The sequence below is a fragment of the Dendrobates tinctorius genome, unplaced genomic scaffold (assembly GCF_039654945.1).
Source record: "Dendrobates tinctorius isolate UK_male_01 unplaced genomic scaffold, ASM3965494v1 ptg000175l, whole genome shotgun sequence".
Taxonomy (NCBI): domain Eukaryota; kingdom Metazoa; phylum Chordata; class Amphibia; order Anura; family Dendrobatidae; genus Dendrobates; species Dendrobates tinctorius.
This window is the reverse complement of record NW_027361842.1, coordinates 4,939,402-5,011,490: the sequence shown is the minus strand read 5'-3', so window position 1 is coordinate 5,011,490 and position 72,089 is coordinate 4,939,402. Positions and strand designations below refer to the sequence as shown.

Below are 72,089 nucleotides of genomic sequence, written 5' to 3'. Positions count from 1 at the left end.
AAAAATACCGTTAACCGGTGAGTAACTAAGACTTTTTAGTGCGATGGCTGTCATCGTCTTATGACGTCATAGTTAGGACTTTTGTGATGATCATTTTTTGGAAAACTTTTAATATGTTGTTCCCCACATATAATAGTAATAAAAAAAATATCATAAAACGCTTTCTTGGAATTTGTTCCGGGTCAAACCGTATTTTGACTTGACTATGAGTTTCATCAGGGTCAGATTCTGGCTCAGTAGACTGCGAGGGCAATGTAGTGCTCTGGGTCAATGTACCAGCAGAATCATCTAGCAGTGGCTGTGCATCAGTACACTCCATGTCAGCTTCATCTTGGACTGGGGAATTCAGGATTTGACTGGATAACCAAGGCATGGTATGTGAAAAGAGCTCCACAGAGTAATCTGAAGCGTGGGCTGCCGCATCCTTAACTTTTGGTGGGGGTCAAGGACACAAGGAAAGGTGTTTTTCCTGACCAGAACCGTGCACTGACGACTCCACGCTTGCATGTTTGGAACGTTCAGAAGAGGAGGCAATAGAGCTGGTGGCTGTTTCGGCAAAGTACGCCAAAACCTGTTCCTGATGCTCTGGCTTTAAAAGCGTTTTTCCTACTCCAAGAAAAGGGAACCTTACAGGCCTTCTTGTGCCAGACGATGACGCAGGCTCCACACCTCCTGCCTTAGCTGCTATTGTGCTTTTGCCAGAACCAGCAGATGCACCACCACCGTCAGTACCGGCTGCAGCAATGCAGCTATCAGGGAGCCTTATAAGACAGCCTAATCACCACCAAAGCTGCTGCACACAAAAGTGTGCAAAAATGAATGCTCACTAACTGTGCAGAAAAAAAGGAATACAAGTATTTTTGCTTTTAAAAAAGCACTCTGCACAGCAGTTTGCACACAGCAATGCAGCTATCAGGGAGCCTTATAAGACAGCCTAATCACCACCAGAGCTGCTGCACAAAAAAGTGTGAAAAAATGAACGCTTGCTAACTGTGCAGAGAAAAGAAAAAAAATATTTTTGCTTTTAAAAAAGCACTCTGCACAGCAGTTTGCACACAGCAATGCAGCTATCAGGGAGCCTTATAAGACAGCCTAATCACCACCAGAGCTGCTGCACAAAAAAGTGTGAAAAAATGAACGCTTGCTAACTGTGCAGAGAAAAGAAAAAAAATATTTTTGCTTTTAAAAAAGCACTCTGCACAGCAGTGTGCGCACACAGCGATGCAGCTATCAGGAAGCCTTATACTGTTGTGTTGTACAGTGACATTCGCTATTAGCAGAAGCTATTTTTTTGTTTTTTGGCCTGCCTAAACACTCTCCCTATTGAGAACGATCAGCAGCAACCTCTCCCTATGCTAAGATAGGTAGAAGTAAGATGGCGGTCTGCGGTCACGGCCTTTTATAGGCACTGTGACGCCGCACAAAGCCAGCCAATCACTTGAATACCCTTCTCTAACATGGTGGGGGCCGCTGCCTATGTAATCGCGTTGCCTACAGTCTGCGTCCTTGATGATTGGCTGAGAATAGGCGCTGGAAGGATTGTGGGAAACGCGACTTTGGCGCTCAAATTGGCGACCTCATGGCCGATCTCACGCTATGGTCGGGTTTCGTTTCATGAAACCCGACTTTGGCGAAAGTCGGCGGATTCTGAATTTGACCGACCCGTTTCGCTCAACTCTAGTGCAATATGTGAGCATTTGGGGACCCACTTTAAAGTTTTGCCCTACTTTATCTAAAACTGTCCCTGAATGATGCCCATCCCTCTGCTCCAACTTCAGTGATAGGGTGCAGTCAGACTGCCGTATTACTTGAGCGAGGATCTTATCGCAATCCTTGGACTGGCCATCGCCTCTCCTGACCTGAGAGTGACAGCTGCATAGAAATACATGCTGTTGCCAGGGCTGGTTTTAGGCAAAGTGGGGGCTTAGGCAAAGTTTAAAATGGGGCCCCAAATGCTAACATATTGCACATCACACAGAAGCATTTCAGTTACAGTTACATGCGCTGAGTCCAGGCCGCTAAACGAGTGTGATTGACAATATTGAAGTAATTCAACACTTGTTTCCTGGCCTCATTCCACCATCTGAGAAAGAATAATCGGAACAGAACAATCACTAATGGATCAATCTGTCCCCATACAGTATTATGTTACCAGCAGCACATCTACAGTTTACACCCCATAGTCCTCCATATAGTATAATACACTCCCCATAGCCCTCCATATAGTATAATACACTCCTTATAGCCCTCCATATATTAAAATACACTGCTCAGTCCTCCATATAGTATAATACACTCCTCATAGTGCTCCATATAGTATAGTATACTCTTCATAGTCCTCCATAAAGTATAATGTACCCCCATAGTCATCCATGTAGTACAATTCACTTCCCATAGTATAATTCACCCCAAAGTTCTTCATATAATGTATTCATCAAAGTCCACCCCACAGAGTATAATACAGCCCCACCATACAAAATAAAGTAACCCCCATAGAATATAATGCAACCCCACCGTTATAGTTTAATGCAGCTACCCCACAGAGTATAATGCAGCCACTCTACAGAATATAATGTAACCCCTCCATAGAATATAATGCAGCCCCTCCATAGAATATATGGCAACCCCCTCATAGAGTATAATGCAGCCTCTTATATAGTATAATGTAGCCCCTCTGTAGAATACAATGTAGCCCTCCTCATCTAATATATAATCTTAAGTGTGTGTATGTATGTGTGTATGTCCGGGATTGGCATCCGCACCGTCGCAGCTACAGCCGCAAAATTTGGCACAGTCACACGTCTGGACCCTGAGAGCGTCCTAGGCTATGTTGTGAGGCAAAATTTTAACCCCGCGCGTTCCAATTCACCAAACAATTTTGCCCCTATCTACATAATGGGGAAAAAGTGTGTGTATCAAGCCCCGCCCCTCATTATGATGTCATAATGGTTGCCATGGCGACGCTGATGTCATCATAGGTTGCTATCCCCGCCGCTCATTATGATGTCTAGGGATGAGTGATATTGCCCGATATCGTATCGGAATTCCGATTTCCGATATTGAAAAAATAACGGATATCGGAATTTCTGATTTCCGATATCAATGCAAGTCAATGGGAGAAAAAAATCGGAATTACAAAATGATCACTACAGTGCTATATAATGGATACAATGGAGGGGAAACACCTCAGGATAATGGGGAAGGAGTTTGCAGAGGCAGAGGAGCAAAAAAATCGCTAGAAAAATGCAGCTGTAGCAGGAAAACTGGTCACCATCTTCTTAACAGCTGTGTTTTTTCTTTGGGTTAGGATTAGTTGGGGTAGGGTTAGGGTTTATGGTTAGTAGGGTAAGGGTTAGGGTTAGTAGGATTAGGATAAGGGTTAGTTAGGGTTAGGGTTATGCTTATGGTTAGTAGAGTCAGGGTTAGTAGGGTTAGGGGTTAGGATTAGCTAGGGTTATAAATAATATAATAATAATAAATTTTATTTTTATAGCGCCGACATATTCCGCAGCACTTTACATTTCAGAGGGGATTTGTACAGACAATAGACATTACAGCATAACAATAATCACATACAGTAGATTATAACACATACCAAGAGGAAAGAGGGCCCTGCTCGCAAGCTTACAGTCTATGAGGAAAGAGGGAGACACGAAAGGTGGGTGGTAACAGTTACCCTGAATTGTATGGACCAGTCATAATGTTAAGTGTGTAACAGTACAGACACAGAGGGCTAATAGAGGCATAAAGCATGTGGGAACATGATGCGGGGAACCTGGTTATGGTAAAACTTTTGGCTCTGCCACACAGGGATAGATTAGGTTAATGTGTTGGGGTGGTAGGCCAGTCTGAATAAATGCGTTTTCAGGCCACGCTTAAAATTGTGGGGATTGGGGACTAATCGTATTGACCTGGGAAGTGCATTCCAAAGAATTGGTGCGGCACGTGTAAAGTCTTGGAGACGGGAGTGGGAGGTTCTGACTATTGAGGATGCTAATCTCAGGTCATCAGCAGAACGGAGGGCGCGGGTAGGGTGGTATACTGAAACAAGGGAGTAGATGTAGGGTGGTGCTGAGCCATGGAGGGCTTTGTGAGTGAGGGTAATAAGTTTATACTGAATTCTGGAGTGGATGGGTAGCCAGTGTAATGACTGGCACAAGGTAGAGGCATCAGTGTAACGATTGGTGAGGAATATGATCCTGGCTGCAGCATTCAAGACAGATTGGAGGGGGGAGAGTTTGGTAAGAGGGAGACCGATTAGAAGAGAGTTACAATAGTCAAGACGAGAATGAATAAGAGAAACAGTAAGAGTTTTTGCAGAGTCAAAGGTAAGAAAAGGTCGAATTCTAGAAATGTTTTTGAGGTGCAGATGACAAGAGCGAGCCAGTGATCGAATGTGGGGGGCAAAGGAAAGCTCGGAATCAAGTATGACCCCAAGACAGCGGGCCTGTTGCTGGGGAGTAATAGTGGAACCACACACAGAAATGGCAATGTCGGGTATAGGTACATTAGTAGAGGGAGGAAACACCAGGAGTTCAGTCTTTGACAGGTTCAGTTTCAGATATAGTGAGGACATGATATTAGACACAGCGTTTAGACAATCGCCGGTGTTTTCTAGAAAGGCTGGCGTGATGTCAGGAGAAGAAGCGTATAATTGGGTGTCATCAGCATAGAGATGGTACTGGAAACCAAATCTACTGATTGTTTGACCAATAGGGGCAGTGTACAAGGAGAAGAGAAGGGGACCTAGAACCGATCCTTGGGGGACCCCAACAGTAAGGGGAAAATGAGAGGAGGAGGAACCGGCAAAAGATACAGTAAAGGAGCGGTCGGAGAGATAGGAGGAGAACCAGGAGAGAACGGTATCCTTGAGGCCAATGGAACGGAGCATAGTGAGGAGGAGCTGATGATCCACAGTGTTGAATGCTGCAGAGAGATCCAAGAGAATTAGCATGGAGTAATGACCATTTGATTTAGCTGTTAGCAGATCATTAGAGACTTTAGTGAGGGCAGTTTCAGTGGAGTGTAAAGAGCGGAAACCGGATTGGAGAGGGTCGAGAAGAGAGTTTTCTGAGAGATAGCGGATAAGACGGGAGTGGACCAGGTGTTCCAGGAGTTTAGAGATGAAGGGAAGATTAGAGACAGGTCTATAGTTAGCGGCACAGTTTTGGTCGAGGGATGGTTTTTTAAGTAGTGGATGTATGATGGCATGCTTAAATGAGAAGGGAAAAATACCAGAAGAGAGAGAGAGGTTAAATATTTTAGTTAGGTGAGGGGTGACAGCAGGGGAAAGGGACTGAAGGAGCTGTGACGGAAATGGGTCACTGGTTCAAGTAGTTGGGTGAGAAGATGCAAGGAGCCTGCTTACTTCTTCTTCTGTGACTGGTTCAAAATCAGAGAGTGAGTTAGATGCAGTGGGGGAGGGAGGACGGTGCATGGTATGAGGTGATTGGGAGATAATTTCCTGTCGGATCTGGTCAATTTTTTCTTTGAAGTAATTGGCCAGATCGTCAGCTCGGAGCTCCGTGGTTGGGGCCTGTACTCTTGGATTGAGTAGAGAATGAAAAGTGTCAAAGAGACGTTTCGGGTTATTGGACAGTGAGGTGATGAGGGTGTTGAAATAGGTTTGTTTGGAGAGGTGAAGGGCAGTGTTGTATGTTCTAAGCATAAACTTAAAATGGATGAAATCTTCGGGTAGATTGGATTTTCTCCACAGACGTTCGGCGCACCTGGAGCACCGCTGCAGGAAACGTGTTTGCACCGTGTGCCAGGGTTGTCGCCGTCTGCGTTGTGGTGTTCTATTTATAGGGGGTGCAAATTCATCCAGGGCACTTTGAAGTGTTTCATTGTAATGCTTCAATGCAGAATCAGGACATGAGAGGGAGGAGATAGGGGCCAATGAAGACTGCAAGTTCTTCATAAGTTTCTGGGTGTTAATGGCCTGTATGTTTCTATAAGTATGGACAGTGGGGGTGACCTGAGCAGCCTGGCAGTTCTTGATAGAGAATGAAAGAAGATTGTGGTCAGAGAGCGGGAGAGGGGAGTTTGCAAAATCATCCACTGCACAAAGCCGAGAGAAGACCAAATCGAGGGAGTTTCCGTCTTCATGCGTTGGAGAATTAGTAAGCTGTGAAAGGCCAAATGAGGAGGTTAGAGATAAAAGATGAGTAGCAGATGGGGAGAGGGGAAGAGCAATGGGGATGTTGAAATCACTCATGATGAGGGTAGGGATGTCACAGGGTTAGAGTTATGCTTATGGTTAGTAGGGTTAGGGTTATGGGTTAGGGGTTAGGGTTAGGGTTATGCTTATCATTAGTAGGGTTAGGGTTATTAGGGTTAGGGGTTAGGGTTAGGGTAAGGGTTAGGGTTAGCTAGGGTTAGGGTTATCCTTATGGTTAGTAGGGTTAGGGTTATTAGGGTTAGGGGTTATGGTTAGGGGTTAGGGTTAGTAGGGTTAGGGTTAGGGGTTAGGATTAGTAGGGTTATGGTTAGGGTTTAGGGTTAGTAGGGTTAGGGTAAGAATTAGGGGTTAGGGTTAGTTAGGGTTAGTAGAGTCAGGGTTTATGGTTAGGGTTATGCTTATGGTTAGTAGGGTTAGGGTTATTAGGGTTAGGGGTTATGGTTAGTAGGGTTAGGGGTTAGGGTTAGTAGGGTTAGGGTTAGTAGGGTGAGGGTAAGGGTTAGGGTTAGTTAGGGTTAGTAGAGTCAGGGTTTACGGTTAGGGTTATGCTTATAGTTAGTAGGGTTAGGGTTAGTAGGGTTAGGGTTTAGGGTTATGTTTATGATTAGTAGGGTTAGGGGTTAGGGTTAGTAGGGTTAGGGTTACGGCTATGCTTATGGTTAGCAGGATTAGGGGTTAGGGTTAGTAGGGTTAGTGGTTAGGGATAGTTAGGGTTAGTGATTTTACATTATTAAATTAAAACTGCCAGTTGTGGTGTCAATATGCCCTTTGACTGACATGTGTCTGCGTTCAGCTCACCTTGCTTTGCAGGGAGTTTCCAGGAGCAACACGTGGAGGAACGGATACACTCCCTTTAAACCATGCTTAGCCTTCTTCTGCTTTCCGATTTCCGATGTGAAAAAAATATCGGAATCGGAATTCCGATATCGCAAATATCGGGCCGATTTCCGATATATCAATATCGGAAAGCTCATCCCTAATGATGTCATAATGGTTGACTATGGGATGGAGGATGTGTGATGGATATGTGGGCACTGGACTATGGGATGGAGGATATGTATGACGGGTATATGGGCACGGGACTATGGGATGGAGGATATGTATTATGGGTATATGGGCACGGGACTATGGGATGGCGGATATGTATGATGAGTATATGGCCACGGGACTATGGGATGGAGGATATGCATGATGGGTATATGGGCACTGGACTATGGGATGGAGGATATGTATGATGGGTATATGGGCATGGGACTATGGGATGGAGGATGTGTGAGGGGTATATGGGCACTGGACTATGGGATGGAGGATGTGTATGATGGGTATATGGGCACGGGACTATGGGATGGAGGATAATTATAATTTGTTATAACTAACCACAGTTAGTTACTATGCCCGGGCAGCGCTGGCGAATATGTATGATGGGTATATGGGCATGGGACTATGGGATGGAGGATGTATGACGGATATATGGGCACGGGACTATGAGATGAAGGATGTGTGATTGGTAGTGTTGAGCTATACCATCCGATATTGAGAAATATCGGATCGGCCGATAGCAAAAAAGTATCGGGTATCGCCGATTCCGATCCCGGAAGTCCCATTCAAGTCAATGGGACAGAAAACCCTTTCTTTCCTTGTAGGTTAATTCTACATGAAGAAAAACAACTAAGAATAATGTAGAATGTATTGGGGGAGGTGGAGGAGACATTAAAGGCATAGAGGTTTAGCCAAATCAAATGGAATAGCAGTAATATTTTTTTTTTTTAAAGACGTTCGGAGTTACGAAGATATTGACAATGTTAACCTTTTTATATTTTGTCAGATATGTATGTTTCACTACTTCCTTGCTCTTAAGTATGGAATGGACAAGGCAACTGTTAGGTGGATTCATAACTGGCTTAGTGATCGGACCCAAAGAGTGGTCGTAAATGGCTGCACATCCAGTTGGAAGAATGTCTCAAGTGGGGTACCACAGGGCTCTGTCCTGGGCCCTGTATTGTTCAACATCTTTATCAATGATTTAGATGAAGGAATTGAGGGTAAACTGATTAAATTTGCTGATGACACAAAGCTAGGAGGGATAGCTAATACTAGAGAAGAGAGAGAGAGGATTCAAAAAGATTTAAATAAACTGGAGAAGTGGGCAGCAACTAACAGAATGGTTTTTAACAGGGAGAAATGCAAAGTACTACATCTGGGCAATAAAAATGAAAAAAGCATATATAGAATGGGAGGAATAGGGCTAAGTGACAGCACATGTGAAAAAGACTTGGGTATACTAATAGATCACAGACTGAATATGAGTCAACAGTGTGATGCAGCAGCAAAAAAGGCAAATGCAATTCTAGGATGTATTAACAGAAGCATACAGTCTAGATCACGTGAAGTCATTATTTCCCTCTACTCCTCTTTGGTCAGACCTCATCTGGAATATTGTGTCCAGTTTTGGGCACCACATTTTAAAAAAGACATCAACAAACTGGAGCAAGTTCAGAAAAGAGCGACCAGAATGGTGACCGGTCTGCAAACCCTGTCTTATGAGGAAAGGTTGCAGGATTTGGGAATGTTTAGTTTGCAAAAGAGAAGACTGAGAGGAGACTTAATAGCTGTCTACAAATATCTAAAGGGCTGTCACATTGTAGAAGGATCAACTTTATTCTCATTTGCACAAGGAAAGACTAGAAGCAATGGGATGAAACTGAATGGGAGGAGACACAGATTAGATATTAGAAAAAACTTTTTGACAGTTAGAGTGATCAATGAGTGGAACAGGCTGCCACGAGAAGTGGGTAGTTCTCCTTCAATGGAAGTCTTCAAACAGAGGCTGGACAGACATCTGACTGGGATGATTTAGCGAATCCTGCTTTGAGCAGGGGGTTGGACCAGATGGCCCAGGAGGTCCCTTCCAACTCTACGATTCTATGATTCTATGATTCTATGATTCACCTTCTTTTTTTACTTCTCCCACACTTTCTCCTTCATGATCCTCAGCAGCAGCAGCATCTTTTTCATCAACTTCTTCTTCACCTTATTCATCTTCTTCTTCACCTTCTTCCTATTATTCTTTTTTTTTACATTCTTCATATTCTTCTTATTCAACTATTATTCTTCTTCATATTCTACTTTTCATCTTCTTCCTATTCTTCTTCTTCATCATATTCTTATTTGTGACAGGCATTCCTGTAGTTGTTATCTATAAAAGTTTGAAGAGTACACCTTCCGTTCTGCCTGTCACAAAAGATTTACAACAGGATTTGTCCGCGTTCAGTTTGGCCTGCAGCAGCAGGCATTTTCCATGGGCACCACGAGGAGGAACGGACTCACCCCCATACACTGCTTAGTCTTCTTCTGCTTAAACTTTAGATAATATCTTTTGCTCTGATTTTTAGTCTTATGCTTAATGTTGTTCTGCTTTTTGTTCAGCAGATTCTTGGTCTTCTGCTTCTTGGTCTTCTGTCTCTTGTTGTTCTGTATCTTGGTGGTTGTCTTCATGTTCTTTGTCCTCTTGGTCATCTTCTTCAGGGTCATCTTTTTGGTCTTCTTTGGGGTGGTGTTATGGGTCGTCGTCTTCAGGGTCATCGTTTTCGTGGTTGTCGTCTTCTTCGGGGTGGTCTTCAGGGTGGTGGTCTTCAGGGATGTCGTCTTCAGGGTTGTCGTCAGGGAGATCCAGAGTGATAATAAAGAAAAACCATTTCCAAAAGCTTGAACTTGGAAATGAAGCAGAAGGTTCAAGAAGGCTGAGGAACTGCCGAGAACCCGCTGACGGTGTTGGAATCCGGACGGGTTGCCGAAGCTGCAAGAGCCAATGGAACTAGCGAGGACCAGCTGATGGTCCTGGAACCCGGAGGGGCAGCAGAAGGAACAAGAGCCAATGGCACTACCGAGGACCAGCTGACGGTGCTGGAACCTGGTTACTAAGCAGGAGTTACCTGTGCTAGAAAGCACTACCAAGGACCAGCAGACGTTGCTGGAACTCGGATACCGAGAAGGAGGCACCTAAGCCAAAGGCACTGCCGAGAACCAGCTGACGGTGCTGGAATCCGAATGGGTAACAGAAGCTGCAAGAGCAAATGGAAGTAGCGAGGACCAGCTGACAGGACTGGAACCCGGATGGGTAGCAGAAGGTACCCATGAAAAACAAAGTTGCAAGGCCTCGAGCCAGCCGCAGTTACCGAAACCCACAGTCCTTACAAGGGGTGCTTGCCCTATTGGCACTACGGAACCAGCCTTTATTACCAGAACCTGCAGCCCACATAGGAAGCACCTAAACTGCAGGCACCATAGACTCGGCTAACCCGACCGCAACACGACAGGACAATGTATTGGTGGCAAAGTGACATTGACACTACCCAGAAACAGCAGTCGTGCTGGAACCAGACTGGGCAGGAGGGAGTACCCGTGCCAAAGACACTGCCGAGAACCAGCTGACAGTGCTGGAACCCAGAGGGGCAGCAGAAGGAACAAGAGCCAATGGCACTACCTAGGACCAGCTAACGGTGCTGGAACCCGGTTACTAACCAGGAGGAACCTGTGCTAGAAAGCACTACCAAGGACCAGCAGACGTTGCTGGAACTCAGATACCGAGAAGGAGGTACCTCAGCCAAAGGCACTGCCGAGAACCAGCTGACGGTGCTGGAACCCGGAGGGGCAGCAGAAGGAACAAGAGCCAATGGCACTACCGAGGCCCAGCTGACGGTGCTGGAACCTGGTTACTAAACAGGAGGTACCTGTGCTAGAAAACACTATCAAGGACCAGCAGACGTTGCTGGAGCTCAGATACCGAGAAGGAGGCACCTAAGCCAAAGGCACTGCCGAGAACCAGCTGACGGTGCTGGAACCCGGAGGGGCAGCAGAAGGAACAAGAGCCAATAGCACTACTGAGGACCAGCTGACGGTGCTGGAACCTGGTTACTAAGCAGTGGGTACCTGTGCTAGAAAGCACTACCAAGGACCAGCAGATATTGCTGGAACTCGGATACCGAGAAGGAGGCACCTAAGCCAAAGGCACTGCCGAGAACCAGCTGACGGTACTGGAACCCAGATGGGTAGCAGAAGGTACCCATGAAAAACAAAGTTGCAAGGCCGCGAGCCGGCCGCAGTTACTGAAACCTACAGTCCTTACAGGGGGTGCTTGTCCTATTGGCACTACGGAACCAGCCTTTATTACCAGAACCCGCAGCCCACGTAGGAAGCACCTAAACTGCAGGCACCATAGACTTGTCTAACCCGACTGCAACAAGACAGGACAATGTATTGGTGGCAAAGTGACGTTGACACTACCCAGAAACAGCAGGCATGCTGGAACCAGGCTGGGCAGGAGGGAGTACCCGTGCCAAAGACACTGCCGAGAACCAGCTGACGGTGCTGGAACCCGGAGGGGCAGCAGAAGGAGCAAGAGCCAATGGCACTACTGAGGACCAGCTGACGGTGCTGGAACCTGGTTACTAAACAGGAGGTACCTGTGCTAGAAAGCACTACCAAGGACCAGCAGACGTTGCTGGAACTCAGATACCGAGAAGGAGGTACCTCAGCCAAAGGCACTGCCGAGAACCAGCTGACGGTGCTGGAACCCGGAGGGGTAGCAGAAGCAGCAAGAGGCAATGGCACTACTGAGGACCAGCTGACGGTGCTGGAACCCGGTTACTAAGCAGGAGGTACCTGTGCTGGAAAGCACTACCAAGGACCAGCAGACGTTGCTGGAACTCGGATACCGAGAAGGAGGCACCTCAGCCAAAAGCATTGCCGAGAACCAGCTGACGGTGCTGAAACCCGGAGGGGCAGCAGAAGGAACAAGAGCCAATTGCATTACCGAGGACCAGCTGACGGTGCTGGAACCTGGTTACTAAACAGGACGTACCTGTGCTAGAAAGCACTACCAGGACCAGCAGACGTTGCTGGAACTCGGATACCAAGAAGGAGGCACCTCAGCCAAAGGCACTGCCGAGAACCAGCTGACGGTGCTGGAACCTGGAGGGGCAGCAAAAGGAACAAGAGCCAATGGCACTAACGAGGACCAGCTGACGGTCCTGGAACCTGGTTACTAAGCAGGAGGTACCTGTGCTAGAAAGCACTACCAAGGACCAGCAGACGTTGCTGGAACTCGGATACCGAGAAGGAGGCACCTAAGGCCTCTTTCACACTTCAGTTTTTTGTATCAGTCAAAATCCGCCAAAAGGACGGATGGCGGATCCGTTTTAGTACTGATGACAACGGATGCCACCTGTCCGCTTTTTTTGACGGATCCGACAAATGAAGAATTTTAAAGGAATCGCAGCCTGGAAAAGGAGAGAGAGAGAGAGAGATTGATTTTTTTTTTGTCCGGCACCCAGAAAGAATTTTGGGTTAAATCAGTGTCTGGAGGATCCGCCAGAGAAAAAAACGTTGCAAGCTCCGTTTGGAAATCTTTGAGGATGGTGACGGACACCAACTTTTGGCGGATCCGCAAAAAAAATGGATGCAGCGGACGGTAATCCGTCACAATCCGCCTATAATGAAAGTCAATGGGGAAAAAAACGGATCCTCAAAAGAAAATTGCGGATCCGTTTTTTTCAAAACCTGGCGGATTGTGACTGATTGTAAAAAACTGAAGTGTGAAAGAGGCCTAAGCCAAAGGCACTGCCGAGAACTAGCTGACGGTACTGGAACCCGGATGGGTAGCAGAAGGTACCCATGAAAAACAAAGATGCAAGGCCGCGAGGAGGCCGCAGTTACCGAAACCCACAGTCCTTACAGGGGGTGCTTGTCCTATTGGCACTACGGAACCAGTCTTTATTACCAGAACCCGCAGCCCACATAGGAAGCACCTAAACTGCAGGCACCATAGACTCGGCTAACCCAACCACAACACGACAGGGCGTTGTTGGAGCCCAGGGTCAATCTGGGTGGAGGCTGAGGCCTAATTTCATCAAGTTTTATACTGTATCTGTTGTAGACTACTACTGATTTTAAATGTGCTCCAATTTGGCCTCTGGCTCCACTGTCTCTAGTATTTACCCTGTCCTTCAACACCACCAGTTGCTGCTCAGAAGTGCCGTCTGCACAATCAACACTTTTTCCTGTGTTACTGGGGCTCAGTAACGTCAGTTGATCCCCTGATGTTTGTCCGGCAATGTCTCCTGCTCTGTCCACACTCCCACTACTAGTAGTAGTTGTTGGAGCCCAGGGTCAATCATGGAGCAGGCTGAGGCCTAATTGCAGCAAGTTTTATATGTGTAACAACTAGAGATGAGCGACTTTGCCTTTTTTCGGGTCGAGTTGGGTTTCGCGAAACCCGACTCTCGCAAAAGTCGGGTCGAACAAAATCGTCCGACTATAGTGAAAAGTCGGGGGGCCGACTGAAACACGAAACCCAATGTAAGTCAATGGGGAAGAACAGTCGGCAGTGAGAGGAGGACAGGAAACACACTTACAGTGCCCATTTGAATGCCAAAAGCATAAATTCTTATTACTGAAGCTTGTCACCATTTATTTACTTCATAATACTAGTTACGCACTGAAAAATGGGGGTTATTTGGCTAAAGTTGTGGGGGGGTAGGGCTGGCTCCAGGTTTTCATGTGCCCTGGGCCAAAGAGCGCCACTTTAACACATACCACAACTCATGATTCTCCGATACGGCAGAGAATTAGTGGTATACTACAATGAAAAATACTTCACTTTTTACATCTCATGACTGATATCCATTTTAAATTCTCCAATAGCTCCAAAAACGGACAGTATATTACTCCATACAGTATTATGGCCACCGCATAGTGCGCTATACAAAGTAACAAGGCCCATCTATTTCTCCATACAGAATCATTGGTCCCATATAATGTTTGAAACAGTATATGATGAGCTCCACATAATGCTACAGTATATGTTGGTCCCCATGGATGAAGCTCCACTGTCTTATGGGCCCAAATAATGTTCCATACATAATGGGCCCCATTTCTAATGCTCTAGTGTATAATGGGCCCTGTAAATGCTGCTCCAGTGTCTGATGTCCACCTTTGGAATGTTCCAGTGTATGGTGGGCCCCATCTATCTTTCTCCAGAGTACAGTGCTCCCCAAAAATTGCTGTCCCAACATTGAAAACAATTAAATAAGTCTCCTCGCTAGGGAATCCCTGTACTTGTCTGGACTTCTCGTCGTCCCCATCTTCCATCTCACTGCACTTGGCTGTTTAGGCACAGGGCGTACAGACGTGATGTCATTGCGCTCTCTGATCAGAATATCACTGTCAGAAAACGCGGAAGACGTCATGGCGGTGGAGCAGGGGGAGGCAAGTATTTCAACCTTGCAAGTGCTGTGATCCTGAGCAAGCAGGGGGGCCCACTTGTTGGCGACGGCACTGGTACAGGGCCCCTCTTAGTATGGCGGTGTGTCTGACAGCAGGTGTGCACCCCCTACCGTCAGAGACACTTGATTGCACTATGAGGGACCCTGTGCCAGTGCCCACGCCCAAGAGTCGACCTTACCACCTATCCAGGGCAACGGCAATCGCATGGTTTTGTGCGTTAGGTGGTGACCCCGGCCTTGGGGGGGGAGGCAGCAAAGTTAGGGAGGTTTACAAAGTGGCATATGTTGATGTTGGACATTCAGCTGATGCAAAAGGCGAAATTGGTCAAGTCCCAGGAAGAGGAGGACCAAAGCAAGCCATTTTTCTGTCAACCTATGTGTCATCCGGGGAAGGTGGGACAAAATCCTTGGAAACCCATGCATGGTTCATTTTAATGAAGGTTAGATCATCCACATTTTGGGTCGACAGACGGGTCCTTTTTTCTGTCAGGATTGATCCAGCAGCACTGAAGACTCTTTCCGATAGCACACTTGCAGCTGGGCAAGCGAGCTCCTGTAACGCATATTGTGCCAATTCAGGCCAGGTATCCAGTTTAGCGGCCCAATAGTCAAAGGGGAATGACCTGTGAGGGAGAACATCGACATGGGAGGAAAAGTAGTTTGTAACCATACTTGACAAGTGCTGTCTCCTGTCACTTTCCATCAATGCAGTATTAGCAGTCGTGTGAGCGGGACTTGAAAAATCAGTCCACAACATGGTCATGAAACCCCTGTCTCCAACGCCACTTCAGATGTGTGCACCACGAACACCTTCCAAGCTGCCCCTGGCCCCTACGGCTCGTGTGAGAACCATCACCGCTGCTGTGTGCTGGGAATGCCTCAACCAACCGGTTTACCAAAGTAGCTTGTTTGTTAGCCAATATTAGGTCAAGGTTCTCCTGTGGCATGATGTTTTGGAATTTGCCTTTATAGCGTGGATCCAGGATGCTGGCCAACCAGTAGTCGTCATCGTTCATCATTTTGGCAATGCGGGGGTCCCTTTTTAGGATCTGCAAGGCATAATCTGACATGTGGGCCAATGTTCCCGGTGTCAATGATGCACTGCGACTGCTTGGTGGAGGAGCACTTTCTGGCAAATCCACATCCCTCCAGTCACGCACAAACCCTGTACCAGACCTTGCCACGCCAACATTTTCTCTGGACACACGAGAAGCATCCTCCTCCCCTAAATAATCATCCCCATCATCACCCTCCTCCTCCTCTTCTTCCTCCACCTCGTCCACAAGACTTCCCTGAGCAGGCAATGGCTGACTGTCATTAAGGCTTCCTTCCTCCTCTTCCTCCTCGGCTGCAGACGCCTGCTCCTTAATGTGCGTCAAAGTTTGCATGAGCAGACGCATAAGTGGGATGCTCATGCTTATGATGGCATCGTCTGCGCTTACCAGCCGTGTGCATTCCTCAAAACACTGAAGGACTTTACAGAGGTCTTTCAGCTTTGACCACTGCACACCTGTCAACTCCATGTCTGCCCTCAAAGTGCCTGTCCGGGTATCCTCCCACAAATGCATTATGGCCTGCCTCTGTTTGCACAGCCGCTCAACCATGTGCAGGGTGGAGTTGACCTTGTAGCAACGTCGATAATTAGCCGGTGCTTGGGAAGGTGTAGCAATCGCTGCAGCTTCTGCATACGACTGGAGTGTACGGGCGACCGGCAGATGTGCGAGCACAGTTTTCGAACCTTCTGGAGCAGACCTGTTAACTCCGGATAATTATTGAGGAAGCACTGCACCACCAGGTTCAAGGTGTGAGCCAAGCAAGGTATGTGTCTGAGTTTTGAAAGGGCTATGGCAGCCACAAAATTACGGCCATTATCGCTAACTACCTTGCCTGCCTCAAGATGTAGACTGCCCAGCCATGACTCAGTTTGGTGCTGAAAGTAGTCGGCCAGTACCTCCGCGGTGTGTCTGTCGCCCAAACACATCATCTTCAACACAGCCTGCTGAGGCTTTCCAATAGCTAATCGATAGGGGGACACCTCGTGTGCAACACTGGCAGCTGCTGATGGAGTGCTACTGCGACTGCGCTCTGGGGACGAGCTTTCGCTTCTAGAGGAGGAGGAGGAGGGTCGAACGCCTACAGCCAACTGTTTCCTACACCGTGGGCTAGGCAGCACTGTCCCACCACCGCTGTCCCCTGTGGACCCTGCATCCACCACATTAACACAGTGCGCAGCGATGGACACGTAACGGCCCTGGCCATGCCTACTGGACCATGCATCAGTTGTGAGGTGCACCTTTCCACTCACTGATTGCTTGAGTGCATGGACAATGCGGTCCTTCACATGAAGGTGGAGGGCTGGGATGGCTTTGCGAGAAAAGAAGTGGCGACTGGGTAGTTCATAGCGTGGTACTGCGTAGGCCATGAGTTTGCGGAAAGCTGCGCTTTCCACAACCGATAGGGCTTCATCTCTAATGAGATTAGTTTGGCAATGTGGGCGTTCAAACCCAGTGTACGCGGATGAGAGGATCAGTACTTTCTTGTCCTACTCATAGTCTCTGGCTGGATGAGCTGGACTTGAGAGCTGCCTATGGTGGAACTAGCGGTGGACAGGGCAGACTGAGAGAGGGTTGATGATGGTGATGGAGCTGGTGTTCTTTCTGATGGCCTAGATTCAGTCTTTCGTTGATATAACATTGTGATTCCCTGACAGCTTTGGCCTTGCAATGACACCTCAACATTTGCTGCTGTGGTAACCGGTGGGCTTATAGTGGGGGAAACAATGTAGCATTGCTGACTAGCTTCTTTGGGAGCATTTGCACATGTGGTACTTGAGGTTTGGTGTTCCGTCCACGCTTGCCAGTGCATGGTGGTTAAATGTCTAAGCATGCAACTGGTATTCAAATTTTTCAGATTTTTCCCTCAGCTAAAGGTCTTTGCGCACTTCTTACAGATAACCTTGGCCTAATCATTAGGATTTTGTTCAAAAAAGTGCCACACTGCACTCTTCCTACTATAGAAGACATTTTGCGTCTTTGCACGCTGTGCTATTTTGACCGTCTGGCCAAGCAGTCCAGCAAATTTTTGGCTTTTTGCAACCGGTTTTTGGACTTCTCCGTGCCTGCCAGATAACAGCTGTTGCGATGTCGATGCCTGCTGCGGATGCTCCTCCTCCTCTTCGGAGCTACTGGCAGCGGCACCCTCTTCCCCCAATGGATGCCAATCTGGGTCAACAACTGGGTCATCCATCACCTCCTCTTCAATGTCATGTTCACCTTCCTCTGTGTCACCGTGTACGGTGGTATAGTATGCGGGAAGGGGCACCTGAGTTTCATCAGGGTCAGAATCTGGCTCAGTACACTGAGAGGACAAGGTCGTGCTCTGAGTGAATGCACCAGCAGAATCATCTATCAGTGGCTGTGCATCAGTGCACTCCATGTCAGATTCATCTTGGCCTGGGTAATTCACCATTTCACTTGATAACCCAGGCATGGTATGTGAAAACAGCTCCATGGAGTAATCTGTTGTGTAGCCTGCCGCATCCTTCAATTTTGGTTGGGGTGAAGGACACAAAGAAAGGTGTGGTTCATGACCATGAGCCTCCAAAGACGACTCAGTGCTTTTATTTTTTAAAAGTTCAGAAGAGGAGGCGATAGAGCTGGAGGCCGAGTCAGCAATGTAGGCCAAAACTTGTTCCTGAACCTCCGGCTTTAAAAGCGGTTTACCTACTCCCAGAAAAGGGAGCCTTCGAGGCCTTGTGGAGCCAGACGATGACGCAGGCTCAACACCTCCTGCATTAGGTGTTATTTTGCTTTTACCACTACCAGCAGATCCAACACTAACACCATCATTAACAGCTGGCAACCCCCGCCCACTAACACGGCCTCTTATACCACACTTCCTCATTTTTTTGAAAAATGTACCAACAATTCCACCAACGATATGGAACTGTAAAGCAAGGTACTAGGTATATATAGGACAGGGGAGAATTTAATTCTCCGACCACTTCTGGACACTGATGTATTGTGTCAGGCCCAGTGTATATCACACCGCTGTATGACAGGCTGAATTTGGCTGGTGTGAACACTGTTAGATAGGACAGGAGAAATGGAATGTCCTTACACACTTCTGGACACTGATGTATTGTGTCAGGCCCAGTGTATATCACACCGCTGTATGACAGGCTGAATTAAGCAGGTGTGAACACTGTTAGATAGGACGGGAGAAATGGAATGTCCTTACACACTTCTGGACACTGATGTATTGTGTCAGGCCCAGTGTATATCACACCGCTGTATGACAGGCTGAACTAGGCAGGTGTGAACACTGTTAGATAGGACAGGAGAAATGGAATGTCCTTACACACTTCTGGACACTGATGTATTGTGTCAGGCCCAGTGTATATCACACCGCTGTATGACAGGCTGAATTAGGCTGGTGTGAACACTGTTAGATAGGACGGGAGAAATGGAATGTCCTTACACACTTCTGGACACTGATGTATTGTGTCAGGCCCAGTGTATATCACACCGCTGTATGACAGGCTGAATTAAGCAGGTGTGAACACTGTTAGATAGGACGGGAGAAATGGAATGTCCTTACACACTTCTGGACACTGATGTATTGTGTCAGGCCCAGTGTATATCACACCGCTGTATGACAGGCTGAATTAGGCAGGTGTGAACACTGTTAGATAGGACTGGAGAAATGGAATGTCCTTACACACTTCTGGACACTGATGTATTGTGTCAGGCCCAGTGTATATCACACCGCTGTATGACAGGCTGAATAAGGCAGGTGTGAACACTGTTAGATAGGACAGGACAGGATTGGAATCTCCCTAGAGTGTAGGTCTGTAAGAACGGAACAATTCCTTGACTTATCCTTACAGAGTCACACCCTTAGCTTCACTGTGGCCGTGATAACAGCCATTACACGGTACTGAGAGAGCAGCGTGCACGTACACCGCTGTCCGGTGTATGTTAAATTGTCAAGCTCCGTGTTTTTTTAGTATACGGACTGACACACGCTGTCTCTCTATAGTTTTAAATGTAATCAAACAGCCAATAGACTAGACTGTGTGAAAAACAGACAAAACTATAAGGTGGAGGTCTGTAAGAATGGAACAACTCCTCGACTTATCCTTACAGAGTCACACCCTTAGCTTCACTGTGGCCGTGATAACAGCCATTACACGGTACTGTGTGAGGAGCGTACACCGCTGTACGGTGTGAAAAAATGCACGCTCAGTATCTCACCAGGACAAAAAAAAAAGATTGCTTTTAAAAAAGCAGTTTGCAGAGCAGTGTGAAACCAGCAATGCAGCTATCAGGTAGCCTTATAAGGCAGCCTAACAACCAACAGAGCTGATCCACCAAAATATAGCCTCCCCTTGCACTGCACAGTGACTGGTGTGTTGTACAGGCAAAATCGCTAGCAGCAGCAGCTGATTTTTGTTCTTTTTGTCTCCCTAACGCTTTCCCTACAGAATCTGCAGCAGCAGCAGCTAGCCCTATACTGAGATCAGCAGAAGTAAGATGGCAGTCGGCGTGCACGCCCTTTTATACCCCCTGTGACGCCCCCCAAAGCAAGCCAATCACTTGCATGCCCTTCTCAAAGATGGTGGGGACCGCTGCCTATGTCATCACGTTGCCCACAGTGTCTGTTCTTCCTCATTGGCTGAAAAAGGGCGCTGAAGCCTCTTTTGAAATGCGACTTTGGTGCTAAAGTTGCCGACCTCATGGCCGACCTAACGCTGAGGTCGGGTTTCGTTTCATGAAACCCGACTTTGGCGAAAGTCGGCGACTTTTGAATTTTTTCGACCCGTTTCGCTCAACTCTAGTAACAACCCTGCAGGCATCACTGCATGGCCTCCCATCCCCCGCACACCAACTTACTTTCTGCTTCAAGCCATGCTGTGAACTCTGTCTGTTGCCAGCCCTGAGCTCCAGGTGCTATGCTTCTTGTTTTCCTGCTTGCTCTCCATGTTTCCTGACTGTGTGTATAGGGGGCGGCGCCTGAACTCTCTGGTTCTTATGCAGTCAGGGTGCACCTGTGTAATATGTCCCTTACCAATCACCTAGATCCCTTGACTATTTAGTTTCGCCACACCCACTGAACTTTGCCTGAGCAATGTCTAAACTCAGTTAGCTCCTTGCTGCTGAGCTAGCCAGGCCCTGTCCTATGTTTTGCCTTCTCTGAAGGCTCTTATTGCGTATTCCTGTGTCTTGGTACCTTGCCTAGTACTTCTCTGTCCACCTGCCAGGAGGCAGAATATCCTGGTCCCTGTGTCTTTGTCCCTGTGTCTCTGTCTGAACTCAGTCTTACCTCTGTCTGTCTGTCTCCTTGTCTGTGGTTCCTTCTCTGCTGTGTCTTTCCTTGTGTCCTCCCTATCGGAGGCTCTGCTCCCTAGCCGCTCTGCCTGCACGGCTCCCTAGCCGCTCTGCCTGCATGGCTCCCTAGCCGCTCTGCCTGCACTGCTCCCTAGCCGCTCTGCCTGCACTGCTCCCTAGCCGCTCTGCCTGCACGGCTCCCTAGCCGATCTGCCTGCACGGCTCCCTAGCCGCTCTGCCTGCACTGCTCCCTAGCCGCTCTGCCTGCACTGCTCCCTAGCCGCTCTGCCTGCACTGCTCCCTAGCCGCTCTGCCTGCACGGCTCCCTAGCTGCTCTGCCTGCATGGCTCCCTTGCCGTTCTGCCTGCCTGGCTCCCTTGCAGTCCAGCCTACTCCGCACCTCCTGTGTGAACAGGTCCAAACCTGTCCCTCATTTTCCACTCCTGCTTGCCCAGTGTCTCCAAGCCGTGCCTGCTTGCCCAGTGTCTCCAAGCCGTGCCCGCTTGTCCAGTGTCTCCAAGCCACGCCTGCTTGCCCAGTGTCCCAGCCGTGCCTGTCGTGTTTACCTGCCTGCCTGTCTATAGCACCTGTCCAAGTGACTTGTCCCCGAGTGGGATCAGCAGCCCCAGCCAGACACCACCCTGGAGTGGCACCCAACAGCTACCTGCCGCACAAGCCTGACCTCACCATCAGAGGCTCCAGTGAAGACCGAGGTAGCTGTCGTAGTCACGCCCCTTCCAGGGTAGTCTGGTTTGTGGCACAGTGGGGCCACAAACCCCCGGCTCGTGCCATTCAGCCAAGGTGCGAGAGTGACTATATGTGATGTAGTTTGAATGTGGAGGCAGCAGGAGACATTGCCGGACACACAGCAGGGGAGCAGCAGGCATTACTGAACCCCACTAACACTGGAGCATGTGTTTTTCTCTGTGCAGACGGCACTTCCGAGCAACAACTGGCGATGTTGGAGCCCAGGGACAATCATGGAGCAGGCTGAGGCCTAATTGCAGCAAGTTTGATATGTGATGTTGTTTCAATGTGGAGGCAGCAGGAGACATTGCCGGACACACAGCAGGGGAGCAGCTGGCACTACTGAACCCCACTAACACTAGACCATGTGTTTTTCTCTGTGCAGATGGCACTTCCGAGCAACAACTGGCGATGTTGGAGCCCAGGGACAATCATGGAGCAGGTTGAGGCCTAATTGCAGCTAGTTTGATATGTGATGTTGTTTGAATGTGGAGGCAGCAGGAGACATTGCCGGACACACAGCAGGGGAGCAGCTGGCATTACTGAACCCCACTAACACAGGAGCTAGTGTTTTTTTCTGTGTGGACGGCACTTCTGAGCAACAACTGGCTGTGTTGAAGCCCAGGATCAATCATGGAGCAGGCTGAGACCTACTTGGATCAAGTGTACTATCGGATGCAGTTTGAATGTGGAGACAGCAGGAGACTTTGCCGTATACACAGCAGGGGTGCAGCTGGCATTACTGAACCCCACTAACACAGGAGCTAGTGTTTTTTTCTGTGCGGACGGCACTTCTGAGCAACAACTGGCTGTGTTGAAGCCCAGGATCAATCATGGAGCAGGCTGAGGCCTACTTGGAGCAAGTGTACTATCGGATGTAGTTTGAGTGTGGAAGCAGCAGGAGACTTTGCCGTACACACAGCAGGGGAGCAGCTAGCGTTACTGAACCCCACAAAAACAGGAGCTAGTGTTTTTTTCTGTGCGGACAGCACTTCTGAGCAATGCATACTGGCTAAGCTCTGGCCATGTATCCAGCTTAGAGACCCAAAACTTGAAGGGGGAAGAGCCATCTGGGAGTACACTGACAGGGCAAGACATGTAGTCTGTCACCATCTGACGGAAACGTTGCCTCCTGCTGACTGGAGCCGTCTGTGATGGTGTAGACCAGTGATTTTCAACCTTTTTTGAGCCGCGGCACACTTTTTATACGTAAAAAATCCCGGGGCACACCACCAACCAAAATGGCACAAAATGACACTAAAACAGTACAATTCAATACAATTCAAGCAGGACATGACTGCTGAAGACCGGCAAAATATCATTTATTATTCCACACATACAGCTCTCACGGAGTTCACTCTTGGGGGTTTTAAATCAGCTTCTCATCACCACAAGAGCTGCTTTTTAAGCCCTCAAGAGTGAAATATGCCTGGCAGAGGTCCTTTCAATAAATTATTTATTTTAAAAAAGTTAAATAAAAAAGGATAACCCCCTCATATATACAATCCCATGTAACCTCATACATACAGTCCCATGTATTGCCATATATATATACAGTCCCATGTAAAGTCATACATACAGTCCCACGTATATGAGCCACATAATTATCAGCATATACCATATATATACTGTATATATATATAGTATATGAGCTGGCGCTTGTACTCCAGCCTCATGGCCATAGTATTTCTCATTGTACCCCTTTATATTGCAGTATATGAGCCACATAATTATCCCTTTCTTTTAGTAATATGCCCCATCATTATCACCTTCTTGTAGTAATATGCCCCATCATAATCCCCTTCATGTAGAAATTGCCCATTCCACTACCTCCATCATTTCCTTCTCCCCACCACCCCATTATTGCCCTTTCGACAACCCCATCATTGCCCTCACCCCACCACCGCCTTCTTATCACCCCCATCACCGCCTTCTCCATTGCCCTCTCCCCATCACCGCCTTCTTATCACCCCCATCACCGCCTTCTCCATTGCCCTCTCCCCATCACCGCCTTCTCCATGACTCCCATCATTGCTTCTCATCACATCCATCAACTCACCTACACACGCACACAAACACACACCTCTCACCTAGACACACACACACACACACACACACCCCTCACCGGCAGCTTCCTCTCACTGGCACAGCAGCCGCGGGGCTGAATGATGATGTCATCCAGCCGCGCCGCTGACTGCTGTGTCAGGGAGGAAGCGACACAGGAACACGGGACTGCTGCCTCTCCGACCCGCCGCCCTGCTTGCCTCCACATGGCTAATTTGCATCGCATGTAAATTAGCCATGCGGACACGCGGCACACCCGACCATGTGTCGCGGCACACTAGTGTGCCGCGGAACACTGGTTGAAAACCACTGGTGTAGACATTTGTGGCGGGCACACAAAACTTTGCCATATCTGGGCCATACTGGTCTTGCCTTGTGCTGAGGCGCTGCCTCTGCTCCCTCTTTGTGCAGAGCTTCCTCCACTGCCTCGACGCACTGAGCTGCTTTGTAAAGCACTAGCAGCACTGCTCTCGAGTGGAATGGAGAACATGATGGAAGGCACCAGTGTCTCTTGGTACTCCCGCATTTTACGCTCCCAGTTCAATGGTGTTATGAGGCTTTGTAAGTTGTCCCGGTAGCGAGGATCTAGGAGGGTGTACACCCAATAATCAGCCGTGTTGAGAATGTGGGCGATGCGGCGGTCGTTTCTCAGGCACTGCAGCATGAAATCAACTATGTGCTGCAGACTCCCAACTGCCAAAGAATTGCTGTCCCCTGCTTGAGGCGTCATGTCTGCCTGCTCTGCATCACCCCACCCTCGCTGTACATACTGACTAGAGCATTGTGTACCTACCTCCTCTGGAGAGATGTCTTCATCCTCCATTGACTCCTCCGCTTCCTCCTCACAAAGTGTCCCCTGCCTAGGCCTTTGTGAGGAACCACATAGCGCAGACTGTCCAGAAGCAGATGGCATTTGTGACTCCTCATCCTCCACCTCTTCCAAAACCTCCTCCCTTAGTGCTTGCAGTGTTTTTTGAAGCAGACAGATAAGGGGGACAGTCATGCTGACTAGTGCATCATCTGCACTCGCCATCTGTGTGGAATCATCGAAGGCACGCAAAACGAGGCAGATGTCCTTCATAGAGGCCCACTCAGTGGTGCTGAAGTGTGACCGGCGCACAGTGCGACTTGTTTGCGCCTGATGCAGCTGGTACTCCATTACTGCTGCCTTCACAACCGCTCCAACATATGTAACGTTGAATTCCACCTGGTGGGTAGGTCACATATGATGCGATGTTCCGGAAGGCGTAATCGGCGCTGCAGAGCTGCAATGCGCGATCTTGCCATGCTGGAACGCCGCAATTGAGCGCACTCTAAGCGGACCTTGTGCAGCAGTACATCAAGATCCAGATAGTCCCTCAGAAAGCTCTGCACGACCAAGTTGAGCACATGTGCCAAACATGGGATGTGAGTGAGGTTGCCTAGGCCCAGAGCTGCCACCAGATTTCGGCCATTGTCACACACTACCAAGCCTGGCTGGAAATTCGTTGGCACAAACCACATGTCGCTATCCTGCTTGATGGCATTCCAGAGCTCCTGCACTGTGTGGCTTCGATTCCCCAAAGAAATTAATTTGAGTACGGCCTGTTGACGTTTGGCCACGGCTGTGCTCATATCGATCGTAACAGGCTCCTGCAGCGCTGATTCTGAGGAACTAGAGTATGAGGAGGAGTCGATGTGTACAGACTGGATTCCTGCAATCCTTGGAGTTGGCAGAACACGTACAGCGCTACTCTGAAGATCTGTACCCGACTCCACAACATTGACCCAATGGGCAGTGAGGGAAAGGTATCTTCCCTGTCCATGGTTACTGGTCCACGCATCGGTGGTCAGGTGGACCTTGCTACTGACGGCGTTTAGTAGCGCATGTTTAATTTTTCCCTCCACATGCTTTTGCAGGGCAGGGACGGATTGCCTGCTGAAATAAAAGCTGCTGGGCACGCTGTATTGTTGGACTGCCTATGCCATGAAGTTCCGGAAGGTGTCTGTCCCCACCAGCCTGAATGAGAGCATTTCAAGTGCCAGTAGTTTGGCAATGCCAGCATTCAGAGCCTGTGCTCGGGGATGGTTTGCCGAGTATGGCCGCCTTTTCTCCCATGCCTGTGCTACCGATGGCTGTAGAGTGGCCTGGGAGTGTGAGGATGAACGGGAACGTGGTGCTGTGGGTGGAATGTCACTGTGTCTCTGGACAACAGTGCCAGAGGTTCTTCCATGGCAATCCTGTGATGAAGCCGAACCAGCTGTGTGTGAGCTGGAGGAAGAGGCTACAACATGAGCTGAAGAGGTGGTAGGTGCTGCTGTAGGTTGGCCTACGTCTTCAGTGTGTCTTTGTAACACCACCACGTGCTTGAGCCGCACATGTTTCCACATATTTGTGGTATTGAGGTTGCTGACACTTTTCCCTATTTTGACTTTCTGGTGACACAGCTTGCATTTGACAAAGCAAATGTCATCTGCAACTGTGTCAAAAAAGGACCACGCACTACAAATCTTGGGAGCGCCCGTTTTGGCTTTTGGAAGAGGAATGCTCCTAACGGGTGCCGAAGTGGAGGCTACAGGCAACCAAGTCTGCCCCCTCCCTCTCCCTCCTGTTTTGGCCATTCGGGGAATCTCTTACTCCGAGCTGCTCCCACCACCTTCCTGTTCCTCACGCCATGATGGGTCAAGCACCTCATCATCTACACTCCCCTCTTCAAACACCTGCTTAGCCTGGGTAGTCTCGCCAGCACCGTATGCACCAGAAAGTGGCACCTGAGTCTCATCATCTGATGCGTACTGAGGTGTGCTGACCATAGGCACTGGCCCACCCGCCTTTTCAGATTCAGAGGGACAAAGCAGTTGCGCATCACTGCATACTACCTCTTTTTCACATTCTTGAATACTGCTTGGCTGGCCCCCTCTTTCCAAGCCAACAGATTCAGAGAACAGATGTAGAGACTGTGATGGCTCCTGTCCAGGGCTCTCTGACTGCCTGGGCAATTTGGCAGGTGGTGAAGAGACAGATGGTTGCTCTTCAGTGCTCTGGCCCTGAGAGGATGTGGAAGTCATTGAAGTCGATGTGTTAGCTGCCATCCATCCGACAACAGCTTCAATTTGTTCGTCCGGCAGCAGTTGGGTACGGCGATGTTCTACAAAGCTGAGCATAAAGGACTGTTGCCTGGTAAAACTGGGGGATGCTGACTCACTGGAGCCCACAGCAGGCACAGAGTCCCCATGTCCTCTCCCTGCTGAATCCCCACGTCCTCTCCCTGCTGCAACTCCACACCCATGTGCCTTACTCCCTGCCTTCTTCATCTTGGCAGACTGATAAAGATGGGCAGAAAAGTACAAAGTGGGGGGCCTAGTGTGCTTATTCCTGAACAGCTGCTAACAGGTATAAGAAACATTAATTTTATAAAGTGTGTGGACTACACTTTAATATGACCTAATGTGGCCTACACAACTGTCAAGTGGAGTGTTTGGTGAACTTTATTTTGTTTTTTTTTACAAAAAAACAAAAAGGATGTGACCAAAGATGTGAAAGCGATAGTATCACAAACTTTTTGGAGCTATTACAATGCAGGAAGGTAACCTACAATGCAATAGATGAGGCTCCAAAAAATAGGGTAATACTAATCAGGCTGCGGCTGCACTGCACAAGCCAGAAAAAAAGCTCCTCTAGCCCCCGTTACACACTGCGATATCGCTAGCAATATCGCTGTAAAGTCATCGATTTTGTGACTTTGCAGCGATATTGCTAGCGATATCGTTGCATGCGATACTTACCTCCGACCGGCTCCCCCGCTGCTCATCGTTGGTCGCGCGAGAACTCCCTGGACCATTCCTCGTCGGCCACATCCTGCTGCGCTTCCTGTGGCACCGACGAGCGAGGCGTGGAGGCGGGAGGGAGGACGTCAGGATCGCCTCGTCTGACAGGTAAGTAGCGACCCCCGACCCCTGCTATGTCGCTGGTGAGATCTGCCTGTGTGACAGCTCACTAGTGACCACTTAGCAATGCACCATATCGTTGTCGGGATCGCTGGTGCATCGCTAAGTGTAACTGTACCCTAATCCTATATAGTGTTTGCAACCAGCCAATGTATATGGATATGGATGGATGCACACTAATAGGAGAATTAATGAAAAATTTGCAGCAATAAAAGAATAATATGTGTGAGGCAGTGATGCACGCTGAGCTGCCTACAACCAGACGTGGCTGAAGGACACACTACACAGCGTGAGCTGCACTCACACAGACCTTGCAGACAGCTGTGAACAGCACTGCAAGGCAAAAGAAAGCTACACTGATTGATAATGTAGCCTGGGTAAAGCACAATATTATTTTGAAAATCGCTATCTCTAACTGTCCCTCAGAGTCTTGAACAGCAGCCTGTCCCTAACTGAATTCACAGCAGAGTGAACTCGAAATGGCGGCGGCGGCGGCGGCGGCAGCTTTTATAGTGCATCATGACATCATTTCAGCAGCCAATCACAGCCATGCCATTAGTTAACATGCCTACATGCCTAGCAGGATGTGCCCACACTTCTGTGGATTGTCATTGCCTGAATCAAATCAAACTGGCTCATAGCATTATGGGAACTTCTGATTCCGGTATTCGATATGCAAAAAGTATCGGAACTCAGTATCGGCCGATACCCGATATTTGCGGTATCGGAATGCTCAACACTAGTGATGGGTATATGGGCAGTCGACTATGGGATGGCGAATATGTATGATGGGTATATTGGCATGGGACTAATGGATGGAGGATGTGTGATGGGTATATGGGCATGGAACTATGGGATGGAGGATGTGTGATGGGTACATGGGCACTCGACTATGGGATGGAGGATATGTATGATGGGTATATTGGCATGGGCCTATGGGATCGTGGATATGTATGATGGGTATATGGGCAATGGGACTATGGGATGGAGGATAATTATAATTTGCTATAACTAACCACAGTTAGTTACTATGCCCGGGCAGCGCCGGTCTCTTCAGCTAGTATAATATAATGCAGCCCCCATAGAACATTATAAAGCCCCTATACAATATAATGTAGCCCCCAATAGAATGTAGCCTTCTCATACAGTATAATGTACCCCCATAGAATATAATATAATACAGCCCCCCATAGAAAATAATGTAGCCCTAAATAGAATATAATACAGCCCACCTCCCCATAGAATATAATGTAACCCCCATATTATATAACACAGCCTCCCCCATAGAATATAGTGTAAAATGTACCCCCCTTGGTATATAACACAGCCGCATAGTATATAGCCCAGCACCACATGGGATATAGCACAGTCCCACATGGTATATAGCGCATTCACACATGGCATATAGCCCAGCCACACATGGCATATAGCACAGTACCACATGGTATATAGCACAGCCCACCATGGTATATAGCCCAGCATAGTATATAGCATAGCACCACATGGTGTATAGCCCAGTATGGTATATAGCCCAGCACCACATGGTATATAGCCCAGCATGGTATATAGCCCAGCACCACATGGTATATAGCCCAGCATAGTATATAGCCCATGACCACATGGTACAGTTGTGACCAAAAGTATTGACACCCCTGCAATTCTGTCAGATAATACTCAGTTTCTTCCTGAAAATGATTGCAAACACAAATTCTTTGGTATTATTATCTTCATTTAATTTGTCTTAAATGAAAAAACACAAAAGAATTGTCCTAAAGCCAAATTGGATAGAATTCCACACCAAACATAAAAAAGAGCGTGGACACAAGTATTGGCACTGTTCGAAAAATCACGTGATGCTTCTCTAATTTGTGTAATTAACAGCACCTGTAACTTACCTGTGGCACCTAACAGGTGTTGGCAATAACTAAATCACACTTGCAGCCAGTTGACATGGATTAAAGTTGACTCAACCTCTGTCCTGTGTCCTTGTGTGTACCACATTGAGCATGGAGAAAAGAAAGAAGACCAAAGAACTGTCTGAGGACTTGAGAAACCAAATTGTGAGGAAACATGAGCAATCTCAAGACTACAAGTCCATCTCCAAAGACCTGAATGTTCCTGTGTCTACTGTGCGCAGTGTCATCAAGAAGTTTAAAGCCCATGGCACTGTGGCTAACCTCCCTAGATGTGGATGGAAAAGAAAAATTGACAAGAGATTTCAACGCAAGATGGTGTGGATGTTGGATAAAGAACCTCGACTAACATCCAAACAAGTTCAAGCTGCCCTGCAGTCCGAGGGTACAACAGTGTCAACCCGTACTATCCGTCGGCGTCTGAATGAAATGGTAGGAGACCCAGGAAGACCCCACTTCTTACCCCGAGACATAAAATAGCCAGGCTGGAGTTTGCCAAAACTTACCTGAAAAAGCCTAAAACATTTTGGAAGAATGTTGTCTGGTCAGATGTGACAAAAGTAGAGCTTTTTGGGCAAAGGCATCAACATAGAGTTTACAGGAGAAAAAAAGGGGCATTCAAAGAAAAGAACACGTTCCCTACAGTCAAACATGGCGGAGGTTCCCTGATGTTTTGGGGTTGCTTTGCTGCCTCTGGCACTGGACTGCTTGACCGTGTGCATGGCATTATGAATTCAGAAGAACTACCAACAAATTTTGCAGCATAATGTAGGGCCCAGTGTGAGAAAGCTGAGTCCAGACCTGAATCCCATAGAACACCTGTGGAGAGATCTAAAAATGGCAGTTTGGAGAAGGCACCCTTCAAATATCTGGGACCTGGAGCAGTTTGCCAAAGAAGAATGGTCTAAAATTCCAGCAGAGCATTGTAAGAAACTCATTGATGGTTACCGGAAGAGGTTGGTCGCAGTTATTTGGGCTAAAGGTTGTGCAACCAAGTATTAGACTGAGGGTGCTAGTACTTTTGTCTGACCCATTTTTGGAGTTTTGTGTGAAATGATCAATGTTTTGCTTTTTGCTTCATTCTCTTTTGTGTTTTTTCATTTAAGACAAATTAAATGAAGATAATAATACCAAGGAATTTGTGTTTGCAATCATTTTCAGGAAGAAACTGAGTATTATCTGACAGAATTGCAGGGGTGTCAATACTTTTGGCCACAACTGTATATAGCCCAGCATGGTAAATAGGCCAGCATGGTATATAGCCTAGTACAGTATATAGCCCAGCACCACATGATATAGCCCAGCATGGTATATAGCCCAGCATGGTATATAGCCCAATACCACATGGTATATAGCCCAGCATGGTATATAGTCCAGCACCACATGGTATATAGTCCAGCACCACATGGTATATAGCCCAGCATGGTATATAGCCCAGCATGGTATATAATGGCCCCACAGTCCAGTACTCATACTGATATATTTAAAAAAAAAACACTCCTCACCTTCTCCTCATGCCCGCGCTGCTCCCGACTCCGGTCCCTTGCTCTGCCTGGTACAAAGTGAGTGCGCAATGACGTCACCGCGCACCCACTGAGTCTCAATCAGAGTGGGGAATGATGGGAGAGGGAGCATCTGCTGACGCTCTTTCCTCCATCATTGCTTTGAACTGTACCGGTGTCTGTGTTCAATGCGGCGACGGAGGAACTCGGCGATGGGGTCCCATAGCGGCAGCGTGATGTGCCGCTAACTAGGGGACCTTGGGGGAGCGGGGAGCCCTAGGCAGCTGCCTGGTCTGCCTGCCCCTAATGCCGGCCCTGGGCCTGTTGCTGTAATAGAATGCCACTGTTCTAACAAGTCAGTTCATGAAATTTCTTTTCTTCTACATATTGTTTAATCAATTGTAAGTCATTTCATTAAAAAGTGTAAGGAGCCACAGGAACTTAGTCAGAAATTGAGATGGTGAGGTTCCTAGTGCATGAAATTAGCCAACACTCCATGGCTCAATTGCTACAGTACTCCAAATCGCTCATGGCATTAACATCTGAAGAAAAACTGTGAGCTGGCAGCTAATTGGCATGAGAAGAATGGAATCTGTTATACATATGAAGAGGGGACCAAATCCATATTAATGCCTAGAAATTTAGAATGCACTGTCGTAAAAGCGCCTGGTGTAATATGCAGGTGGCCCTCTGTATGTTGTACAAAATAAGTATTATTGCCATATGTGTTAGATAGAAGTTTATTTATTCGTCGTAAAACCAAGCAATATTTTAGAGTACACATTTAAAATATATTACATTAGTATATATACACAATATTTAGATAAGTAATATTTATTACATCTGCTTTCAATAAGTGCCTTTATTTTATAATTATATAATTGGGTAGAAAAAAAAAATATAATGTGTGAAAAAAAATCTCCTCTAGTCCATGACTGATCCAAGCTCTGAAGGTAAGCCCTCCGATCTTCTCCATTTAGATAACCTGACTTTGAACCATTTCTAGAACAACAAGGGAAAAGAAGAAAAAAATATTCATTTCCTTGTATAACTGATTTTTGAGTGGTTAAATAATTCTTTTATACAGTACAGTATGAGGTTGCATATTAATTCTTACTGTTATTCTAGGCAAATGTTCAACCATCATTACACAATAAGAAATAGTCTAATATTAGGCAGCTGACGGACGCTTGATTTGTGAACTCCGCTGTGTGGCTCTCCACAGTAGCCTTGAATTATGGCCATATGGACTGACAGCAACATTAAGACTATGTTCACATGCAGCATTTTTGCAGCATTTTTGCTGTGTTTTTTATGCAAACTAAAAGCTGCTTTTTTTACAGTACCAGCAAAAGCGATGAGGTTTCGGAAATGTCATGAACACCTTTTTTTAATTATTATTATTAATAATGAATTTGAGCATTGCAGAATTTTTTACGTCTGCAGTATGTAAATTCTTTCTGCATTTTTTGCAGTGTTTTGCAGCATTTTTTAACCCATAGAAAGTAATGAGACCGTGAAAAAAACTCTGCAAAAAAGCGCAACGGTGCTTTTCACAGTGTTTTGCTGTATTTTTAAGGGTTTTTGGTGATTAATAATGATTTATTAAACATGCACTTCAGAAAAAGCACAGATGTAATCTGCACCCAAAAACAAAAGATGCTAAAAAAGCGTTGAAAATGCTGTGAAAATGTTGAAAAATGGGTGTTTTGAAGGCAGCGTTTTTACTACCAAGAGAGCAGGTTTTCGCTGCAGAAAAAATGTGACAAAAATGCTGTGTGTGAACATAGCCTAACAGTATTATAGCTATATTTTATACCCAGATGATAATCAGTTTTTTAATACTGTATATTACAACTGCATGAAATTTCAAAATTGAAATGATCGATTTTGTGTTTAAGTTTAATATGTTCCCATTTTTTACTTGAATTTGGCTCCTGATATTTGGAGCACCCCATGCCTTGGCAGGGCAGTGGGGTACTCGGTACCGGGCCCGTTGGAGTTTCAATGGGAAATGTCACGGTAGCTGTGACCCGGTCCGTGGCCCTGGGCGTCCATTGTAAAAGGGGAATGTTGAGTGTGTGGATGAAGATTAACCCCTTACCTACAATTGACGTAATATTCCGTCCATGTGACCATGGACCTAATTACCATGGACGGAATATTACGTCATTGCGATCAGCGGCGCCCACGTGGTGAGCGCCGCTGATCGCGGCCGAGTGTCAGCTAATTATCATAGCTGACACCCGGCACAATGTGTCAGGGGCGGTCACGGACCGCCCCCGACACGTTAACCCCTTGCACACCGCGATCAAACGCGATCGCGGTGTACCGGGGGTTAAAGGGAAGCATCGGCAGGGAGGGGGCTCCCTCCGTGCTTCCCTGAGCCCCCCACGGCAGCGCAATGTGCAGCGCTGCTGCGGGGGGCTCTTTCCCTACAGGCCCCCGGATCCAAGATGGCGACGGGGGCCTGCAGGGAGCTGACTTCCTCACTGCCTGCAAAGCGCAGGCATGAGGAAGTCTGCAGCAGTGCCTGTGACAGATCGCTGATCTGTCACAGTGATCTGTGATGTGACAGATCAGCGATCTGTCACAGGACAGTGATGTCCCACCTGGGACAAGGTAATAAAGTAAAAAAAAAAAAAAAAAGTGTTAAAAATAATTTAAAAAAAAATCGCTAAATAAATTAGTAAAAAAAAAAAAAAATATTCCCCAAAAAATCCATTTTTTCAAAATAAAAAAACAAAAACAATAAAAGTACACATATTTGGTATCGCCGCGTCCGTAATGACCTTCCCTATAAAACTGTCCCATTAGTTAACCCCTTTAGCGAACCCCTTAAAAAATAAAAATAAAAAACGAAGCAAAAAATAATGATTTATTATCATACCACCGAACAAAAAGTGCAATAACGCGCGATCAAAAAGACGCATATAAATATGCATGGTACCGCTGAAAACGTCATCTTGTCCCGCAAAAAACGAGCTGCCATACAGCATCATCCGCAAAAAAATAAAAAAGTTATAGCTCGCAGAATAAAGCGATACAAAAATAATTATTTCTTATATAAAATTGTTTTCATTGCAAAAAACCGACAAAACATAAAAAAAGACCTAAATGAGGTATCGCTGTAACCGTACTGACCCGAAGAATAAAACCGCGTTATCAATTTTACCGCACGCGGAACGGTGTAAACGCACCCCCCAAAAGAAATTCATGAAACGCTGGTTTTTGTTCATTCTGCGTCCCAAAAATCAGAATAAAAAGCGATCAAAAAATGTCACGTGCCCGAAAATGGTACCAATAAAAACGTCAACTCGTCCCGCAAAAAATAAGACCTCACATGACACGGTGGGTCAAAATACGGAAAAATTATAGCTCACAATATGTGGTGATGCAAAAACTATTTTTACAATAAAAAGCGTCTTTTAGCGTGCGACAGCCGCCAAACATAAAAACCGCCATAAATAGTAAATCAAACCCCCCGTTATCACCCCCTTAGTTAGGGAAAAATAATAAAACTAAAAGAAAATGTATTTATTTCCATTTTCCCGCTAGGGTTAGGGTTAGGGTAGGGTTAGGGTTAGGGCTAGGGTTAGGGTTAGGGTTAGGGCTAGGGTTAGGGCTAGGGTTAGGGTTAGGGCTAGGGTTAGGGCTAGGGTTAGGGTTAGGGCTAGGGCTAGGGTTAGGGTTAGGGCTAGGGTTAGGGCTAGGGCTCAGATTAGGGTTAGGGGTGTGTTGAGGTTAGGGTTGGAGTTATAATTGGGGGTTTCCACTGTTTGGGCACATCAGGTGCTCTCCAAAGGCAACATGGCGTCTGACCTCAATTCCAGCCAATTCTGCATTGAAAAAGTCAAATGGTGCTCCTTCCCTTCCAAGCTCTGCCATGTGCCCAAACAGTGTTTTACCCCCCCGCTAGGGTATCAGCCTACTCAGGACAAATTACAAAACAACTTTTGTGGTCCAATTTCTCCTGTTACCCTTAGGAAAATAAAAAATTGGGGGCAAAAATATAATTTTGCGGAAAAAAATGTTTTTTTTATTTTCACGCCCAGGTGTTATAAACTTCTGCACTTGGGGGTTCAAAGTGCTCTCCACACATCTAGATAAGCTCCGTGGGGGGTCTAGTTTCCAAAATGGGGTCACTTGTGGGGAGTTTCAATAGTTTAGGTACATCAGGGGCTCTCCAAACGCACATGACACCCGCATACCAATCCATCAAAGTCTGCATTCCAAAACGTCACTACTTCCCTTCCGAGCCCCGACGTGTGCCCATACAGTAGTTTTCTCCCACATGTGAGGTATCAGCGTACTCAGGACAAATTGGACAACAACTTTTGGGGTCCAATTTCTCCTGTTACCCTTGGGAAAATAAAAAAAATGGGGACTAAAAGATGATGTTTATTGAAAAAATACGATATTTTTATTTTCACGCCCGGTCGTTATAAACTTCTGTGAAGCACTGGGGGGTTCAAAGTGCTCACCACACATCTAGATAAGTTCATTAGGGGGTCTAGTTTCCAAAATGGGGTCACTTGTGGGGGGTTTCCACTGTTTAGGTACATCAGGGGCTCTCCAAACGCACATGACACCCGCAGACCAATCCATCAAAGTCTGCATTCCAAAACGTCACTACTTCCCTTCCGAGCCCCGACATGTGCCCATACAGTAGTTTTCTCCCACATATGAGGTATCAGCGTACTCAGGACAAATTGGACAACAACTTTTGGGGTCCAATTTCTCCTGTTACCCTTGGGAAAATAAAAAAAATGGGGACTAAAAGATGATGTTTGTTGAAAAAATACGATATTTTTATTTTCACGCCCGGTCGTTATAAACTTCTGTGAAGCACTGGGGGGTTCAAAGTGCTCACCACACATCTAGATAAGTTCATTAGGGGGTCTAGTTTCCAAAATAGGGTCACTTGTGGGGGGTTTCCACTGTTTAGGTACATCAGGGGCTCTCCAAACGCAACATGACACCCGCAGACCATTCCATCAAAGTCTGCATTCCAAAACGTCACTACTTCCCTTCCGAGCCCCGACGTGTGCCCATACAGCAGTTTTCTCCCACATATGAGGTATCAGCGTACTCAGGACAAATTGGACAACAACTTTTGGGGTCCAATTTCTCCTGTTACCCTTGGGAAAATAAAAAAATGGGGACTAAAAGATCATGTTTGTGGAAAAAATACGATTTTTTTATTTTCACGCCCGGACGTTATAAACTTCAGTGAAGCACTGGGGGGTTCAAAGTGCTCACCACACATCTAGATAAGTTCCTTGGGGGGTCTAGTTTCCAAAATGGTGTCATTTGTGGGGGTTTCTACTGTTTTGGTACATCAGGGGCTTTCCTAACGCGACATGGTGTCCGATCTCAATTCCAGCCAAAAACGTCAAATGGCGCTGCTTCCCTTCCGAGCTCTGCTATGCGCCCAAATAGTCATTTACACACACATATGGGGTATCAGCGTACTCAGGACAAATTGCACAATAACTTTTAGGGTCCTGTTACCCTTGGAAAAATAAAAATTGGGGGTGAAAAGATCATTTTTGTGGAAAAAATATGATTTTTTAATTGTACCGCTGTACGTTATAAACTTCTGTGAAGCCCTTGTGGGTTCAAAGTTCTCACCACATCTCTAGATAAGTTCCTTGGGGGGTCTAGTTTCCAAAATGGGGTCACTTGGGGGGGTTTCCACTGTTTAGGTACATCAGGGGCTCGCCAAACGTGACATGGCGTCCGATCTGAATTCCAGCCAATTTTGCATTGAAAAAGTCAAAAGGCGCTCCTTCCATTCTGAGCTCTGCCATGCGCCGAAACAGTGGTTCCCCCCCACATATCAGGTATCAGCGTACTCAGGACAAATTGCACAATAACTTTTGCAGTCCAATTTCTCCTGTTACCCTTGGTAAAATAAAGAAAATTGAACCTGAAGTATTTTTTTTGTGAAAAAAAGTTAAATGTTCATTTTTTTTTAATATTCAAAAAATTCCTGTGACGCACCTAAAGGGTTAATAAACTTCTTGAATGTGGTTTTAAGCACCTTGAGGGGTGCAGTTTTTAGAATGGTGTCACTTTTGGGTATTTTCTATCATATAGACCCCTCAAAGTGGCTTCAAATGTGAAGTGGTCCCTAAAAATAAAATGGTGTTGCAAAAATGAGAAATTGCTGGTCAATTTTTAACCCTTATAACTTCCTAACAAAAAAAATTTTGGTTCCAAAATTGTGCTGATGTAAAGTAAACATGTGGGAAATGTTATGTATTAAGTTTTTTGTGTGCCGTATCGCTGTGATTTAAGGGCATAAAAATTCAAAGTTGGAAAATTGCGAAATTTTCAAAATTTTCGCCAAATTTCTGTTTTTTTCACAAATAAACGCAAGTTATTTGAATGCAATTTTACCACTAACATGAAGTACAATATGTCACGAGAATACAATGTCAGAATCACAGGGATCCATGAAAGCGTTCCAGAGTTATGACCTCATAAAGGTACAGTGGTCAGAATTGTAAAAATTGGCCCGGTAGTTAACGTGCAAACCACCCTTGGTAGTGAAGGGGTTAAGGTTTATTAGTGAATGATTCGTGACGACACCTGTGGTATTCAGCAATGAAGATGTTAAGCCGACGCTGCAGACAGATCCTCTGGGACAGATGGTAGGGTGCAGCAATGATGGTGTAGTCCTCCACAGGCAGGGCTATAGTCCCAGGGCAGTGTAGGTGAAGAGATAGGGAGGAGACGTAGATGGTGCAGTGTCAGGCACAGCGATGTAGCAGTGCTGAGTGTGTTGGCGCAGGAATAAATGGAGGACACCAGGGCATGTAGTTCCAAAGCTTTACTCACAGTCTGTTGCAGGTACAGGTGCCCGAATCCATGCTGTGTCCTCCAGGTCAGGGGCTCAGCAAACCTCCAGGCAAGATGAAGTACTCCGTTCCTCCACTCCACCAACATATGTGCCTTTTCTGAACGTCTCCCTCCTTAGCTCTCGTAGTGAAGTACTCACAGTACTGAGTTACACTGGAGTTCCTCCTTTCAGATGTTCCTATGAACTCTACTTGTACGGCAGACAGCTGTAGCATGCTTCAGGGACTCCTTGCTACTAAGTCCCGGCTCACTCTCGTTGCTGTTGTGCCCCCAAGTCTTGTGTGGGAATAAAGTGGTGACAACTTCTATTCCTCCGGTGTCTGTCGCAGGACCATTAGTATCCATACAACCTCGGGGACCGGACCCCGGCCATGCGCTTAGAACTTGAGGAAGGACTCTGCTCTAACCCTAATCCTTAGTTCACTTCTTCTCCTTATGTTCCGTACAAATCTATCTTTCTTATGGAGAATTAGGCTTTCTTAATATCTCTTTCCTGTGCCAGCAGACCCAGGTCACTGAGGTCTGCTGCAGCACTTCCTTCATCTATCCCACTCAGGGGAGCCTCTCTCTGACTCCTCGTCAGACTGACTGACCTAATCCCAATAATCTCCCGCTCTCTTGTGCAGACTAAGCTCCACCCACCTCCCAGCACTCTTCGTGTTCCAAGCAGGGAGCCACCAAAGGTGCTTTGCTACACTACTATGTGGTGTGGGATGCAGGTGTTGGAGTGTGGTCAGGTGTCTCCACCTTACCTGAATGGTGGGGTACCACACCTCAGGAGGAGGTGCAGTACCTCTGTGGCGACTGAACCCTCAGGGGCGCCACATATTAGTCATTGTAGGTCATAAGTTTAACAAGAAAATAAAATCAAAAATTGTCACTATGTCACAAAAAACATATATATACAATAAAGAAAAGGGCAACTCCTAATTAATGCAAACCTACAAAGAATCCTTGAGTCAAGTACCCTAATAGAGTTAATCCAAGTACTAAGAGACTAGCTCAATAAGCTAGACAGATACTAGCCATAAAGATATAACACATTTTGATTTATTGATAGAAAACACCATATAAAAGTCATTAAAAAATCATTCTAGATAGGTAGATACAATGATGGACAATCAGACAGGAGACCTGAGTATAATAGTTTACAGATCAAAAGAAGGGGGGTACTCTAGAGGCCAAAGTGCCATAAAAACACTCAATATTTCATGGACCCCAGCATGTGCATATAAATTACCTTACATAGCGCTAAATGGTTATAACAAGACCTAGACCTAGTCAGTATAGCCTCAAAAAAGTACCTGGGGCCCATGAAATATTGAGCGTTGATTTTTTTAAGACTTTTATATGCTGTTTTCTATCAATAAAGAATCATTTGCTATATCGTTATGGCTAGTATCTGTCTAGCTTTTTGAGCTAGTCTCTTAGTTCTTGGTTTAACTCTATTGAGGCATTTGACACAAGGATTCTTTGTAGGTTTGCATTGTAAGTCATACGGTATAAAAAGGTTAGGGATCTCTGCTATAGGGCTTGCAGGGGTAGTAGTCACATCCACACTCTGGTGCCTCAGGAGGTTATGAGGCCTCTCTGCCACATAAGGCACCAGTATTATAAATGACACATGGAAGATGGGAGACCTGTTAGAAAGGTTCTATTAGGGTGCAAGAACTTAGCCTTAGTCCTCTGCCTGTACATTTGAAATTTCTCCTCACTCTTTAATAGCCACTCTGACATCATATGGTGATGTAAGGAGATGGACATGTTGCACACGTTCCCCCTTGAAGAAAAAAGTTTATTGCTGTGATATATTATGTGGTGTAATGTGAACTGTGATGTATAATGTGAGTGATGTGCGTTAAATGGTATTAGTAATGTTGATAATGTATGTAGTATGACATTAGGATTAGTGAGAATTAATGTTTGGGACTAACCCAGACTGTGAGTGGCTAAGTAAATGGGAAATGACAATTTGTTGATAATAAGGCAAATAGGGCCTGGATTGTATAGTAAAAGGACCTAAGATCCAATGTGAGGTCTGCCCATTTTGAGTGTCCCTAAGCGAGAGGAAGCCGAAAGGAAAGTCAAAAGAGATAGCAAGATCCAGACCAGAAGTGATTAAGAGACCGAGTGATATACCGGAGATGGGTCCTGAGAAAGGACACCTAGCCACAAGGTCAAGAGTACATGAAATGAGTTAAGTGCCCAGGACGGTAGATCCAGAGCGTCAGTATTAGAGAACATAAGTATCAGCCATACCGGCACCCTTAATAATAATAATAATAATAATAATCTTTATTTATATAGCGCCAACATATTCTGCAGCGCTTTACAGTTGAACAGTTTCAAACACAACAGTCATAAGTAACAACGTTAACAATACAATAATTAAAGCGAAATAAGACGACCCTGCTTGTGGAGCTTACAATCTACAATGAGGTGGGGGAGATACAAAGCATAGGTTTGTATTTACAATGATGTATTTACAATGACGGTCCAGCCATCTTCAGGGGGTGGGGGTTAGATGGAGATAGTGAATGGGCTACACACACACAAACATAACATGACTTTGATTACTGAATGTGATAGGCCGCTCTGAACAAATGCGTTTTGAGCGAGCGCCTAAAACTATGCAAATTGTGGATGATCCTAATATCTTGGGGTAGAGCATTCCAGAGGATTGGCGCAGCACGGGAGAAGTCTTGGAGTCGGGAGTGGGAGGTACGGATTAGGGCAGAGGTTAGTCGAAAGTCATTTGCAGAGCGCAGCGGTCGGTTAGGCCGATAGACAGAAATGAGGGAGGAGATGTAAAGGGTTGCCGCACTGTGGAGAGCTTTGTGGGTGAGAGCAAGTACTTTGAATTGTACCCTGTAATGAATTGGCAGCCAGTGTAACGACTGGCGAAGAGCGGACGCGTCTGAGTAACGATTAGCCAGATGGACAACCCTGGCTGCTGCATTAAGGATAGACTGGAGAGGGGAGAGTCGAGTGAGAGGGAGGCCAATTAATAGAGCATTACAGTAGTCCAGGCGGGAGTGGATCAGGGCGACAGTGAGAGTTTTTGTTGTTTCCATGGTGAGAAAAGGGCGGATTCTAGAGATGTTCTTTAGGTGTAAGCGGCATGAGCGGGCAAGAGATTGTATATGGGAGGTGAAGGAGAGATCGGAGTCGAACATAACACCCAGACAGCGCGCCTGCTGTCGGGGTGTTATTATGGTGCCACCTACGGAGAGGGAAATGTCAGATTTAGGGAGGTTAGTAGATGGTGGGAGCAGAAGAAGTTCAGTTTTGGAGAGGTTGAGTTTCAGATAGAGAGCAGACATGATGTTGGAGACACCCTTAGGGGAAAGAAGACGCAGAATGGAGGAATGAGTACATGACTCTTCGTAAGCAGGACTGTAGTGCTGAGCTGGATCGTAGTGAAGTAGTGAGAAACAAGGAAATGAGGACCAATAGAGAGAAAAGAGGAAAGGTGAAGATACAAAAGAGAAAAGATGGAGAACTGTGTGGAAAATGCTTTGAGTTGTTAAGGAAACGTTCATAAGACTGTGTGCCTGCTATCTGGCAAAATAGCAACATCAGTTACATGCTTAGCTCAAGTCCACACACCCAGCCAGGACCCCCACTTTCATGTAACATGCCAGGGCGCAACAGACACCGCCCTGCGCCACATTACAGTGATATGCACAGCTCTCTACACAATGAGATGAGGGCCAGCTTTCCTCTTCCCCTGCTTTCTCATGTGCCTCTAGATACAACTGATTGTTATACTCTGTACAAGTGTATTAGATTGGGGTTATGTGAAGCACCTTCCGCATTCAATATAGAGTCAGGTAGGTAAAATCTAAACTGCACATTGCAGAATTGTCTTCAAAGACATTTGGCTTTCAGATGTGATGACAGTATGTAATTTGAACCATATTGAAGATCACACAGTAAATTCTGGCCATTGATATAATGAGAGATATACTACAGACTGCGTGACCTCAAGTAAGGATACATTCACACATCTGTGCACCATAGGCCATGCACAGACCAGCTCTCCTGAGGCAAACGCAACAGCCTCATATACATGAGTCAGGCTAATTCAGGCCAGGAGATCTGCGGAAGTGTGAATATAACCTAAAACTTTTTGAACCCATACTACAACCATCAGCTCTTTCCTCTGTTGTGCAGAGCTTCAGACCACATGCTGGAGAAGAGGGGCAAATGGGAGAAGGATGTTTTCCTTTTCCTTAATCAATGAGTACTTTGTGACGGTCATTATACTACTTGGAGGACTATGTGAGAGCCATTATACTATTTTGAGGGCTAAGTGGGAGGCCATTATACGATTTGGGGGGTTAATTGGGAGGCCATGTTACTAATTGGAGGGTTCTGTGGGGAGTCGTTATACTCTTTGGAGAGTTATGTGGGTCCATTATACTGTTCTGAGGGCTTTTTTAGGGTCTGCTATACTATTTAGAGAGCTGTGTGGAGGCCAGTTATCCTGTTTGGAGGGCTGTGAAGGAGCAATTATATTATTTGTTGGCCACATAGCTGCCTTTATACTGTTTGAAGTGTTATGTAGGGGCCATAATTCTGTTTGGTGGGCCAGTGGGGGGCCATTATAATGTGAGCACACCATTATACTGTGTTGAGGGTTGTGTGGGGTCTATCATACTGTGTGGAGCTCATTATATTATGTTTAGGGTCGTGTGGGGACCATCATACTCTGTGGAGGGTTGTGGGGTGCACTTTACTGTATGGAGGACTATTATGCTATATGGAGGGCCATAATGCTGCATAGAGAGCTGTGTTAGGTCCATCTTGTTGTGTTGAAGGCTGTGTCGGGGTCATCATACTGTGTTGGGATCACTGTGCTGATATCATACTTTGCGGGGGATACTCATACAGTGTGTGTGGAGCGTTTTGTGGAAGAATTCACTGTGGGGGTATCATGTTGTGTTTGCTGACATTATTCTTTATAGGGGTCATGAAAAGGGTATCTTAGTGCTTAGGAACACTAAAGGGCTTCATTAAGGGAAAAAATACTTTGTAAGGGCTGCAAAGTTGTGAGATATGCCCTTCTGTGACCCCCCAATTTTTTTTTTGGGGCGGGGGCAATTAGGACTTCTGCTATGGGGTCCTCATGATTTCTATATACTCCCCTGTTTACTTCCTTTTGCAATAAATCTGGTGGCAAACATTTAGTTAAGGAAATAAATTGGTAAATATTCAATTAACATGTTCAATAACCTAATAATAACGCATTCATTGCTTGCAGAATGGTGCAGTGCTAGACAACGATTTCCTAAAAACGAGATTTCATGCCAATACAGGAACAAGCATCGCAGTGTGAGGATAGATACCGGGTATGTCCAACATTACCCATTAATGTATCAGATTCCCTCCCTACTGAAAGGAGAGACACAATTGCTGCCTTTATGTACCCTCAAGGTCATCCAGGGAAAGGCAGAAAGAGCAAACTGCAGCCTGATAATACAACTGTACTAAGAGCATCTAGTGCCTGCATATTAACTGTTTGTGACAAAGTGGAATCTGTTTAGTTCTTATGTGTAGCCTACTGTTCAATGAGGAGGACAAGTGGCCACATGACAAACCGAGGCAAGTGCCTTTAGTTATTTTTATAAGCAATGAAGGCTGGTACCACCCGGTTCACTGTCAGGAGATAAGATGACAGCTCAGTCCTTCAGCCAAACACATTTTATTTTTGTAACATTTTATAAGACATTTTATGGGTATGTAGAAATATGCATGGGTGTTTAATTAATAAAAGGAATACCCCCCATCAAAATACCGTGCTTCTCTGAAAATAAGATGGGGGTCTAACTTTTTGCTCCGAAAGATGCCTAGGGCTTATTTTTCAGGGGATGACATATTCCATGAACAACAACTCCCAATAGAAAATATATTTAACATAATTTTCCGTAGATAAAATAAATTTTAAAATGCTAATTAAAATATAAATATATCAATTAGCCAGTAGATGGCACCACATAACAAATAAATAGGGAAAGGTATGGACATATAAAGTACAGTAGAAATCCTGATTGGAGTAGTCATCAAACAAGACATACAATTTCCAAAAGAAATTTTACTTAAAGGGAACCCGTCACTCCTCCGAGGCGTTTTTAAGTAAAAGAGCCACCTTGTGCAGCACTAATGCTGCATTCTGTCAAGGTGGCTCTGTTACCTAGCTTCCCTTCCACCACGAAAATAATCGTTTACAAAATTGTTGAAAAATACCTGAAATTTGACAGGGGGGGGGAAGGTCTTTCCCCCTCTGACAGACGCCTCGCATCCATCACTCATTTCTTCTTGGGCATGCGCAGTCAGCGCTGCCCGACGTGCCCGTGCTCAGATCACACACGGCCTGCCTTCATATCGCGTGGCCACAGATCCCGCCCCGCAGTCGCTTATGATTTATTCACACTGTGGGGCTGGGAATCTCGGGCATGCACAGTACTTGGTGTCTATGAACTCGTAATGACATGGAGAATCATTATGGCAGGTCAGTAAAAACCTAGTAAAAAGCCAAACATAAAACAAGTGTGGGATTGCACTTCTTTTTGCAATTTCACCACACTTGAAATTTTTTTCCCGTTTTCTGTTACACTTTTCTATTACGTTTTCTGTTACGTTTTCTGTTAAAACCAATGATGTTGTTCAAAGGTACAACTTGTCCCGCAAAAAAACAAGCTTTCATATGGCCATATTGATGGAAAAATAAAAAATATGGCTTTGGGAAGAAGGGGAGCGAAAAATGAAAACGCAAAGCTGAAAAAAGCTCCGGGGGTTAAGGGGTTAAAAAACAACAGTGCTTGATTGGTCAACAAACTCACCTCGCCTTAGCGTCATAGAGAATCTATGGGGTATTGTCAAGAGGGAGATGAGAGACACCAGACCCAACAATGCAGATGAGCTGAAGGCTGCTATAAAAGCAACTTGGGTTTCCATAACACCTCAGCAGCGTCACAGGCTGATCACCTCCATGCCACGCAGCACGGCAGACAGCTGTAGCCTGCTTCGGGGTCGCCTCACTCCCGGCTCTCTATCTGTGTCGCTGTTGTGCCTCAAGTCTTGGATGGGAGTAATGCCTTTACAGCCAACTACTCTACCGGTGTCTGCTGTAGAACCATAAGTGTCCATACCACCTCGGGGACTGGGCCCCGGCCTTGCGCTGAGAACCTTTAGGCAGGGCTCCTCTTCCAACCTACTCCTCCTCTCTGTTCTCTACTCCTTTGTTCCGTACTTGTCTTTCCTTCCTATGGATGCATAGGTTACAGTTCTACGTCTTTCCACCTTTCTGACTTTCCCGTGCCAGCTGGCTCAGGTCACTAAGGCAGCTGCAAGCACTCCTTCCTTCATCCCTTCTTCCAGGGATCCTCACTCCTCTCTGAGTGACTTCCTACTCTGCTGACCTTCTGTCAGACCGCCCCCTAAGGGACTGACCTCTATTTCTAAACCTTCCCAATCTTTTATATGGATCTAAACTCCACCCACCTCCCAACACATCCAGTGTTCCAAGCAGGGAACCACCAGAGCTGCTCTGCTACTCTCTAAGCACTGATCCGCAATGTGGTTGTGCAGAACTACCCTGTTGTGTGGGGTGCGAGTGTTGGAGTATGGAAAGGAGCTCCCAACTTACAGAGACGGTGGGGCACCTCACCTTAGGAGAAGGTGCAGTACCTCTGTGGCGACTGAGCCTCAGGGGCGCCACATATATATTTCAGTAGGCCAACATTTTGGATTTTAAAATAATTTTTCAAGCTTGTTTTATCAAGTATTCTAATTTACTGAGATAATGACTTTTGGGTTTTCATTGGCTGTAAGCCATAATCATCAACATTAACAGAAATAAACACATGCTGAGGTGCTGAGCTGAGGAGCGTCGTGATACTGGTAATCGATCTGGGAATGATAGCTGCACTGCAATGCAGCTGGTACAGCGATTGGACCTGACACTGACAGATCTCTGTGTGAGAGCCTATCCACCATCTGCACTTGCCAACTGTAATTGTTTGGGGTCTGGTGAATGCGATTATTTTGGGGGTGTCTGCTTTCTTTTGGGGGTGAAGCATTCTTTAATCAAGGGTACTGCTGTATTCTTTAGCTTTTTAGCTGCATGGACACTTTCTTATTGAACCGCACGTAGGGTTTATTTTTGGACTAGGGCTTATATTTTAAGCATACTAAAAAGCCTGACAAATATGCTAGGGCTTATTTTAGGGAAACACGGTGCAACTGTTACATATACAGTATATGTACTTTGTATTGTAAGCATTATTATGACAGACTTATCAAAGTGACCTGGTTGATTCATCATGAATGTGACTACTGGTCATACTTGTAAGGTACGTGATTAGTAAAAGGGTTTTCCAGATATTGATATTGAGATGCTATCAATCGGTGGAGGCCAGTGCCTGGCTGCCACAACTGTTTGCTCCGTCAGAGGTTGGATGTAAACTGTGTATGGAGCTGATCACCAAGGCTTTATCACACCGTTTTGTGGCTGTTCTTATGTATTGTGGAAAAGCCACAACACAAGGATGGAGCATTGATGCAAGCAACTGATCAATAGGGGTGCTGGGTGTCTGACTCCCACTAATCCTTTGCTCAGTATTGAGTAGAAGCACCTTTTTGAGCTAGTACAGCTATGAAGCTTCTTGGGAATAATGCAACAAGTTTTTTACACCTGGATTTGGGGATCCTCTGCCATTCTTCCTTGCAGATCCATTTCTACCAGATTGGATGGCGAACGTTGGTGGACAGCCATTTTCAGGTCTCTCCAGAGATTCTCAATTGGGTTTACGTCAGTGCTCTGGCTGGCCCAGTCAAGAATAGTCACAAAGTTATTCTGAAGCCACTACTTTGTTATTTTAGCTGTGTGCTTAGGGTTATTGTTTTGTTGGAAGGTGAATTTTCAACCAAGTCTGAGGTCAAGAGCACTCTGGAAGAGGTTTTCATCCAGATATCTCAATACTTGGCCGCATTCATAATTCCTTCAATGGCAACCAGTTGTCCTGTCCCTGAAGCTGAAAAACACCCTCATAGCATGATGCTGCAACCACAATGTTTTACTGTTGGGACTGTATTGGGCAGGTGATGAGCAGTGACTGGTTTTCTCCACACATACCACTTAGAATTATCACTAAAAAATTCTATCTTCGTCTCATCAGAAAAAAGAATCTTATTTCTCACAGTCTGGGAGTCCTTCATGTGTTTTTTAGCAAACTCTATGAAAGCTTTCATATGTCTGGCACTGAGGAGAGGCTTCCATTGGGTGACTCTGCAATAAAGGCCCAACTGGTGGAAGGCTGCAATAATAGTTGACTTTGTGGAACTTTCTCCCATCTCCCTACTGCATCTGTGGAGCTCAGCCACAGTGATCTTGGGGTTCTTCTTTACCTCTCTCACCAAGGCTCACCTCCCACGAATGCTCAGTTTGCCTGGATGGCCAGGTCTAGGAAGACTCTGGTGGTCCCAAACTTCTTCCATTTAAGGATTATGGAGGTCTTTGTGCTCTTAGGAACTTTGAGTAATGCAGAAATTTTTTGTAACCTTAGCCAGATCTTTGCCTTGCCACAATTCTGTCCCTGAGCTCCTTGGCCAGTTCATTTGACCTCATGATTCTCATTTGGTCTGACATGCACTGTGAGCTGTGAGGTCTTATATAGACAGGTGTGTGCCTTTACAAATCAAGTTCTATCAGTTTAATTAAACATAGCTGGACTCCACTGAAGGAGTAGAACCATCTCAAGGAGGATCACAAGTAAATGGACAGCATGTGACTTAAATATGAGCGTCTGAGCAAAGGGTCTGAATACTTTTGATGATATGATATTTCAGTTTTTCTTTTTTAATAAAATTGCAAAAAATTCTGCATGTCTGTTTTTTTTCAGTCAAGATTGGGTGCGGAGTGTACATTAATGAGAATAAAGTGAACTTTTTTGAATTTACCAAATGGCTGCAATGAAACAAAGAGTGAAAAATTTAAAGAGGTCTGAATCCTTTCCATAACCACTGAATGTAACCATATATGTATATACATGTGCATAAATATATATATATATATATATATATATATCTCAATTGTCCATTACATGAGAAAAACATAATGCAATCTGGCTTTCATAATCCTTTGCACAAGAATGAATTAGCAGATGTAGAATTTCATAAGCTTCAAATGTCCCACTAAACTTTGTGACACAAGTAACAGACCGTCAGTGCTCATTAGTATCTTCAGTTGCATAGCGCTATACATTTTGGCTATATTTTGTACTATGCGCTGTATACAAATATATACTTACAAGGACATACTAAGAGACTATGGAGCATTGTCATTATGACGCTGCAGCATTATTGTGTATACCTCTGTCTCCTGCTCTGTCAGTCCAGCTTCAGCTGCTATAAGCATAAGAGTAGCATGCTCTGGGTATTTACACACTTTTGTGAAATTATATTCAAGTATCTCGATCTGCTCCTTGCTCAGGCCATTGTCTTCATTTTCACAGGTTTCTTTTTGATGGGAGCTCATCTTTAATGGCAATGTTCATGTACCGGATAGGACTGCAAATACAAAAATATATATATTGCTGGCTTGGTATTGATTTGATTATGAAGTATTTTAGGTGATAAAAAATTAAACAACTATTGCTGTTTTCCAAAATCTAGAAGTCGCTGTCTCCAAACTATATCTCACTTAAGATGGAAGTAGTAATAGTTTGCACAAGGAACAAATGAATAAGTGGAAAGTCCCATTACATCTTGGAACTACATTTGTATGTAATGCACCTATGTGGTACGTATCACCTGATTAATATACAAATCTAGTGGAATACAGTATGGTAGGTTACATAATAAAGACCCATTTATATGGAGTGAGGATACAGTATGAAACGTCTGTTACTGATTACTGCCCCATGCATACATGTTCTCAGTGTCGTACTGGAGTGTCAAGTGCCCATCAGTGACATTGATTATGGCAGGCCACTGTTAGGTCACATGCACTATTACCTGTATACTTGTTCACAAATTTGCTTACGTTACTATATAATAATAACATGGTTAGATTGTTAAATGAACGATGAGCTTCTAACTTTGCCTATACATGTTACATTGAGTGTAACATGCCAAACGCAGATCATTTTGGGCAATGGGCAGCCAACTCATGCCAGTGACCCACCTGTTCCCCTGTGGGCCAGTCCAAGCCCATGTAAATAAGCCTGCAATTGTACTTTGTGCCCTTCATGCAGATGAGTGAGTGACAGTCACCAGTAGATTCATGCACTTTTCGTAATTAATAATTATGAAGACTATAGAACACATGGGCACTAAGAGTGGCTCCTGTCCGGGCGCCCCCGGCCTCTCTACGCATTACATGGTAAATAACTTGGATAGCATGTAATACTGCATGGTAAATGCATTTGAGGATGATAGAGGATGCCTTTGTTTTCATGAGATGCAAGTGAGAATGGTTATCAGTTTAAAGAGGTTGTCTACCTCAAAAATTCACTTTTTTAGAATAAATAAGTCACAATGTGTCTTGTTCGTGACCCTAACCGATCAGCTGTAATCCTCGGGGTAACTTGTCAGCATGTGTGCACTTCTGCATTGCCAAAGAGGAAATTCAATTTTACTTAGTCCTCATTGAAATTCATGGGATGACTGTGATTAATGGATGTGCTGGGTCCTCCACAGCGAGAGTCGCTTTTTGTAGCCACTCGCTGCTCTGGGTTACAATTGTTGTTCATCGGAACTGGAAATCTTCCTCTATTAACTTACAGTGCCAGAAGAAGGTCTAAAATGAACTTTGTAAGCCAAAAACCCCTAATTCTCAAAATTGTTGTCTTCTGCTTCTAATTTCTTAGTAAATTGAGAAGAACCGTCTGTTACACATTCTGTGTGTTATATGGAAACTGATGATGTAATATTTTTCCTTGTGCCTTGTACAGGTCAATGCTCCGCTTCTTCCCAGTAGAGCCTTATTTGACGTGTCCCATATTCGATGCTGCTCTATACATTCACAGACTGTGACTTGCTGTGCGATGTCATGGAACGTCCACGTAACAAAATACTTTCCATGTACAGTCAAGTGTTGTAGGGCTAATTGTATGTACAAAGGGTAACCAGAGCGTCTTTACTCTTACTGGTAACCAAATGACTAAAATCTGGAGGGCTGATTGTATTCCACATTCCTTCAGTAGAGTTTACTATAGAATAATTTCAGTAAAAAATCCTCTTTGGAGTCAGCTAAATTGTTATATTATTGAAAAGGATATTGTACGAATGTATAAGGCAATTCACAGCATCTAGTGTATATTGTGGTAAGTAGCAACTGTATTCTGCCGATGAGTCTCTCTATCAGTCCTGTGTCCTGACATCCTCAGGAGCCCTCTACGCATTATCAAGATCATAGGCCAGTGTGTTAGCCGTATATAAGCACTGGATATAAATCACACTCTCATATACATGGTGAAACCATATTGAGAATGTTTAGAGGACTTGCAGCAAATTTGGCACGTAGGGTTTGAGTTATGAAGGAGTAGGCTGCCTGGAATTCATTAACATGTGCCACCCATGTTCCACACATTTTGGTGGAAATGGCCGGGAGTTGCATAAAAATGCCAAAAGTTGCAAAATTTTTGTGCAACTTAGCATTGAGGGAAACTTTTGTGATTTGATGCCAGATTAAACCTTGATGAACAAGCCCCATAATTTTTAAAAATATATTTAGTCATTTTGTATTTTTTCCACCAAATGAAGAGTTATTTTTCAATTAGAAAAATGTCTTTTTTATCTATTTGTAAAGGACATCAATAAATGCCGCTCTTCAAACCCTCTGCCAATATTTCTTAGGGCGTGTATCGGAGACTTTATCACTTCTCTCAATCACAAATTCCCTCATTTTTTATTGGAAGAATAAAGCAACATACAGAGATCTTCTTTATGTCAAAATGAAGATCACCACAGTGGAGCCTGACTGGCCCTTTTATAAGACAACGGGGCTCATCATGTGACATATTTCAACATGAAAAAATAGAAAATGAACTCATTCTTTGGATGTGACTTGGAAAAACAGCAGAATATTGATAATGACTATTCATTGACTAGATAAGGCTTTGTCACCATTCATGTCTTGAGCTTTAAAGGACCACTCCGGTGACATTTTTTAAAATTCTTCTTTTGGGAACAGTAAGTGCAGCAACATACTCTCCAGTTGCCTTCTTTTGCTCTTTTCAGTGGCGCACCATTCCTCTTTGGTGTCACATGCCTCATTTGTTAACTACCAGATTACACAATGTCTGCTGTGTGAAGCACTGATTACAATCTCAGTGGAAATCTATGAGACTCAGAATGAGACTTTCTAGCCTTCATCTGAGTATGGCAGACTTGCATTAAGAACATTTAAAAAAAATGACCTCTGCTACCTACACACAGCAGACGCTTTGTTATTCGGCAGGTCATAATATGGTCAAGAGATGCTAGAGTGGACCGTTGCGCTGCTGAAAACGGCAGAAGACTGCAATTGGTGAGTATTTTTACTGCACTCATTACACATAACCAACACATCATTGCTACCAAAGGTAGAGTTCTCCTTTAACTGACTGCAGTAAAGAAATTGCAGTGCTGCCTACAGAAACCAATCTGATAGATTGGATACATTATATATACTATATCTTATTTGTGAATTGTAAATCAAGGGTGTCAAACTCAAGGCCCGCAGGCCAAGGACTCTTAGCCCTACTACCCAGGGATAGTGCTTTTAGCCCTACTACCCAGGGACAGTGTTCTTAGCCCTACAACCCAGGGACAGCGCTCTTAGCCCTACTGCTCAGAGATGACACTCTTAGCCCTACTACCCAGAAAGAACGTTCTTAGCCCTACTACCGAGGGACAACGTTCTTATCCCTATTACCCAGGGGGACAACTTTCTTAGCTATACTACCCAGGGACAGCTTTTTTAGCCCTACTACCCAGGGACAGAGTTCTTATCCCTACTACCCAGGGACAGTGCTTTTAGCCCTACTACCCAGGAACAGCGTTCTTAGCCCTACTACTCAGGGACAGCTCTCTTAGTCCTACTACCCAGGGACAGATTTATTATCCCTACTACCCAGGGACAGAGTTCTTATCCCTACTAATAATAATCTTTGTTTTTATATAGTGCTAACATATTCCGCAGCTCTTTACAGTTTGAACACATTATCATCACTGTCCCCGATGGGACAGTGTGGCGCCCCTGAGGGTTCAGTCGCCACAGAGGTACTGCACCTCCTCCTGAGGTGTGGTACCCCACCATCCAGGTAAGGTGGAGACACCTGACCACACTCCAACACCTGCACCCCACACCACAAAGTACTGTAGCAAAGCACCTTCGGCGGCTCCCTGCTTGGAGTGTAGCATAGCACCCCTTGGTAGCTCCCTGCTTGGAACACGAAACGTGCTGCGAGGTGGGTGGAGTTTAGTTCACATAAAAGAGCGGGAAGAGTTGAGTGAGTCGATCAGTCAGTCTTTCATTCAGTCAATGATTGAGGATGTAGAAGGACAGAGTGTGAGACAGAGAAGATCCCCAGGAGACGGATGGAAGAAGGAAGTGCTGCAGCAGGCCACAGTGATCTGGGTCTGCTGGCACAGGAAAGAGACAGTGAAAGGAAGCTTGATTCTCCATTGGGAAGAAGGATTAGCACGGAACGTGAGGAGAATAGGAGAACAAAGACCAGGGTTAGAGGAGAACCCTTTTCAAGTTCTAAGTGCAGTCCGGTCCCTGAGGTTGTACGGATACTAATGGTCCTGCAGCAGACACCGGAGGAATAGAAGTAGTGACCACTTTATTCCCACTCAAGACTTGGGGGCACAACAGCAACATATTAGTGAGCCGGGACTTAGTAGTAAGGAGTCCCCGAAGCAGGCTACAGCTGTCTGCCGTACAAGTAGAGTTCATAGGAACATCTGACAGGAGGAACTCCAGTGTAACTCAGTACTGTGAGTACTTCACTCAAAGGCGCTATAAGAGGAGACGTTCAGAAAAGGCACATATGTTGGCAAGGAGTACTTCATCTTGCCTGGAAGTTGGCTGAGCTCCTGACTCGGAGGACACGGCATGGATGCGGGCATCTGTACCTGCAACAGACTGTGAGTAAAGCTTTGGAACTACATGCCCTGGTGTCCTCCACTTATTCCTGCGCCAACCTGGCCAGCACTGCTACATCCCTTGCGCCTGACACTACACCATCTACGTGTCACTTCACCTACACTGCCCTGGGACTACAGCCATGCCTGGTGAGGGCTATAACATCCCTGCTGCACCACACCATCTGTCCCAGAGGATCTGTCTGCAGCATCGGCTTACATCTCTATTGCCGAGCACCACAGGTGGCGTCAAGGAATCACACTGAACATTTCCCTTTTACAATGGGCGCCCAGGGCCACGGGCCGGGTCCCAGCTGCCGTGACATCTCCCATTGATGCTCATCGGGCCCGGTACCGAGTATCCCACAGCCCTGGGTGTGAGGGCGTCCCAACAGCTCTCTTAGCCCTACTACCCAGGGACAGCTTTCTTATCCCTACTAATAATAATCTTTGTTTTTATATAGCGCTAACATATTCCGCAGCGCTTTACAGTTTGCACACATTATCATCACTGTCCCAGATGGGGCTCACAATCTAAATTCCCTATCAGTATGTCTTTGGAATGTGGGAGGAAACTGGAGTACCCGGAGGAAACCCATGCAAACACGGGGAGAACATACAAACTCCTTGCAGATGTTGTCCTTGGTGGGATTCAAACCCAGGACTCCAGTGTAGCAAGGCTGCAGTGCTATCCACTGAGCCACCATACTACCCAGGGACAGCTCTCTTAGCCCTACTACCCAAGGACAGAGTTCTTATCCCTACTACCCAGGTTCAGGGTTTTTAGCCCTACAACCCAGGGACAGCATTCTTAGCCCTACTATCCAGGGACAGCGTTCTCAGCCCTACTACTCAGAAAGAACGTTCTTAGCCCTACTACCCAGGAACAGCGTTCTTAGTCCTACTACCCAGGAACAGCATTCTTAGCCCTACTACCCAGGAACAGCGTTCTTAGTCCTACTACCCAGGGACAGCATTCTTAGTCCTACTACCCAGGGACAGCACTCTTAGTCCTACTACTCAGAGACAACACTCTTTGCCCTACTACCCAGGAACAGCGTTCTTAACCCTACTACCTAGGGACAGCATTTTTAGCTCTACTACGAAGGGACAGTGTTCTTAGCCCTACTACCCAGGGACAGCATTCTTAGCCCTACTACCCAGGGACAGCTTTCTTAGCCCTACTACCCAGGGACAGTGTTCTTAGCCCTACTACACAGGGACAGTGTTTTTAGTTCTACTACACAGGGACAGTGCTCTTAGCCATAGTAGCCAGTGACAGCTCTCTCAACCTTAATACCCAGGTAAAGCTGTTTTACAGGCCCTGGCCTGTCAATTCATATCTGTTTTGTGGACATCTGCATGAGCCCTTACAATTACAAACTGCCCTTTGAAGGTAACCATAATGCTGATGTAGCCCACAGTGAATATGGCACCCCTGCATATGTTGCGCATCATATATAATGCACAACAAAGCACAAATATATCAGATTGACAAAGGCAGCTACAGTTACCATTACTTGAACATGGTATGAGTCACAAACCAAATTCCAGGTTTATTCTTAATGAACAAAGCCATCAAAACATTACCAACCCTCCTGCTCTTGATGAAGCCTGTCTTTACACGTTGCATTGTGGAGATTTCATTGATGCCCATTTTGGTTGAGGAGTGTTACAAGATTTCTCCAGTAGGTTTGTCTGCTTTATAAATGTTTTCTTAAAGACAACTTTTACTAAAATATTTCTGTTCATGAATTTCCATACAGTACTTTTACTTTATTCTGCAATTATAATACATCTCTAAGCAATGGAGGATATTCTATGAACTCTACAACTGAAAATGGCTTTCCATACTGATGTAGTGTGCCCTTCTCTATAAAGGGGGTTTCCCATGAACAGTGTACATTGTAATCAATATTTCTTGGAATAATAATAATTTCCACAATTGGATGTGTATAAATAACATGTCCCTGTGCTGAGATAATCTTATAAATGTGCCCCTGCTGTGTACTGTGTAATGGCTGTGTCTGACCATGCAGGGACACGGTCTGATCACACCACATCTCCTGGGCAGGGGGAAGCAAAATATACAGACACGGCCATTGCACAGTACATAGCAGGGACACATTTATAAGATTATCTCAGCACAGGAACATTGTATTTATCACATCCAATTGTAGAACTTATTATTATTCCAAGATCTATTAAATAATATGTTGATTAAAATTAACTTTGTTCTTGGGAAAAACCCTTTAAGAAACATCTTTATAAACCAATTATGTCAAAGAAAAGAGAAAAAGACTTCAGAATTAAGAAGAAATATTCTCACTGATATTTCTGTCTTACATATTGGCAAACCTAACTAGTAAGAACAGAGGAGAAAATAATTTTAGTATGTTATAAAAATATATTACAGAAGAAAATACAATATATTATTACTATTATTACCATGTTTTGCCTTAGCTTGACTCTAGATTACCAGTGTTTGGTACTTAGTGGTCTTTCATATACTAGTATTATGACTTTTGAATGTAATGTTTAACTGTAGAGTACACCATTGATTTTATAGATATTACATAATTTATTATAAGTTTGGTTTCTATCAATGCTTTTTAATAATTAGTGCAATTTAAGGAAGCATACAGTATATTGTGCTTTGTAGTAGTTGTATATTATTTTGTCCTTAGTTATAAGATCAATGTGTTTTTCCATCTAATTGTCTCTTCAAACATAGTGAATTACCTGTCACTTACTGTATATAGCAGAAGCATATTCTGTAGTGCTGTACTAAGACTATGATCAGTTGTTGTCCACAATGGAGCTTACCATTTATTTCCCCATCTTTTACAAAACTTACTAGGACCAATAGCATAGGAAGCCAATTAATAGTATATTTGGAATATGAGAGGAAATTAAACTCATACAGAAACAAACTACATGCAGGTGTAATGCGTGGTCGGTTTGGTCGCTTGGTTAGTCACCTCTTGTCAATCGCATATTTGAAGTCAAACATATATAAAAGGGAAACTCCACATCCCATAGCATGTTTAAATTCCCTATCGGTATGTCTTTAGAATGTGGGGGAAACCGGAGAACCTGGAGGAAATCCACGCAAACACTGGGAGAACATACAAACTCCTTGCAGATGTTGTCCTTGGTGGGATTTGTACCCAGGACCCCTGCGCTGCAAACTTTACATGAAAGCTAGTGTAATCATGTAATGACATTGTGACCTCTATGTAACATCTCTTAAGTGCTCAGTCTTCCTGGGCAAATTTCTTAATACAGCAAATACTGTATATAAAATGAGGACTATTCCCTTTTCCTACTAACATTAGTTTCCCATATACTGAACTGTGCTGCACAGACATATTTTCCCATATTTGTAAAAAAAAAAAAAAAATTCAACAATATTACAGAAATGTGAATTGAAAAATTGAACATGAGAAAAACTGGAGAATTTTCCTGTAACTTTAGTCCACTGCTACCACCACACTCCCCATAAAACAATCCTTTCTGCCTGAGCCTACAACTGTGTGCAGAAGAAGCATCTACTTACATATTGAGAGAATATGTCTCCTGGAACAGCTCTTACTCACCCAGCCAGCACGTCTTGATTTCATAAAGAGCGGCGGTGTACTAAGAGGCTTTTTAGTAGTTTTGCTGGCTTGTGAGATGACGCCTACTTGTTTGTCGCACATTGTTGTGTAAAAAGTGAGCAAACACAGGTACCTGAAAAACCTGCAGTACAGGCCCAGTCAATGAGATGCTGACAATTCGGAGATCACTTGTCAGCTGAGTGATCACAAACTGCTGCTTCCACGCTGTGAGTTTCTATGGAGCTGTTGTTCCTGTCACAGCCTCAGTTTTCCATATGCTGCTCAATGGGTGTTTCATATTTCACATGCAGCACACGCCTATTGAGCCCAGCGTAAGGTTATGTAAGCTATGAAAGAGCTGCTAAAATCTCTTTTCACTGAAGTGACAATATGTACTTGTAAGTGGTGTTAGGCCGTGTGTGTAAAAGGGTGAGCTCATCCCAAAGCCTGCTCTTTTCTTTGAATCCATTGTTGCATAATGCCAATCAAAGTCTTTAAGTGTGGAATTCTCTAGTAAGAGTTCATTTCAATATGTGATTGTATAAATATGGCATCCGGAGACCAGATTGAACTGTCCTACCAGAGGTCACGATGGTGGTCCAGTGTGTCCAGTTCCAACACCAAGACAGGCTCCTGAGATTTAGAAGACAAGGGGCTGGACCCTCATAGTGATGCAACAGAAAAGTAAGACCAGAGTGGCTGCTTGCTGGTGAACGATAGCAGCGAGTTGGCAGAGTGGTACGCGGAAGCTGTAGTATGGGTCACCTGAGTTACTTTTGAATGTTCATAGTCATTAGGTATACCTCAAGAGGTTCTGTAGTGTCAAAAGAGAGGATTGTGACCTGACACGTTGATAAGGTCACTTTTGGATTAGCTTTCATTGAATAGTCGCAGGGATAGTTCATGGCTGAGTGCATCATTAGCCCATTCATTTGGGCAGTTTAACAATGAGGGGTGTTGGCAGTTAGGCTCAAATCTGATAGGAAGGGTTGCTGATGCCTAAGAAGATGTTGATGGTTAGCTAGTCATGGAGGTATGCGTCAATGTACCTGGGGGATAGACCTTACAAATGGGGTCAAAACCAAGTTGAAGGGGTAGTGTGCACGTGTGTTTTGTCATGTAGACCTGTTTGGTGTATGTATTCACATGTGTGGGTGATGTGTGCCCTATGCAAACTCTATAAAATGCACAATTATCATGCGCATTTGGGTCGCCCTCCCAGGGCCGTGGGGTACTCGGTACCGGGCCGGCGTCGGCGGGACGTGTCACAGCAGCGGTGACCCGGTCCGTGCCCATGGGTGCCCAAGTAATGGGGGAATTGAAATGGTGGAATGTAGTTAATGGAATAGTTCGTGACGCCACCTGTGGTATTCGGCAAATGAGATGTTAAGCCAATGCTGCATGCAGATCCTCTGGGACTGGTGGTGTAATTCTGCCAAGATGGTAAAGCTCCCCACAGGTGGAGCTGTAGTCCCAGGGCAGTGTAGATGTCGGGGTAGAGGAGAGACACAAGCAGTGTAGAAGCTGGTACCCAGATGTAGCAGTGCTGGGTGCGTTGGCGCAAGAATAATTGGAGGACACCAGGGCTTGTAGTTCCAAAGCTTTAGTCACAGTCTGTAGTACACACAGGTGCCTGCCTCCGTGCTGTGTCCTCCGGGTCAGGGACTCAATCAACCTCCAGGCCAGATAGAATGCTCCCTTCCAACACTCCGCCAACATGTGCCTTTCTGAACGTCTCATCTTATAGCGCCTTTAAGTGTGAAGTACTCCTAGTACTGAGTTACACTGGAGTGCCTACTTGTACGGCAGACAGCTGTAGCCTGCTTTGGGGACTCCTTACTCCTGAGTCCCGGCTCACTATCCAAGTTGCTGTTGTGCCCCCAAGTCTTAGATGCGAGTAGTGCATTTACAGCTCACTACTCCACCGGTGTCTGCTGTAGGACCATTAGTATCCATACAAACTCGGGGACCGGACCCCGGCCTTGCGCTTAGAACTTCTAGGCAGGGTTCTCTCCTAACCCACGTCCTCTGTTCCCTTTTACTCCTTTGTTCCGTACTAGTCTTTCCTTCTTATGGAAGATCAGGTTTCTGTTCAATGTCTTTCTCCTTCTTTCCTTTCCCGTGCCAGCAGACCCAGGTCACAGAGGTCTGCTGCAGCACCTCCTTCCCCCATCCCTCTCTCAGGGATCTTCACTCCTCACTCCTCTCTGAGTGACTCACTGACTGCCTGACCTGAAATCCTAAACCTTCCCGCTCTTTTATATATTCTAACTCCACCCGCCTCCCAGCACGTTTCGTGTTCCAAGCAGGGAGCCTCCAAAGGTGCTCTGCTACACTCCAAGCAGGGAGCCGCAATCTGGCTTTGCTGAACTACCGTGTTGTGTGGGATGCAGGTGTTGGAGCGTGGTCAGGAGCCTCCAACTTACCTGGATGGTGGGGAACCACACCTCAGGAGGAGGTGCAGTACCTCTGTGGTGACTGAGCCTCAGGGGCACCACACGCAGGTGGCATGTGTGGTTCGTGGACCCATTGTGCCATGGGCCTGGGCTTAACAAAGAGGTGCATAGCTAAGCGGCTAGCTGGTGTTCACTGGAGCTCCTGATGGTAGAGTCAGGCTTGAGCTGTTGGTAGCCACCAGGTACCTGTCATGACCACAAGAGTGGTCGGTCAGCGGATGACACAACACACACTCAACGGGAGGATAAAGGGGAGAGGAAGGAACTAAAAATAGGGAATGAGCGATTGGACACCTCCTGAGCTCCAACCTGAGTCTGTCCCTGCACTCCCCTAACGCTCTAAGCGAGTCCTTCTTAATGACACTGTCATGAACCTTGTCCCTCACGGTCACCTCACACTGCCTTGACTAGTGCACTGGCTGGCAAGGGCGCTAGCCTCACCATTGCAGATGGTTCAAACACATTGGGTAGTGACAAGCACGAGACAGACAAGATAAAAACACAAAACTTCGCTTGCAGACACTTCTGCCAAGCTCCACACTGAATCAAAATATGGATTGACAATACCACTCATAAGCAGTCCTCAGTACTGCAGCTGCTGACCCCAGGGGTTACACATGCAGACACGGACAAGGACTAGGGCTCCGTTCAGACTACTCCTCAGGTACTTCTCGGGTAGGACGGATACTGACACGGAGTCACAAGCAGGAAAGGATTGGATTTGGAAACTTGGTTAACAGTCCGGACAACAAGGAATACAGGGATAGTTACATGTTCAGACACACAGGTCTCGGAAACTGGTTCAGGTACCAACAATACCGTGTCAGATTCAGGCCCTGGCCACAAAAGAACAAGGGAGTGTACACGCACTAGGCGAACCGTTGCAAACACAGCACGGCATTGCACAGGAGCAGGAAGCAGAGAGCACGCTGAGGACGTGCCGAGTGACAGGGAGGTGACAACATTGCCACGGCAGTGAGGAGGAAGGAGAACTGAGCATGGGTGCCGGCATTAGAGTTGCAAAAATAAATTAAACATTGAAAAATGAACCCCACACTATTGATAAGCATTCTTATTTTGGAAATATATGTCACTTTTTCAGCACAATGCTACATTATTAATGTAGGGTGCAATGAAAATTCAAAACCATTCCTTCTATTGGGCCTGGAAATCCTATATGATCTGGAGATTATTATGAAGAAGGGTGTGGATTGTACAGAAATGGTAGGCAAGTCAATCCCTGTATTACATTTGACACTGCTCCTTCACACCTATGCATTACAACCTCATTGTAAGATATGAGAGACAAACCACTCACTGTAATAATGCAGGTTCTTGTTCAAGTAAGACTAATGCAATAAGCTTGGCTTTGGGTCCTGTTTGAACGTATACGATGTAACCTTGCAATCACCAATATCCTGTAGCCTAGAGGAGCAATGACACATAGTTTCAGGTCGCTAACATCAGAACATCATGCATAGACCATACATGGTCAGTGCTGGTGTGTCTGTGCCCCTGGGTAGAGATTTTCAAGATGACAAAAATAGAAACCCAGACAACCATTATTAGGTTATACGGAATCGATAACATACATAGCTGACATTAAAACATGCATTATGTGGGAGGAAACAGATATGAGAGTAATGAAATGATGTTTTATAGGTTGAGCATAGAGGGCTCCAGAATATACTGTAACTCAAGTCATTTGTCATAAGTGAGTATGCAGAAGGGGTGTCTGTAGAGAAATTATGTGTAGGTCTCAAGATTGTAATAGTGCAGATACTGTAATATTAGAGAAGATTGGAAGGTCTGAGTTTAGATAGTGCTACTCCTGCTCTGCCAAAGTATAGCTTTTTACAAAATCAGAAGTAATCATTGTAAGCAGTGAAAGAAAGATTTTAACGTACGGTAAGTGCAGATGCTTTATACTTTTTATAGATGCTTGTTTAGGAAAATCATCGACACAAACCCATTTATCAATCCTACAGAGGAAAACATTTTGAATTTGTAATACTAACTGTAGAAAAGGGAGAGACCCAATCAGTCAAAGATTTAAAATAGCACAAACATCGAGATAATGGGCATTTTCCAGTAGAAAATATAGGAATGGGAATATTTTTTACTTTTGAGGGTACACTCACACTGGCGTATAACACGACTGAGGGCTATCCCATGTTTTATTGCATAGCACTTGGCCCAGTGTTATTCTATGGGGTAGCACAGATCTGCAATTATTTTCTCATCCCGATTCGGCATGAGAAATCAATCTCAGCATGCTGCAAGTGCATCCAAGAATCGTATCACTTGTACCCAAACAAGTCTATGGGTGCACATGAAACATCAGCACGATTACAGCAGACACCGGCAATGGAGGAGATGGAGAAATTACTTTCTCTGTCTCCTCTGTACCTGTGAGCACAGTAAAATGACATTTGCTCACGCTCGCAGCAGAGTTAGAGCCGAGGGTCATTCGCATAAATCATAGGATTCTCTCGCATGAAAGAATCATCGGATGCTACTCGCCAGTGTGAGTGAACCCTTCCACGGATTTTGCTGGACTGAATATACTGTAATACTTTTTCTTTTGCTTATTATTTTGGATAACTTTAAGGGCTCGTATTTGCAACGTTTTTTCCATGCATAAAAAATGCTGTTATAAAGTACCAGCAAAATGAATGAATTTTTGGAATCTCTCTCATGCTAATGCTTTTTTTCCTTACATATTTCAACCATCAGTGCATTTTTTTCTATTCTACAGCATGTCATTTTTTAAAGAGTTTTTGCCCATTTAATATTCAATAAGCATAGGCTTCTTCCAGGGGCTGTGACAGCCCCCTGTGACAGCCCCTGGAAGAAGCCCAAGCGAAATGTGCATTGGGGCTGCACACACTTGGTCTCTGACTGGATACCATAGGTAAAAGTAATCTCTGGCTTTCCCAGTGATACTTACTTTGTGGTTTCCCTTAAAGTGACATGCACTCTATTTTTCTATATATATACAGTATATATATATATATATATATACACTCACTGGCCACTTTATTAGGTACACCTGTCCAACTGTGTGTTAAGACTTAATTTCTAATCAGCCAATCACATGGCGGCAACTCAGTGCATTTAGGCATGTAGACATGGTCAAGACAATCTCCTGCAGTTCAAACCGAGCATCAGTATGGGGAAGAAAGGTGATTCGAGTCCCTTTGAACGTGGCATGATTGTTGGTGCCAGAAGGGCTGGTCTGAGAATTTCAGAAACTGCTGATCTACTGGGATTTTCACGCACAACCATCTCTAGGGTTTACAGAGAATGGTCCGAAAAAGAAAAAAAATCCAGTGAGCGGCAGTTCTGTGGCCGGAAATGCCATGTTGATGCCAGAGGTCAGAGGAGAATGGGCAGACTGGTTCGAGCTGATAGAAAGGCAACAGTGACTCAAATTGCCACCCGTTACAACCAAGGTAGGCAGAAGAGCATCTCTGAACGCACAGTGCGTCGAACTTTGAGGCAGATGGGCTACAGCAGCAGAAGACCACACTGGGTACCACTCCTCTCAGCTAAGAACAGGAAACTGAGGCTACAATTTGCACAAGCTCATCGAAATTGGACAGTAGAAGATTGGAAAAACGTTGCCTGGTCTGATGAGTCTCGATTTCTGCTGCGACATTCGGATGGTAGGGTCAGAATTTGGCGTAAACAACATGAAAGCATGGATCCATCCTGCCTTGTATCAACGGTTCAGGCTGGTGGTGGTGGTGTCATGGTGTGGGGAATTTTTTCTGGGCACTCTTTGGGCCCCTTGGTACCAATTGAGCATCGTTGCAACGCCACAGCCTACCTGAGTATTGTTGCTGACCATGTCCATCCCTTTATGACCACAATGTACCCAACATCTGATGGCTACTTTCAGCAGGATAATGCGCCATGTCATAAAGCTCGAATCATCTCAGATTGGTTTCTTGAACATGACAATGAGTTTACTGTACTCAAATGGCCTCCTCAGTCACCAGATCTCAATCCAATAGAGCATCTTTGGGATGTGGTGGAACGGGAGATTCGCATCAGGGATGTGCAGCCGACAAATCTGCGCCAACTGTGTGATGCCATCATGTCAATATGGTCCAAAATCTCTGAGGAATGCTTCCAGCACCTTGTTGAATCTCTGCCACGAAGAATTGAGGCAGTTCTGAAGGCAAAAGGGGGTCCAACCCGTTACTAGCATGGTGTACCTAATAAAGTGGCCAGTGAGTGTATATATATATATTGACTGACTTTTTGCTGGCTACACTGCTCTCTTTTGTGATGATTTGGTACCAGTCATGTTAATGAACTGGTTATATATTCTTTATTACTGAGTATTAGTTTTTGAGCAGGTGAGTTTTCAAATTTGTTCAGCCTTTTCATGGAACTTTTGATTTATTTATTGCACTGGCACCTTTCTATTTTCTAAACTTTTTGCCACAGTTTACCCCCCATCCATTGAACTAAAGGCGGACCCAGTATGCTACATCTGTGTCATAAATTATTTAACTTTGTCTGTAAATTAATTGCTACTACAATTTCTTATCTGTTTTACATGTGTTTTGAAAAAATTATATATATATGATTTTTACCTGGGACTTTTGTGCTCTCTTTTTTCTTTGTTTTCAATCAGTATCAACACTGTTGCTCTTGGGTGCAGAGCACTTATCAAACTGGTTATGTAACTTGCTGTGAGCCAACAGGAGGTTGTCCATACAATGCATAACCTCTCAGCCTGTATACAGTAGATGCACTCCCTCAAACTCCAGCTCTACTCCTCCGGCTCCTCAACAGCTGACACAGACATCTCTGAATTTGAAACATTCTTCTTGGGGGATGTCCCCACATTTGCATACTCCTGCTCATTTTTATGGAGATCCTAATGTCTGCCAGAATATAGTGAGAAAACGCACCATACATTTTAAACTTTGTGCCCAATAATTTTGTAAGGGCTCACTAGGTGAGATGAATCCACTTAGCCTAAGCCTCTGGTCCGGGTGAGCACACGGATACCAAGCCTTGGCTGCAGCTTTCAAAGGACATATGGAATTGTGGTGACTATGACTAACTGAAATCTCAGGAGCCAACAGACAGATGGAGTGGAACCCAGCAGGGATGGCTGCAAGTGGAAACACAGTAGTACAGATAATGGAGCATACCAAACAAGGAACACTAAAGTCTCCAAAGTCACACAGATGTGTGTGTCAATAAACCTTAAATAAGTCTAGAGAGATGATGTAATTGATCTACACTGAGCAACCTGTAAAATCTAACGTGGAGTACAATATAGGGCAGAGGGCCCAGGGGATTGGAGCGGAGCCCAGGATACCCACCCTCTTAGGGCTCCCCTATACGAGTCAGTGATGGCAGATAGAGGATGCTGAGTATGATTTTTTTAGGTACCCATCATCTCTCCTCAGGACCATGAGTCATTTCATAGTCCAGAACTTGCTTCATTTCTAGAGTTGAGCGAAACGGGTCGGTCAGATTCAAAAGTCGGCGACTTTCACTGAAGTAGGGTTTCATGAAACGAAACCCGACCATAGCGTGAGGTCGACCACGAGGTCGACGACCAGAGTGCCAAAGTCACGTTTCAAAAGATGCTTCCAGCGCCCTTTTTCAGCCAATGATGGAGGACACACACTGTGGGCAACGCGATGACATAGGCATCGGTCACCACCATCTTTGAGAAGGGCATGCAAGTGATTGGCTTTGTGTGGCGTCACAGGGGCTATAAAAGGGCGTGCACACCGACCGCCATCTTACTTCTGCCGATCTTAGCATTAGGGAGAGGTTGCTGCTGCTGATTCAGAAGAAGGGAGAGCGTTAGGCAGGGAAGAAGAACAAAAAAACTGCTTCTGCTGTTAGCGATTTCCACTTACAACACACAACACTTTGTGTGCAGTGACAGGGGAGGCTCTATTTTTGTGCATCAGCTCTGTTGTTTATTGGGCTGCTTTGTAAGGCTCCCTGATAGCTGCATTGCTGTTTGCACACTGCTGTGCAAACTGCTTTTTTAAAAGCAAAAATACTTTTCTTCCTCTTTTCTGCACAGTTACCATACCAAGCGTTCATTTTTCCACCCTTTTGTGTGTGCAGCAGTCCTCCATATTAGTCTGCCTGCTGGCATACTTGGACTGAGAGCATCATTGTCAGCCTCCTAAAATCTCTAGTGAGATCCAAATTCTCACCAATACTGTATACAGCCTTCACCTTGTCATACACCAGCCAAATTCAGCCTGTTACATTGAGGTGTAATCTCTACTGGGCCTGAGACAATAGTTCAGCGTCTTGAAATCTATAGTGAGATTCAAATTCTCACCAATCCTATAGACACCCTATTCCTTGTCATACACCATCCAATTTCAGCCTGCTACATTGAGGTGTAATCTCTACTGGGCCTGAGACAATAGTTCAGAGTCCTCAAATCTCTAGTGTGATCAAAATTCTCACCTATACTATATACATCCTCCACCTTGTCATACATCATCCATTTTCAGCCTGTTACATTGAGGTTTAATCTCTCCTGGGCCTGAGACAATAGTTCAGCGTCCTCAAATCTATAGTGAGATTCAAATTCTCACCAATCCTAGAGAAACCCTACTCCTTGTCATACACCATCCAATTTCAGCCTGTTACATTGAGGTGTAATCTCTCCTGTGCCTGAGACAATAGTTCAGCGTCCTCAAATCTATAGTGAGATTCAAATTCTCACCAATACTACATACACCCTTCACCTTGTCATACACCATCCAATTTCAGCCTGTTACATTGAAGTGTAATCTCTACTGGGCCTGAGACAAAAGTTCAGCGTTCTCTAATCTATAGTGAGATTCAAATTCTCACCAATCCTATATACACTCTCCACCTTGTCAAACACCATCCAATTTCAGCCTGTTACATTGAAGTGTAATCTCTACTGGGCCTGAGACAAAAGTTCAGCGTTCTCTAATCTATAGTGAGATTCAAATACTCACCAATAGTAGATACACCTTCTACCTTGTTTTACAGTACCATATAGCTGGTGGTATTTTGGGTACATTTTCACAAAAATGAGGAAGTGTGGTGGAAGACGCCATGGAAGTGGGCGGGGGTTGCCAGCTGGTCCCGATGATAGTGGTTGTGGTGGTGGTGTATCTGCTGGTAGTGGCAAAAGCACAATAACACCTAAGGCAGGAGGTGTTGAGCCTGCGTCATCGTCTGGCTCCACAAGGCCTCAAAGGCTCTCTTTTCTGGGAGTAGGTAAACCACTTTTAAAGCCGGAACTTCAGGAACAAGTTTTGTTTTACATTGCTGACACAGCTTCCAGCTCTGTCGCCTCCTCTTCTGAAGTTTCAAAAAACAAAAGCACTGAGTTGTCAGTGGAGGCTCCTGGTCAGGATCAACACCTTTCCTTGTGTCCTTCACCCCTACCAAAAGTGAAGGATGTGGCAGGCAACACTACCGATTACTCCATGGAGCTCTTTTCACATACCATGCCTGGGTTAGCAAGTCAAATCGTGAACTCCCCAGTCCAAGATGAATCTGACATGGAGTGCACTGATGCACAGCCACTGCTAGATTTTTCTGCTGGTACATTCACTCAGAGCACTACATTGTCCTCACAGTGTACTGAGGCAGAAGTAGACACAGATGAAACTCAGGTGCCCCTTCCCCCATACTATACCACCTTACACGGTGACACAGTGGAAGGTGCACATGAAATTGAAGAGGAGTTGATGGATGACCCAGTTATTGACCCAGATTGGCATCCATTGGGGGAAGAGGGTGCCGCTGCCAATAGCTCAGAAGAGGAGGAGGAGGATCCGCAGCAGGCAACGACATCGCAACAGCTGCTATCTGGCAGGACCGTAGCAGTCCAAAAACGGGTTACAAAAACCAAAAGAGTTGCAGGACAGCTTGGCCACACGGTCAAATTAGCACAGCGTGCAAGGTCTCAAAATGTCTTCAATAGTAGGAAGAGTGCAGTGTGGCACTTTTTTGAACAAAATCCTAATGATCAGGCAAATGTTATCTGTAAGAAGTGCGCAAAGACCTTTGGCCGAGGGAAAAATCTGAGAAATTTGAATACCAGCTGCTTGCTTAGACATTTAACCACCATGCACTTGCAAGCGTGGACGGACTACCAAACCTCACGTACCACATGTGCACCTGCTCCGAATGAAGGTAGTCAGCAACGCTACATCGCTTCCCCAACTGTAAGACCATCGGTTAGCACACCACCAGCAGCAAATGTCGAGGTGTCGTCACAAGGGCAAATCAGTCATGGAATCACAATGTTATTGCTACGAAAGACTGAATCTAGGCCATCAGCAACACCACCAACAACACCATCACCATCACCAACCCTCTCTCAGTCCGCCATGTCCACCGCTAGTTCCACCATATGCAGCTCTCAAGTCCAGCTCACCCTACCAGAGACTCTGAGTAGGACAAGAAAGTACTCATCCTCTCATCCGCGTACACTGGCTTTGAACGCCCACATTGCCAAACTAATCTCGTTAGAGATGATGCCCTACCGGTTGGTTGAAAGCAAAGCTTTCTGCGAGCTCATGGCCTACGCATTACCACGCTATGACCTACCCAGTCGGCACTTATTTTCGCGAAAAGCCATCCCAGCCCTCCACGTGCATGTGAAAGACCGCATTGTCCATGCACTCAAGCAATCAGTGAGTGGAAAGGTGCACCTCACAACGGATGTATGGTCCAGTAGGCATGGCCAGGGCCATTACTTGTCCATCACTGCGCACTGGGTTAATGTGGAGGATGCAGGGTCCACAGGGGACAGCGGTGGTGGGACAGTGCTGCCTAGCCCACGGTATAGGAAACAGTTGACTGTAGGCGTTCGACCCTCCTCCTCCTCCTTCAGAAGCGAAGGCTCGTCCACAGAGTGCAGTCGCACAAGCACTCCATCCGCAGCTGCCACTGTTGCACGTGAGTTGTCCCAATATCGAACAGCTAGTGGTAAGCGTCAGCAGGCTGTGTTGAAGATGATGTGTTTGGGCGACAACAGACACACCGCGGAGGTACTGGCCGACTACTTGCAGCGACAAACTGAGTCATGGCTGGGCAGTCTACATCTTGAGGCAGGCAAGGTAGTTAGTGATAACGGCCGGAATTTTGTGGCAGCCATAGCCCTTTCAAAACTCAGACACATACCTTTCCTGGCTCACATCTTGAACCTGGTGGTGCAGTGCTACCTCAATAATTATCCGGAGTTAACAGCCCTGATCTATAAGGTGCGAAGACTGTGCTCGCACATCCGCCGGTCGCCCGTACACTCCAGTCGTATGCAGAAGCTGCAGTGATTGCTCCACCTTCCCAAGCACCGCCTAATTATCGACGTAGCAACAAGATGGAACTCCACCCCTGCACATGGTTCAGAGGCTGAGCGAACAGAGGCAGGCTGTAATTCATTTGTGGGAGGATACACGGGCAGGCAGTTTGCAGGCAGACATGGAGTTGTCTGTTGTGCAGTGGTCGAAGCTGAAAGACCTCTGCAAAGTCCTTCAGTGTTTTGAGAAATGCACACGGCTGGTAAGCGCAGACGACGCCATCGTAAGCATGAGCATCCCACTTATGCGTCTGCTCATGTAAACTTTGACGCGCATTAAGGAGCCGGCGTCTGCAGCCGAGGAGGAAGAGGAGGAGGGAAGCCTTGATGACAGTCAGCCATTGTCTGCTCAGGGAAGTCTCGTGGACGAGGTGGAGGAAAAAGAGGAAGAGGAGGAGGAGGATGATGGGGATGATTATTTTGGGGAGGAGGATGCTTCTCAGGGGGGAAGAAAAAATGTTGGCGTGCCAAGGTTAAATACAGGGTTTGTGCGTGACTGGAGGGATGTTGATTTGCCAGAAAGTGCTCCTCCACTGTTATGAATGAGTCACCGAGGAGGAAAAACAAAAACAAGCTAAGCCACAGAAAACCAGAGAGGTTGGTAACTAAGCGGATTGCCGACCCCTGATCCTATCCACACAACTAGCAGTAGCCGTGGAGCGTACCTACGATGATCCTAGACGCCTCGTCACAGCCGGAGAACTAAATAAGCCTAAAGCAAGAAAAGGGGAAATCTAAACTGTCCCAAAGCAGACCCCAAAGCAATAGACAACCCCCAAACATGTATTGTCGGTGAGACAAGATGAAAACACAAACACAGATAGAAAAATAGGCTGAGCAAACGATGGGGCCCAAACTAACTAGAAAGGACAGGAAAGGAAAGATGCTGTCTGCAATCACGCACAAAACCCTGCCAAAAAATGTCCAACACTTTCTGATAACAAAAACCCTGAAGTCGCTAGACTTCAATTCCCTATATCAGCACTCTGGTATATTCTGAAGACAGAGTAAAAAGAGACCAATCTGATCAGGGACAAAAAGCAAACAGGCATAAACAGAGACATAAGAATGGAAATTCAGCACAGCCCCAGTAGGGGCTGGCTGACCACAAAAACTGAGAAAACCAGACCGAATCTCATGTGAAAAAATAGCAGAGCACACTTAGCTTGAGAAGGCAGGAACAGAACTATAAACCAGAACCTCAGGGTAGGAAAAAATCACCAGCCCAAAATTAGGGAGTCGGCTGTCTTAAATCCAGTCAGAGTCTCCTGATGTCCACTTACAGTCCTCCACCTCAGGTGGCAGGTCTCTGCCATTTAGATCAGCTTCATTACCAACTGTCACCACTAGAGGGAGCCCAGATGGAGAACTCACGACTCCTCTGTCAACACAGCCAGCTCCACCACCCTCACCAGAAGCCAGAGGTAAACCAGAAAATGAGTTCACAACACTCCACCCAGCACTCGCAGTGCATCATTGACACCTGGAACATTGGCCCACATGTCTGATTATGCCTTGCAGATCCTAAAAAAGGACCCCCGCATTGCCAAAATGATGAACGATGATGACTACTGGTTGGTCAGCATCCTGGATCCACGCTATGAAGGCAAATTCCAAAACATCATGCCACAGGAGAACCTAGAGCTAATATTGGCTAACAAGCAAGCAAGTCTGGTAAACCGTTTGAGGTATTCCCAGCACACAGCGGCGGTGATGTTTTTCAAAGCCGTAGGGGGCAACATGGAAGAGGTGTTCGTGGTGCACACAGCCAAAGTGGCGTTGGACACAGGGGTTTCATGACCATGTTGTGGACTGATTTTTCAAGTACAGCTCACACGACTGGAAATACTGCATCGATCGAAAGTGACAGGAGACAGCAGTTGTCAACTATGGTAACAAACTACTTCTCCTCCCATATCGATGTACTCCCTCACCGGTCATTCCCCTTTGACTATAGTAAACTTGACACCTGGCCTGAATTTCCACAATATGCCTTACAGGAGCTCGCTTGCCCTGCTGCTAGTGTGTTATCTGAACAAGTCTTCAGTGCTGGTGGATCGATCCTGTCAGAAAAAAAGGACCCATCTGTTGACCCAAAATGTTGATGATTAGTGTTGAGCGATACCTTCCGATATCGGGAAATATCGGATTGGATTGGATCGGACCGATTCCCCAAAAACATTGGGTATCGCTGATTTCGATACCGGAAACCAATGCAAGTCAATGGGACACAAATATCGGAATGAAAATAAACCCTTTCTTTCCTTGCACATCCAGTTCGGGAGGGGGGAAGAGTGTGGGTGATGCGTGGGCGGAGACTGTGCGTGTCTGTGTGTGCAGGCGGGGTCTGTACGGGCCTGCCAGGAGTCTGTGCGGGCCTGCCGGGGGTCTGTGCGGGCCTGCCGGGGGTCTGTGCGGGCTGCTAGGGGTCTATTCGGGCCTGCCGGGGGTCTGTGCGGGCTGCCGGGGGTCTGTGTGGGCCTGCCGGGGGTCTGTGCGGGCTGCCAGGGGTCTGTCGGGGGTTGTGTGTGTGTGCAGGCATCGTCTGATGGGGCTACAAGTCCCATCTGGCTATGCCTGCTACAATGACAGTGATTGACACATTAGCCAATGATGGGACAGTAGTAGTCCCATCATCCGGCTAATGTGTTGAATGTAAAAAAAACACAAACATACATACTACATACATACTACATACAATACATTTATACAATACATACATACAGACATACAGTACATGTAACAGAGTACATACTCACCATCACTTGCCATTTTGATCCCCGAAGCCAGTGTCACCTGTAAAAAATATTAAAATAACAGGCCTGCACAGACCCCCCACGGTCACGCACAGTCTCCGTCCATGCACCGCCCACACTCCATTATAACGCATCATGATGACATCATTTCAGCATGCCTAACAGGGTGTGCCCGCACTTCTTAGGATCCTCAACTGGCTCATTGCATTATGGGAACTTCCGATTCCGGTATTCGATATTGTAAAAATATCGGAACTCAGTATCGGAACTCCAATACCGCGAATTTTGGCCGATACCCGATATCTGCGGTATCGGAATGGTCAACACTATTGATGATCTAACCTTCATTAAAATGAGCCATGCATGGGTTTCAAAGGATTTTGTCTCACCCTCCCCTGCTGACACGTAGGTTGCCAGAAAAATGGCTTGCTTTTGTCCTCCTCTTCCGCGGACTTCTCCAATTACTCCATTTGCAGCTGCCGAATGTCCAACATCAACATAGGCCATTTTTCCACTTCCCTAACTGGGCTGCCTCCCCCCACAGGGCCGGGGTCACCACCTGGTGCACGCACCCGTGCGAGTGCCGTTGCCCTGGACAGGTGGGTGGGCACACTCTTTGGCAACGGCACTGGCACAAGGTTCCTCATAGTAGAATCAAGTGTCTCTGATGGTGGGGGTGCACACCCACCGTCAGACACACCAGCGTACTATGAGGGGCCCTGTGCCAGTACTGCTGCCCACAAGTGGCCCCCCCCTGCTTGCTGAGGGCACCAGCACTTGCAATGCTTACCTCTCCCTGCTCCACCACTGTGTAGTCTGGCCTGTTAAATACTTCACTGGGACTGCCAATACAAATTTGGTTCAATAAGGAATAAATTCTTGGACTTTAAGTGCGCTGCCAGACAGATTTGAGAAGCTGACTTACTATGCAGGCTTTACTTTCTCTTTGAGAAGGTGAGTATAATACTTTCAGTATTTGTAC

At 45.8% G+C, this 72,089-nt stretch overlaps 1 protein-coding gene across 3 annotated transcripts; it reads right to left on the bottom strand.

The window, feature by feature from the left end:
- Nucleotides 1-31,669: 31,669 nt before the first annotated feature.
- On the bottom strand, nt 31,670-56,836 carry HOPX (HOP homeobox). 3 transcript variants are annotated; one of them, XM_073551346.1, is made up of 3 exons: nt 56,680-56,836; nt 48,188-48,384; nt 31,670-31,947 (listed from the first exon to the last, which is right to left on the bottom strand). In XM_073551346.1, exons 2-3 carry the CDS (start codon nt 48,350-48,352, stop codon nt 31,870-31,872), a joined length of 243 nt encoding a protein of 80 aa, XP_073407447.1. In that variant the 5' UTR covers nt 48,353-48,384; nt 56,680-56,836; the 3' UTR covers nt 31,670-31,869. The 3 variants fall into 3 exon arrangements, with proteins under 3 accessions (XP_073407447.1, XP_073407446.1, XP_073407448.1); XM_073551345.1 differs by having other exon boundaries at nt 56,547-56,686; XM_073551347.1 differs by lacking the exon at nt 56,680-56,836 and adding an exon at nt 56,507-56,654.
- Nucleotides 56,837-72,089: the final 15,253 nt, after the last annotated feature.

What these genes read in the sequence shown, in the direction of transcription:
- HOPX (XM_073551346.1), bottom strand. Translation starts at nt 48,352, where the DNA reads ATGAGCTCCCATCAAAAAGAAACCTGTGAAAATGAAGACAATGGCCTG. An exon ending in TGACAGAGCAGGAGACAGAG is followed by an intron (nt 31,948 to 48,187) that starts GTATACACAATA and finishes TTGTTGTTCTAG; the next exon opens with AAATGGTTCAAAGTCAGGTT.